Raw genomic sequence first — 72089 nt, forward strand, 5'->3', positions numbered from 1 at the left:
AACCCACCACAATTTCACGCAGACCCCACAAGAACACAACTAGATGGGGTCCGATATGCCACGGCGTACGTGGGGCTGCAGAGACCCAACGTTGAGAGAAAGTCCCCAGCCTCTCAGAATTCCCCTACCTGCTCCAGGAGGCGGAGGGGTGCAGGCTCGTTACTCAAGGGCAATGCTGTCTTAAAATGTCGCTGCCCCTGGCACAGCAGCGACAACCAGGGGTCCGTGCGGGGGGCCGGGGGCCGCCGGGCGGCCATTGTTGCCGCTGGCTCCGGGCTCAGACGCGCACCAGGCCCGAAAGCTGGGCCCGGCCCGAGACGCCCCGGAGGTATCGTCCCGCGGCCGAGGAGCGGGCCTCAGGACGGAGAAAACACAAAACCCTTCGTGGTCCGACCGTGAGAACGCCAGGCCCGACGCTCGAGGACTCACCTCCGGCCCCGGGTCTCCCATTGCTCCGACGGCCTAACTGACAGCACCAGCGCCGTCCCCGCCGCCACCGCCGCCACCACTTCTCCTCCCGCCCGTCGGTGATTATAGATGCACCAAAGACTTAGGCAAACCTAGGTGCAAAACCGCTTCAAAATGAAGAGCTGCTTTTACAGTCTCGGTATCGCCCGAGCCTCCGCTGACTCCTGGTCTCCATTCCGCGCGCAGCTCAGCATGCTGGGAATTGTAGTTCCGGTCGTCATGGAGACCGCCCCAGCACAGGTGGAGAGGAAGCCCACGCTGAGCTATGGCGCATGCGTCCCTCCTGGCCTCTGCAGAGCTAAAATACAGCGGTTGACCTCTCTCTCTTTTTTACACCCAGATATCGGTCTATAGAGCAATGATGTTAAAATATTTTGTGGTTTGCTCCGATATTGTTTTACCAAAATTATGGTCCACCTTTTTCTATTCAATATTAATATGCAAATGGTAAACAGATCAAATTTATGAAAACAAATTTCGAGAACATTCTTTTAAAGCTTTTTTTTAAGCCCTATCAGCCAAACACCACCTACTGTTGGCAAATGTGTCCTAGAAAAGTCCTAGAAAATCACTTTTGTCGTTCTGACCCTGACTTACCGGGTCACACAGGGAACTTCGAGGCATCTCACCATACAAAGGAAAAAAACAAGTTATTGTGAGTATTTTTTTTCTCTGAGACAGTATGGCTCTGTGGGTCACCTGGGTAGCATGCAGTGGCGTCATCATAGCTCACTGCAACCTCAAGCTCCTGGGCTCAAGTGAGCCTCCCAAGTACCCGATGCCCAGCTAATTTTTTAACACATTAACTGCCACACTGGAAAAAATAATTTTTTTTTTCCTTGGGACCACAGTGTTTTATTACAGAAATAGAATAAGAACTTCAAAACAAAACAATCTTTTCTAATTTAATGTAAAATTTGTTTTTTATTGTTTTCTTATATGAGTTATATCCAACTCACACAATGCTATATCAGTATTTACACTACACACTGTGGATGCACACATGGGTACTTAAGGGAAGAGTCATATCTTGAAGTGCTTGCATTGCTACTAATGATTTAATAAGCTTAAAGCCAGTATTCAATTGTTTAAGTAGGTTAGGAATTGAATTAAGAAAATGATTGCAGATGATGGGCAAAAGGGAACAGAGACAGGAAGAGAAGTGGATCAGAGAAACCCAAAATCTGATGCAAAATGCACTGCCTCAAAGCCTGGCCCCTTTAAGATGAGGAAGCTATCTTGCTGGAACTTCACCCCTCCCCCAGCACCACTTCACTGCCAGGTCACTGAGCAGGCAAGGCTGGCCCTGGCGGGGCTTCCCTCTCAGGGACAGTGAGTGCTGTTGGGGAGTTAGGGAAGGCAGAACATTTAAACCTCATTAAAGAGAGACAGGGTCTCTCAGGACTAGATGAAGAGAAAAATTTCTCCTTTCTTCTGTCACCTCAGTATGGTCAGAAGTGTCAGTCAGTCTGAGCAGAGGGCTTCTTGAGTGCCACCGTGTGATTTGTGTTTGAAGCCTAATTGGGGTCTGCTTTGTCATCCTGCTCCTGGACTGTATTCCCTGTTCCATGCTGTGTTTGTGTTAAGATCATAAATAACTTAGAACAATAATAGTAAAAGGTAAATCAGTCTAATTAACACAATTTGTTAAAGAAATAGTTTGGTTAGAATATTTAAGCCCAGCAAAAACCATGACATAAGGGTTAGCATTCCCTCATTAGATTGATGATTAGTACCAGGGGTCCTCAAACTGTGGCCCGCGGGCCACATGAGGTGGTGTGATTGTATTTGTTCCCATTTTGTTTTTTTACTTCAAAATAAGATATGTGCAGTGTGCATAGGAATTTGTTCATAGTTTGTTTTTTTTTAAACTAGTCCGGCCCTCCAACGGTCTGAGGGACAGTGAATTGGCCCCCTGTTTAAAAAGTTTGAGGACGCCTGAAAACAATGGTATATGCAATAAAAATGGAGCTAGCCTGGAGCAAGGAGCTGTCCACCGGTCTTCACTTTTGCAGGTGGACAGACTCCCAACCCAGCTGCTCTTCAGAAAATTTTCTCTTCCTGTCTTGACTTTTCATTTTTCTCTCATCCTCTCATCTCTGCCAGCCACTGGGAGGAAACTCATAGCATAGTTTGGGGCTGGTCCCCAAAAGCACACTATATAAGCTATATGGGACTCACAGCATACTTATTTAATGTGTTTCTGGGAAGTGAATCTTTTATCATTCCACAGGTATTTAGTTGTGTCCAGAGTGGACCTTGGATGGTCCTGGATAATGATCTCTGGATCATACCCCCTAAGTATGTGCAACAATGTCAGGTCACTGCATACTGTTTCATCAATTTTCCATACAGCTAACATGCAAACATTCAGCAAAATGCACAATGGAAGTTATGGTTATCATAGAATATAGTCCAGCACCTTGGCTTACTTAAGCCCATGGCTGGAGCTGGGTGGTGGGATTGGGGGAACCTACCTATTCGTGGTGAAAACAATGAGCAGAGATTTCATAGCTTCTCAAGGCCCCAGCTTCAAAACTAACATGAGTTAAATACAAGTCTCGTGGCAGTTAATGTGTTAAGGAAGAGTAGAAATAGGTGAAATTTAAGTGAGGCAATGTTTTGGTAGATTCAAAGTTGATTAGGGCTATGTGTAAAGAAATCATCATCACATTTGGACTGCATAATTGACCCAGGATCTTGAAAACTTGAAAACTAGACAGTTATACAGATATGGGAACCTCGTGGTCAGAAACCTCTTCCTTGAGTGTTTAACTATCTGTGCATTAGGGTTGAAATGTGAAGCTGAGTCTCTATTTCAACGTTGTTGCTTCTCCAGCCAAAAGAGGATTATTTCATTCTTACATTTTCTTTCTTTCTTTTTTTTTTTTTTAAAGAAAAAACAACCTCACATTTTATTTCATGGAATACAGTCATTTGTTAAGTTGAAGGCATGGTGGATAAGAGCTTCTCTGATACAGACTTAACAAAAGACTCCACCCCATTTCCGTGTAATAAACACTTAAGCACTAAGTCCATCATGTCTTACAGAAGACACCACATTCATCAGAGCTGAAGGTGCTAGGATTACAGTTGTGAGCCATCTCATCCGGCCTTAACACTGGCAACTTTAAAATTTCTGCAGAAAAGGCCTATCACCTCTATCATCCACAGCTACTAGGCTCCCATTAATAGATGAGCATCATCCGGGATAGGGCTAGGTGAAGAGTGGGATAAAAATTAGGCTCGCAGCCTCTTTGCTGGCATTGCTTGAGGCATAGTTGGTCATGTCCAGGAAGAAGGCGCAGCCGGCAGGGTTCAGCTGGAAGTCGAGCAGCCTCTGGAACTCGGAGATGAGCACGTCCTTGTCGGTGGTGCCCAGGCAGCTGAACTTCTGCATCAGCTCTGGGTCCAGGTCCACGTCCATGCCCTCCATGGCGGGGGCCGCACGCCCGTTTCCCCGCCTCCTCACAACCGAGCCGCCGCCGCGCCGCCGGCCCGGGGACCGGGACGGGGCCCGCTGCTGGCCGGCGCCGCGACCCCGCTCCTTTGAGGTAGGCCCCGGGCCTCTCACCGCCTCACAGGGGTAAACTCACTCAGCCACTCGCTCACTCTCGCGCTCCGCCCCAGGGCCGCTGCCGCCCCATTCTTACATTTTCAAACAAAGTTTCTGATTGTGATTTTAGAGAAGGAATTTTCTCAGTGAGATAGCACCTTTCATACATAATACTTGTATTTAATCTATAGTTTGCATTTCATTTTGACAATGGTCTAAATAAAACCCTTAATGGTATTTTTTCCTCCGGAGTAAGATCTATCCAGTCCACTATCACGTAATGCATTTTATTTTCATAACAGTTTGTTCTTTTTTAATCTGGAACAGTCTTTCAGGCTTTCCTCGTCTTTCGTGACACTGACATTAGTGAAGAATGTAGACGAATTTTTAGTCTGGTTTTTTCTTTTTTTGAGACAGAGTCTCACTATCTTATCCTTGGTGGAGTGCTGTGGCATCACAGCTCACAGCAACCTCAAACTCTTGGGCTTAAGCGATTCTCCTGCCTCATCCCCCAACGTAGGCACCCGCCGCAACACCCAGTTATTTTTTTGTGGCAGTTGTCATTGTTGTTTAGCTGGCTCAGGCGGGTCCGAACCTGCCAGCCTGGGTGTATGTGGCCGGCGCTATATCCCCTGAGCTATGAGCAATGCCTAGGTGAGTTATTTTACAGACTGTTCCTCAGTTTGAGATTGTCAGCATTTTCTAATAATGACATTCAGGTTATACTTTTCTGGCCAGCAGACTTCTTAAGTGATTTTGTGTTGCTTTGGAGGGAATCACATCTGCAGACATGTGATCTTCATCTGTGCCTTATTGATGATAAGGGACTTACCTAGTCAAGGTATTTTTGTTATTCTTCCACTTTTTCCACTACATAGTTACTATTCTTCCCCTTGCAATTTATAAGCAATCTGTAGGGTAATACTTTGAGACCATGTGAATATCCTCTGCTCTTGAAATTTACACTGTAAGATTTGGTATTTTCTGATTATTTTTCCTAGAACAGATCTTTACTGTGAAAGTTGCGAAATGATTTTTTGACTCTACCACTCTTCCAACACTTTCAGTTGGCGTTCTACCATAGTCAATTAGTATAATGAAATCTTCCTTTCTGGCTTACTTGTGGATTTATCTATTCATTATCATTATGGGTTTCTATTTAATTTAATGGATTATAATCCATTGCCGTCCTCATTTTTTTGCTACTATTATTTTTTAGTTAAGAGTCAGGGTCTCGCTGTGTCACTCAGGATGGAATGCAGGGGCACAATCATAACTAACTGTAACCTTGAACACTTGGACAAAAGTGATCCTCTCACCTCAGCCTCCCAAGTAGCTGGGACCTGCCACGACACCTGGCTAATTTTTTAAAAATTATTTTTGTCCTAGGGGTAGCATCTCACTATGTTGCCTAGGCTGGTCTTGTTAGAGCAGTACAGAGACAGCTCAAGTTAGTCACTGAAATAATTGACAAGAACAAGAGCAAGTAAAATGTTAGCAAGAAAGGAAGTGTTTATCTTAATAACCTGGATAGCAGGCTGGGCCTCGTCCTTAAGACTGCAGGCATCATGGAAAGCACATTGCTGGATTTTATACACAACTTTTTTTTTTTGTTTTTTTTGTTTGTAAAGATCAGTTGCTTAGAAGTTTCCTAGGGTCTTGACCAACTCTGTTCCCGTAACATATTTTTATAACAACTTGTCCCTTTCTGTCCATGTCAGAAAATCCCTGAGACATTTGTCACTCCCCCCCCAAATAAGAAGCTCCCCAAAACAACCCACCTGAAAGGTCTCAGCCCTATTCTCATAATGATTGAGGCTAAGCCAGTCTGAAATAGTCTAATTGCAGCCACCATCCACCTTCTTGTGTCTAACTAAACTACCTAACATTTTCAAACTTCTGACCTCAAGCATTCTTCCTGCCTCAGCCTCCCAAAGTGCTGGGACTACAGACATGAGGTACTCCACTCAGTCCTAAATAATGTTCAGTTTGACCCAGATTTGCAATCTAGCCAGTTGGAATCCCTTTTGCTGACTCATGTGACCATAATTTTTTGAGCAGTTTCTTACTCTCTCGTATAATAAAATTTCCCAAACACATTTTGTTGGTCATTCAGTTTTAGTGCCAAATGGTGTTTAGAATCCAAGATCCATGTGTTAGTGTGCTCACTGTCACTGAGCTGTTACATAGCCATTAATTGAATCTGACTCCGGCCCCTTTCTTTTCTGGGACATTTACAAAGGATGCTGGATTTTTTTCTAGCTTATATCAAGAGGTTTCCTGCCACACAATCTTGTTTACACAATTTAAAATGTCACATTTGGGCTGGGCATGGTGGCTCATACCTATAATTCCACTGCTTTGAATGGCCGAGGCAGGTGGATCACCTGAGCTCATGAGTTCAAGACTAGCCTGAGCAAAAGTGCACCCCACCTCTACTAAAAATAGAAAAAACTAGCCTGGTGTTGTGACAGGTGCCTGTAGTCCCAGCTTAAGGCCAGGAGGTTGAGGTTGCTGTGAGCTGTGAAACCACAGCACTCTACCCAGGGTGACAGCTTGAGATTCTGTCGCAAAAAAAAAAAAAAGAAAGAAAATAAAAAGAAAAAATAAATAAAAATAGAAAAATTAGCCATGTGTGGTGGCAGACGTCTGCAATCGCAGCTACTCAAGAGGCTAAGGCCAAAGGAGTTTGCTTTAGCCCAGAGGTTTGAGGTTGTGTTAGCTAGACTAAGCTTAGAGCACTCAAGCTTGGGCAACAGAGTAAGACTGTCTATAATGCGTGCATACATAATACAATTTCACAATTGGATTAATTTATAAAGAAGATACATACATGGGGGAGATACTTGGATCCACTCCTAATTATAAAAATTATTACTAGATGATCTTTCACATGTCCATTGGATTCTCCTTACATTTGCTTTTTTGTTTAGTTTTTTTTTTTTTTTTTGAGACAGAGTCTCACTTTGTCACCCTCAGTGAAATTCTGTTTCTGTGGCATCGTAGTTCACAGCAAACTCAAACTCTTGGGCTCAAGTGATTCTCTTGCCTCAGCCTCCCAAGCAGCTGTGACTATAGGAGCCCACCACAACACCAGGCTATTTTTCGACACAGGGTCTTGCTCTGGCTCAGGCTGATCTCAGACCTGTGAGCTCAGGCAATCTACCCACTTCAACTTCCCAGAGTGCTAGGATTATAGGCATGAGCCACTGCACCTGGCTCTCCTTACTATGATTATAAGAACAAATCAGTTTCTAGTCTATCTTGGCTGTGAAGATTTGAGATACAGATTTAAAAAGAGTTAGCCTAGGCCAGGTGTGGTGGCTCATGCTTGTAATCCTAGCACTCTGGGAGGCCAAGGCCTGGATCACCTGAGCTCAGATGTTTGAGACCAGCCTAAGTAAGAGCGAGACCCTATCTATACTAAAAATAGAAAAATTAAGCATTTGTCATGGTGAGCACATATAGTCCTAGCTACTCTGGAGGCTGAGACAAGAGGATTGCTTGAGCCCAAGAATTTGAGGCTGCTGTAAGCCATGACATCCCTCAACCCAGGATGACAGAGTGACACTCTGTCTTAAAAAAAAAAAAGCTAGCAGAGGTTAGTTCGTGAGGTTTAAATAAAGAACTATCTCCATAATAGAAAAGTGCAAGGTGAAGCATGCAGCAAGTTATAACTGCATGCAGCAAGTTATCCAGACCTAGCTGGATTTAAAGAGGTGGCTATATTACACAAAAGATTTAAACTGTAGGTGAAACAGCCTTGTACACAGGTGAAGATGCCATCTAGGGGCTCAGCGCCTGTAGTACAGAGGTTACTGGGGGTTGAAACCTGGCCTGGGCCTACAAAGCAACAATGACAACTGTAAGAAAAAATAGCCAGGTGTTGTGGTGGGCACCTGTAGTCTCAGCTACTTGGAAGGCTGAGGCAAGAGAATTGCTTAAGCCCAGGAGTTTGAGGTTGCTGTGAGCTGTAACGCCATGGCATTCTACTGAGGGCGACATAGTGAGACTCTGTCTCAAAAACAAAAAAAAAAAAAGAAAAAAAAATGCCATCTAGGACATTCATAGCTAGACAGAAGTCAAAGCCTGGCTGGCTTCAAAGCATCAAAGGACAGGCTGACTCTCTTGTTAAGGGTTAATACTACTGGTGACATGAGTTGAAGCCAGTGCTCATTGACCATTCCAGGTAAGGCTCCAGGCACAGGTAAAATGAAAATAATTGTTAAGTCTGGTTTTGGAATGTTGCCAAATATGGTCAAAACCAGGAGAGCCTTCTAGTCCCCTTTCTCAGACCTGTATAAAAAAATTAAAAAACCCAAAAGACCAAAGGAATCATTTTGGAAAAACATTCAGTCCTACTGAAAAGACTATCAATATCAGGGATATATATGACCTGAGTCATCCTAGGTTGACATATCCCAACAAAACAGCTGGCTTCTTATCCAGTGACTTATCAAATGAAAGAAAACCCCAAAATCGTAGATATTATAGAAAGACCCTTAGGAGGAAAAAGAAATAGAAAATGAAAATAAGAAGGAATCTTGGGTGAAACTGATTTTCTATAGATATTTCAAAAAGCAGGACAATAGTAATTTAAATTTCCAGAGAGACATAGTTATCTTAGTCACCTGGGGCTACTATAACAAAATGCCATAGATAATTTTCAGATTAATATGAGGCTACAAATGATTAGGTCACAATGTTTGCATTTGTTAGGTAGAATACCATCGATGAGATGGCTTCTAAACAACAGAAACTTGTCTTTTTTCCAGTTCTGGAGGCTGAGATGTCCAGATGAAGGTGCCAGCAGATTCAAGGTCCATTGAGGGCCTGCTTCCTGTTTCACAGACAGTTGGCTTTTTGCTGTGTCCTTAGATGGCAGAAGGGATGGGGGATCTCTCTGGGGCCTCTTTTCTGAGGACACTAATTCTATTCTGCTCTCATGACCTAATTACCTCCCAGAGATTGTATGTCCAAATACCCTCAAATTAAGGGATGAGGTTTCAACACATGAATCTGTGGTGGGTGGCGGGACACAAACATTTAGTGTGTAACAATACAGCATGCACAAATAAGCCTATAATTTGATGAAGAAAGAATAATCTGAGCACAAGAAATAACTTTGAGAAATTAGAATTTTGAGGGTTCAAATTAAAAATTTAATGGATCCTGCTCGGGAGGCTGAGGCAAGAGAATCACGGAAGCCCAAGAGTTAGAGGTTGCTGTGAGCGGTGTGACGCCACGGCACTCTACCCGAGGGCGGTACAGTGAGACTCTGTCTCTACAAAAAAAAAAAAAAATTTAACGGATCATTTTGGAGATATATAACAAAGAAAATCTTCCAGAAAATAGAAAAAAGAAGTAAGGATATTAAAAATTGTAAGGAGGGTGGATCTGGTGGCTGTCAGCACCCAAAGTGCTGGGTGTAATCCATGCACTTTGGGAGACTGAGGCGGGAGGATTCCTTGAAGCCATGAGTTCGAGCCCAGCCTGAGCAACACGGCAAGACCCTGTCTTTACTAAACATAGAAAAATTAGCCAGCTGTGGTGGCATGTGCCTGTAGTCCTAGCTGCTAGGAGTGAGGCAGGAGGATCACTTGCAGTGAGCTATGATGATGCCACTGCACTGTAGTCTGGGCAACAGAACAAGACCCTGTCTTAAAAAACAACAACAAACAAACAAAATTGTAAGGAGATTTAAGTGATCAATATACAATAATTAAATCCACAAATTAATTAGAGTACTGGAAATACATCTGTTTCCCCGAAAATAAGACAGTGTCTTATTTTAAGGTGTGCTCCCAAAGACGCGCTAGGTCTTATTTTCAGGGGACACCTTATCTTTCCTGTAAGTAGGTCTTATTTTTGGAGGATGTCTTATTTTCGGGGAAACAGGGTATATCTATCCCCCAAATTAAAGGCTATAAGGATCTAGTTTGAAAGGTCCTATCATGTGTCCAGCATCATGAATAAGAAAGAAGATATACCACAGGCACATGTTCATCAAATTCTATCAAGGAAACAAAAATTAATGAGCCTCTGGGAGAATGGATAAACACAGTCTGAATAACAGAATGATAATTAGAATGACATTAGGCTTCGTGGTAGCATAGGGCTTTCACATTTAGCAAATAAAAATGAATATTTAGTTAAATTTGAATTTCATATGTATGAGTAATCATTTAATGTAAATAAATTCCAAAATATTACATTGGATATACTTAAACTAAAAACATTCATATTTCAACGGACTCACATTTAACTGGACATCCATATTTTATCTAGCAACATTGGAAATATCTCTTATATATGAATATGTGAGCAGACTGACCTATCTTTTTCTTCCTCTAAGAAATAAAAAAACCAACAAGGAGAAATAAAAACAGAATGTCAAAAATAACAACAATAAAATACCTTGACCTACTCCTTTTAACAAAGTAAATGAGAGAAAATCTGCAGAATCCATAGAATTTTTTTTTTTTTTTTGAGTCTCACCCTGTTGCCCCGGGTAGACTGTGGTGGTGTCAGCCTAGCTCACAGCAACCTCTAGCTCCTGGGCTCAAGCGATCCTCTTGCTTCAGCAGCCCCAGTAGCTGGGAACAGAGGCCTCTGCCACAATGCCTGGCTAATGTTTTTGTTTTTAGTAGAGATGGAGTTTCTTTCTTGGTCAGCCTGGTTTTGAACTGCTTAGTTTGAGCAATCTGCCCACCTTGGCCTCCTGGAGTACTAGGATTGCAGGCATGAACCTCTGCACTACGCAAAATCTACAGTTTTGTTTTATTTTTTAAATTGCTAAAAGAAGTTAAATGGACAGAAAATACAAAGGGAATGTCAAGGTGCATCGTGAGTGGTAGATCTCAGACAGCATCAGCAAAGTATACTTCCCAAAAAGGAAGAACTCACCTGCAAATGCAAAATTATTAATCCACAAATCTAACTGAGTAAGCACAGGCTTGTGGGAATCTGAGCTTTAACAGAAGCTACAAGATTGGATAGGGAGAGAAAAGATGGTTATGTAGAAGGCTCTTAACAGAGCATCTCAGAAAGGTCCATCAAAAAACCCCATACTCTCTGAAGGTAAAAGGGCTTCCCTGGAAGTGCAGGGGTCCTGTCCTTTGTTTGCAGATGCTAAAGGATCTGGGGAATGCAGAGTTGGTGACAGAAACCCTTCCAGATTCAGCTTGCATCAGAGAACCAGAGGTGTAAGGCTACATACAAAAAGATTTCCCAGAAAAGTCATGCCCACCAGAATCGGTGGTCTCTGCGACAGCAAGGAGAGGCCTTTGGAGGGTCTGAAGCCTAGATGGAAATCCCGGGGCCTTCTACCACCCATGAATGAACCTGCAAATTGCTGGTCCAAAAAAATCCAAGTCATTAAGAAATAGATGTTTAAGACAGGCTATGACATAGCATGAATACAAGATTTTATAAGAAAAAAATGTGAGAAAGAGCTGCAAAACTGACAAATCCATGAAAAACATTCACAAGAAAAATTATGTCATAGAACTGACGAAAATGCCGACCACACATTCACCACAGAGTAAAATTTTTAATGAAATGATTACTTCCATGTAAGAAAACCAAAGAATACACAGACAGGAATTCATTATTTTTAGCACTTTTGCTATACTACCTTCAGATGGAGAATGTCCTTTCTATTCCAAGAATATAAAAATGTTAATGTATTTAAATTTTTTATTTGAGTATTTTTTTGGTTTTTGTTAGTTTGAAATTCTTTATGTAATATGGTTTGAAGTAGAAATGTAACATTTTTTCCAGTTACTAGTTGTCTCAGCTTCATTAATTGAATAAACCTTCCCTGCCGTACCTATTAAAGGATTCTATTTTAATCATATTCTAAAGTCTTATATGTGAATACATAACATATGGACATATGATGTGAATTGCTTTATGGGCAGTCTCTCTGGTTTTATTAGTTTTCTTATTTTCTAACTCATTCAGACCAATATACAAAAATGAATAAAAAATGTTTGTTATATTACCTATAAAGTTATCAATATATTTCAAAATATGTTAGAGAAAAACCATACAAATTCCAGTTGAATAATACTGTTATGTTTGCAAAGGCTATTTACCTCTATATACACAAAAAAAGGTAGACAGAAACTACAGTATCTGATAGGGTTTTTTTAAAAAACCAAATAGCCTACATCTTAGTAAGACTATCATTCATCAATAAAAATATTAAATTTATTTACCTTTCAAAACATCGTCTGTATTTCCTTTCATAGAAAAATAAACTAGAGGGCAGCGCCTGTGGCTCAAGGAGTAGGGCGCCGGTCCCATATGCCGGAGGTGGTGGATTCAAACCCAGCCCTGGCCAAAAAAAAAAAAAAAAAAAAAAAGAAAAATAAACTAGAGCCAGATAGTCAAATTACAATGATAATATTCCAATATGTGCGTGAAGAAGCTATCATCCTAAAAAAAAGTTTTCCCTGAATTTTATATATTAATAAAGAAACAAGAAAACACATTTTATCTTTTCAGTGGGATTTATTTATGTTTAAGTAAAAGTAGCAAATGTTACATAAGTTATTTCTTTAAGAACATTTAATTTATACCACTACATTGTTATCAAGCAACATTTATGGAATGTGCCCTGGATCTGGGATATTGAACTTTGTAACTATTGTAGCATTCTCTTTTCCAAGTTTAAACATGACCTTGTGCAGTGAAGAAGCATGGCTTCTCATTGTAGAGTTATCATGTATGACAACCTGACCTGCAGGAAGGCTTTGGGTGTTTAATCTTCTATTGATTTACAAAATGATTTGTGTGTGTGATTATTCAACCCATATGATTGTTTCAACTCATTTTTCTTCTGCTGTGATTAAAATAAATCAGCTAAAACTAAGCAGTTTAGCAACATAGTCAACCAAATAGATATGATGTTATATCTTCTATAGAATGTCTTAGGCGATACTGATGTTTTATATTACACATATGTAGTTAATATACTTTGGGCAATAAAAAGTTAAAACATGTCTGGTAAACAAGCAAAAAGAAAATTCTGAAAATCAATGCATTGGTTTAACAATCCCCCAAACCTGGATTTGTATGTGTGTGTGTATGTTAGAGTAGTATCATATTAAAATAAAAAAATCTTGACACCTGCAAGATTTTTTCATATTCCTATTTTATACATTTTTAAACAATGGAATAATTCTATAATTTTATTGCTAAAATCTTATTACTTGTTAGTCATGATTATCATATTTTCATGATTATCTGAATTTGCTGCTCTCATGTTTGTGAACATTGATTATTTCACTGTTTACTTTTCCAAACATGTACTTATGCTAAGATTCAAAAACTCTAAGGAGGAGTCATTGGTAATAATAAATGTATAATGATCAGTTGGGACAATGACTAATCTTAAAGGTCGAAATTTTTGTTGCTATGATAAGAATTGTGACTATCCAGTTAAGTTAGCTGTACAGAGTAGTATGGGGGAATCAGGAAATGCATATTTCCAAAACATGATATTGCATGCTTATTTGATTGGGAGAAATTCTCTGGTCTGATGCATCACTGGTATTTAGGAGGGATTCTACATGCAGCTTCTTCAGCGAGCTTGTTGGTCCCTCGGGGAGCCCAGTGATAATACGATGTCTTACAGCTTGTCACTGCAGATGTATGTCTCTGCTCACTGCCAGGAAGGTTGCAGATTCTCCACAAAATCCAATGCTAGATTTAGAACGGAAGGAGCTTTGTTACAGATACCTATAATACCTATAAAAAACAAATTTCAAAAAATAGGGAAATTTTATGTTAAAGGTTTTATAACATTGTTTAACAGTTGGGTGGTTTATTTTTGTATTTACCTCAAATTTGTACTAAAAATACAAATTGTTCAACATCTTCTGATTCCGAAATGGTGGCACAAAAGCAAGCTGGCTGCACTCCCTCCCACAGAAAGCCAAAACCAAGTATATAGCACCAAGATCATCACCAGCAAGATCTCAGAACTCAAATGTGAGACTGAGACAGTTCCTGTGGCCATACAGAAGGGACCAGACTCTGAGCAGATGTAAGAGACTCAGACTTCCATGTCCGTGATTCCGCTTCTCTGAGTCTCCCCAGCACCATGCAGGAAAGTAGTTTCTCTACAACTCACAGTTTCCACAATGTAAAAAGCAAGTTCAAGGGGGGCAACCAGCTTCCCCAAGGATCTTAGGTTCCCTGAAGAGACCTGTTCCTGCCTCAACCCATGGAAAGCATCAGTGCCTATAGGAAAACAATATCCCTGAGGACAGCCAAAGACAAAGAAGGGGCCGACAAACCCGGCCCTGAAAACTCAGTCAAAGGAGGCGCCAAATCAGAATGGCCGTTCAGCAGCACTGTGTGTAGGAGGTTTGTTCCACAGGTCGCCTGGGTAGGTTCCCACATTACCAGGATATTGCTTTTGAGACCTCCCCCACTTGGATGGGGTTGCACTCTTTATTGTTTCCTAGAATTGAGGCAAATCTTAGATTAAGATTCTATCCAATGCCACAAGAAGGCAACAACTTAGCAGAGGGGGATGAAAGAAAATCAAGTGGTACATTACAAAGAATTTCTAATGAAACATATCCAATAAAAACCAAAACAAGCCAGACCAAGAAGACTGGAATAAATGACTTGTTCAACGCAAAGGCATAGATAGACATCCACAAGGAGCAACAACAATCAGGGAACCATAACTTCCTCAAATGAACAAAGCAAGGAGTTCAATACCAGCCTGGGCAGCATAGTGAGAGCTTGTCTCCACAAAAAAAAAAAAAAAAAAAAAAAATTAGCTAGCATGTAGCCAGGTGTTATGGTGGGCGCCTGTAGTCCCAGCTACTTGGGAGGCTGAGGCAAGAGAATTGCTTAAGCCCGAGAGTTTGAGGTTGCTGTGAGCTGTGATGCTACAGCACTCTACAGAGGACAACACAGTGAGACTATGTAAAAGAAAAAAAATGAGCTAGCATGGCAGTTCATGCTTGTAGTTCCAGCTACTCAGGAGGCTAAGGTGGGATGATCCATTCGGCTAAGGAGTTGGAGGTTATGTGAACCATGATTGTGTCACTGTGCCTAGTAAAAGAGCAGGACCCTGTCTCAGAACAACAACAATAAAGATAAACAAAATTAATAAACATTTAGCTAGAGTAAGAAAGAAGAGAGAGATGACTCAAATAAATAAAATCAGAAACAAAAACAGAGACAACAGAAATGCAAAGAATCATTAGAGACTATTAGGAATAACTTCAGAAGAAAAAAAGAAATGAATAAATTCATGCAAGTATACAACCTACTAAGATTGATCAATGACTAAAAGAAAACCTTAACAAGCCAATAATGAGTAACAAGATCAAAGTTATGACAAAACATTTCCCATCAAGACAAGCAGGAACTGATGGCTTCACTGCTGAATTCTACCAAACAGAGGAGAACTAATGCCAATCCTAGTCAAACACTTCAAAAAAATTGATGAGGATGGAGTACTTCCAAACTCATTCAATAAGGCCAGTATTATCCTGGTACCAAAATGAGGTAGAGGAACAGTGGAACAAAAAGAAAATTACAGGCCAATATCACCAATGAACATAGATGAAACTATCCTCAACAAAATGCTAGCAACAATGTATTAAAAAATCATTCATCATTACCATTTGTCATTTTTTTTTGAGACAGAGTCTGTCTATGTCCCCCTTGATAGAGTGCTATAGCATCACAGCTCACAGCAACCTCAAACTCTTGGGCTTAAGCAATTCTCTTGCCTCAGCCTCCCAAGTATCTGGGACTTACTGGCGCCCACCACAACACTCGGCCATTTCTTTTTGTTGCAGTTGTCATTGTTGTTTAGCTGGCCCGGACTGGGTTTGAACCTGCCAGCCTGGGTGAATGTGGCTGGTGCCCTACTCACTGAGTACAGGCACCTCATTCACCATTATCAAGTAAGATTCATTCCAGGAATGCAAGGTTGGGTCAACATGCAGATGTAACTTGATATACCACACAAACAGAACCAAGAACAAAAAACCATTTAATCTTTTAAATACATGCTGAAAAAGCAATTCGATAAAATTTAACATCCTTTTGGTAAAAATCTCTTTAAAAAACTGGGTACAGAAAGAATACACCTCAAAATAATAAAGACCATATATGAGAAACCTGCAGCTACCATCATACTGAATTGGAAAAAAATCAAGTCTTTCCTCTAAGATCTGGAGCAAGGATAACCACATTCCGCACTTTTATTCAACATAAATAATCTTAGCACTCTGGGAGGCCTAGGTGGGTGGATTGCTTGAGCTCTGGAGTTCAAGACAAGCCTGAGAAAGAGTGAGACACTGTTTCTACTAAAACTAGAAAAACAAGCCCCAGTGTTGTGGTGGACACCTGTAGTCCCAGCTACTCAGGAGGCTGTGGCAAGAGGATCACTCAAGCCCAAGAATTTGAGGTTGTTGTGAGCTATGAAGCCATGATGTTCTACTGAGGGCAAGAAAGCAAGACTCTGTCTCAAAAAAAAAAAAAAAAAAAAAAGACTACAACCAAAAGATGGTTGAATTAATAAAAGAATTCAGTAAAGTTGCAGGATACAAAATCAATATAGCATGTCTATATACCAATAATGAACAATCTCAAAAAGAAATCAGGAAAGCAACCCTATTGGTTTTTGTTGCAGTTTGACTGGGGCCAGGTTTGAACTCGCCACCCTTAGGTATATGGGGCTGGCACCCTACTCACTGAGCCACACAGGCACTGCCTAAAAGCAATCCTATTTGTAATAGCTAAAAAGAAATCAGTTCAACCAAAGAAGTGAAAGCTCTACAAACAACTAAAAATACCTCCAGACATTTCCAAATATCCCCTGATGGGAGGAAGGAGGAAAAATCATCACCCCACCTTTACAGCACCACTGTTTTAGATCACCTTTATGTTATAACATATGTTTATGTAATATTACGTACGCTGAGGCAGCTTTGATATTCCAGAAGGCTGTTTGATCACTTAGCGAGATGTTATAGAGATGATAGCCTAATGCTCTGTAATTCTTAATAAATTCTTCTGTAGTTCCCATAAGAGAGAGAAATAAATAAATGGAGAAGTCTTAGCATGTGAGAGCTACAGGCAACTGGAAGGCAACTAGAAGAATTGAGTGAGAATACATGAAAAAAGTGGAAGAAAGGAATTTAGGAGTTACCCTCTCAGAAGTGAGCCTTAGCTGGGAAATAGGTGCCCTTTTGAATCTAGGCCACCAGTGACAACCTGAGCTCACTACTGGGTAGAGAGCACAGTCACTACAGAGACCAAGGGGAGAGGCTGCTAGGCTTCTTAGATGCACGGGAATTTCTAGACATCTACGTGATTTTGCATCACATATTATCTTGTTAATTGTAATGGTAAGAAAGCTACTTTCCAAAGAATACTTTTGGTTGTGAGGTAGGGCAGGAGGGTGGTTTGCCTGAATTACTAGGAGTCACCTTCAGGCGCCAGTGATTTGAATGACCCCAAAGAGGAAAAAACATAGCATCCTGCCACTAGGTGGTGCTATATCTGCCTAACATCAAGGTTGTCCAAATTAGGTTTTTTATGTAACCCCGTCTTTCCCAGAATATTTTTCTTGCTCTTTTTGAAATAATTTGAATTTATCTATACTTCTGACATAATTTGAATATATCTATACAATTTAAAAAATTTCATTCTAGTGTTAATCTCCATTCCTGATTCAAGATATATGCATTTCTAGTCTAAGTGATTGACACCACAAAGCAAAGCTCAGGCCCCACTTGTACCAAGCTCATTGCAAAAGGTCTGTCTCTTGTTCTTATTTTAATTAATGCATTAGCCAGGTGATTTTAATAACACTAGTACTGTCAAGAACAAGCAAAATTGGCTGGGCACAGTGGCTCACACCTGTAATCTTAGCCCTTGGGGAGACCGAGGCAGGTGCATTGCTTGAGCTTATAAGTTCAAGACCAGCCTCAGCAAGAGTGTGATTCCCCCCCCATCTCTACTAAAAATGGAAAAACTGAGGCAAGAGGCAAAAGGATCGCTTGAGCCCAAGAGTTGGAGGTTGCTGTGAGCTATGATGATGTCATGGCACTCTATCCAGGGTGACAGCTTGAGACGTGGTCTCAAATAAAAAGAAAAAAAAGCAAAACTTACATAAAATCTTTTAACTTTCATTTCTTCAACACCTTGTGGGATTATATAGTTACAAATGAGTTTTGTGTCTACCCTTGACAATCTGAGACATTAAAAAGGCAGAGGGTAGGATATTAAAATGCTTTTTGGAGTTTTGAAATATAATCATGTGCTCCAAAAGGTAGCTGTAGGACTTGGAGGTCTGGTAATATAATATTAGAAAGAGAAATCTGTCATAACACAACAGGCTACCTAGGTAATCTCATGTCAAAATGAGCAGTTCTAGCAGGAGTGTTCAACCTTTTTCCTTTTCTGCCAGACATTGTAAGAGTTAAGAGTTGTCTTGGGCCACACATTAAATACACAGACGCTAATGAAAATTGATGAGCAAAAAAAAAAAAGAAGAAGAAAGAAAGAAAGAAAGAAAAGGTCAGCACATATGTTTCGCAATATCTGACATCATAAGCAAAATAGTCCTCAAATAATCTGCGTGTGGCCTGTGGGCTGCCAGTTGGACACCTGTGTAAGGGCACATTTAAACAATTATCTTATATTGAGAATCACAATCAACTGAAATTTATAATCACTTGGGGGAGAAAAAGGATACAAATACCTTTATCATCTATTGTTCTTTACATCATTAACCAATATGTGTGAGCCAAGGGAAAGAATTTCACCACAATTGTTAGAAGTATTTTCTTAGAAAGAGAGATATTGCTGACGGTCATCAGAGCTGACCTTAGTTGTCCAGCAAGAGAGCTAAGGAACCCCTGGGGAGGACTGGGGGTGGTGGTGGTCAGCGATGGGTGGAGGGAAGATTACATCCCATTTAAAACATGGTCAGGAGGCGGCGCCTGTGGCTCAGTGAGCAGGGCACGGGCCCCATATACCGAGGGTGGCAGGTTCAAACCCAGCCCCGGCCAAAATGCAACAACAAAAAATAAATAAATAAAACATGGTCAGAAGAAATAAAGACAAGGAAGATGGTCTCAAAGGTGGCTAGAATTAAGTAGAGAATATGCAAAGTAGAAATAAAAGATAGAAATAAAGAAAATGGAAAGAAAAAAGCTATCTCTGTAGTGATATCTTTTACCCTCATTTCCCATATACCTCTAATAATCAGCAGTAATATTAATAACATAATTATATACATTTTCCATCAAGATAATGGAGAGAGAGAAAGGGTGAGCAGAGGTGAACTGGCCAGGACAGTGGGCAACTAAGGCAGATACAAAATTCTACTTTACACTTTTACCTGAGGCAAGGCCTGACCATAAAGAGTATTTCCCTCTGACCTCTGACTAAAAACAAATTATTCTCTTTCTCAGTATAATACAAGCCTCTTGGTAAAAACCCTTATTAAACGAATTTATAGCCCAATTATAACCTAAGAATATGGGGAAAGGGGAAAGGGAGGGGAGGGCAGGGGAGAGAATGGGCGGAGGGAGGGTAATTGGTGGGACCACATCTACGGTGCATCTTACAAGGGTACATGTGAAACTTAGTAAATGTAGAATATAAATGGCTTAACACAATAACTAAGAAAATGCCAGGAAGGCTATGTTAACCAGTTTGATGAAAATATTTCAAATTGTATATAAAACCAGTGCATGGTGCCCCATGATTGCATTAATGTGCACAGCTATGATTTAATAAACAACTAAAATAAACAAAAAACAAACAAACAAAATTATAACAACTGAGGTGAAGGTTCAAAGATGACAAGAAGCAACCTAGAGGATGCGGCCCCTCAATACTTCTAGCCAGCAGTGACATGCCTTTGATTGATTACAGTGGTGACATGCCTCAGAGATTTCCCGAGGGACTGAACCTCCTCCATTCAGAGTCACACTTCCCAAATAGTCATGAATTCCATCTTTGGCTCCTTTCTATCCCCACCCTCAAGGTAACACGAGATCTTTGAAGAAAATTTTCTCAGTAAAACACATATGGAAAACACTACATGCTTAATTCCCTTCTTAGGGATTTCTGGTACACATGGGCAGGATAAAAGGATGTCAAAATATCTGAGATGTTCTGGGGAAGGAAAACCTATGCAACTTAACCCAGCATTTCCCAAATTTAAATCCCCTTCCCATCCCCACCATTACCTTCAGGAATACCCATTAGCATTTTGCTCATTATTAATATTCTATAGGAGAGTAGCTGGAAAATGCTATTCCACAGATAAAAGTATCACTTTTTTTTTTTAACCACATTGGAAGGATCGTGAAGATTTAAAAGACTTACCAAAAGAATCTACTTAATATCCTGAGAGTTAAGATTTTTGCTTAAATTTGGCTTCTTGGTACAGTTGTTTAGCTTTTGCCCTATCATTCTCCTAATTGAAACATCATCTGTATTGGTAAATAATTGTTTTGTTACTCCTGTAAAAAACAATAAGAACACACAAGAACACTTTATGAGGCCCTTGCAGTATAAGGTATGAACTATGGTGAAAGATTCTACACTATAATTTTTTTCCATTTTACAAAGGTATCCTCTACACCCATGAGATATTTAGACAGACAAATATATAGGCAGGTTTATAAAAGTAAATCAAGAAATATCAGAAGGTCAGATATAAACTGAAATGATACAGAATTGTTTCAATGGTATCACTCAACTTTAATTTTACCCATTTGCTTTGAGCTGTCTTGTGCTCTAAAATGTAAATTTTTTTTTTTTTTTTTTTTATGGAGATAGCGTCTTGTTCTGTCACCCTAGTTAGAGTGCTGTGGCATCACAGCAACCTCAAACTTTTGGACTCAACTGATCCTCTTGCCTCACGCTGCCGAATAGCTGGGACTACAGGCACCTGCCGCAATGCCTAGCTACATGGTCTTGCTCTTTTTCAGGCTGGTCTTGAACTCCTGAGCTCAAGCAGTTTACTGGCATTGGCCTCCCAGAGTGCTAGAATTACAGGTGCGAGCCACTAAATTCATTTAGTGAATTCATTTTTATCCATTCCCAACATCGGTCAAAACAACTACATTATTACTGGTCCTTTTCCAACTAAGAAATGACTTTATTTATAGAGCTTGGATTCACAGCATCCTAAATTTGTTGGATGTTTGCAAAAAAAATTAACTGGGGGCGGTGCCTGTGGCTCAAAGGAGTAGGGCGCGGGCCCCATATGCTGGAGGTGGCAGGTTCAAACCCAGCCCCGGCCAAAAACTGCAAAAAAAAAAAAAAAAAAAAAAATTAACTAGATAGTCCAGGTGATTATATTTAAGGGTATTTATTAATATTTTTAGCCATAAATAAGATAGTTAAATTAACCTCTATCTTTCTAAAGCAAAAGAAGAAAAATTTAACCAAGATAAGAAAGATAAGAATGAGAAAACAAGATGTGAACTGTTAATTAAAAGATTTTGAAAATTTACTGTTTCTGTTTTGTTTTGTTTTTTGTTTGTTTGTTTTGAGATACAGTCTCTCTCTGGCTCCCCCTGGTGAAGCGCAGTGGTGTCATACAGCTCACAGCAACCTCAAACTCCTAGGTTCAAGTGATTCTCCTTGCCTCAGCCTCTTGAGTAGCTAGGACTAGAGGTACACCCCATAATACCCAGATTTCTATTTTTGGTTGAGATGGAGTCTCTTGCTCAGGTTGGTCTCCAACTTCTGAACTCAAGCAATTCTCCCACCTTGGGCTCCCAGAGTGCTAGGATTACAGACGTGAGCCATGAAGCTTAACCTGAAAATGTACTTTTCTAAAGCAATGAATTTTATGAATTCAAACTTTCAAATGGTGTAAAGTTTAGTTTTATTTGAAAAATCACTTTAACGTAAAGTTTTTCTGTAAAAGTTCCCATATTTAATGAGAGCTTTAGAACTATCCCTACATTTTTCCTTAATAGAAAAATACATTTTTTTAAAAAGGATCATCAAAGAATGACTTGCCCTGGAGTGGTAGCTTAATTTTAAATTCATATGACGATATAATGCAATCATACTATCACCTATGATTTCTTGAACTTCATTCTGATTCATAGCTGGTTTTACGGCTTTGTCCCTTGAAGTAGAGGATTTTGCTCCCGTCAGGCTGTGTGTGGCCATATATTCATTTGTGTATAGCACTTGCATTAAGTCATTAATAAACTTCTGAGGCTTGCTCTTATTACAACGGGCAATCTGCCATTTCTCAATCTTGAACTAAAAAACAAAACAATCATTGAAATTGGAAAAAGAAAATGATACCTGGGAAAATGTATTACTACTTGAGTTAAGACATACCAGAAAACAATATCAACATTCGTTAAGGTGACCTATTATATTTTTAATATATATTTTACATCTCAGGGGTTAGAGTCAAATGTTATCTTTGAGATGATTCTCAATACTTATAAGGTATTTCTTCCAGGGTACATTGCAAATTCTTGTCCTATAAACTGGATTTGGTGCTTTAGAATTAGTCCCATATTCAACCCTTCCTTGTAAGTGTGGTATATTCAGAATAATGGCCCTACGAAGAAGTCTACCTCCGAATCCCCAGAACATGTAATATTGACCTCGCAGGGCAAAAACAATTTTGTAGATGTGATTGTAGTTAAGTAGCTTGAGACAGAAGATTATCCCGGCGGCCAAATCTAATCAAATGCATCCTTAAAAGCAGAAGGAGAGAAAGGAATGTGCTTCAGGAGAAGGAGCAGAGGAAGGAAGAAAGATTCAAAGAGTGAGAGGGACTCGCCCTGCCATCGCTGGCTCTGAAGATGGTAGAAGTGGACGTAGAAGTGGGAATGACCTGCAGTTTACGGCCAGCAAGAAACTGGAGGAGTCAGTTCTACAATGACAAGAAACTGAACTCTACAACGGCCTGAAGGAGCAGGAAACAGACTTTCCCTTGGAACCTCTGGAAAGGAACACTCTGCTAAAAACTTAGGTTTAGTCCAGTGAGACCTGACAGGATCTTGGACTTACAGAAGTCTGAGATACAAAATTTGTGTTATTTGAAATAAGTAAATTTGTCAGTTATAGAGTAATAGGGAACTGACACACTGAGATTTAAATATTCTGAATGTTAGATTGTTAGTTAATATTTAATTCTCACTTCTGATGACGTATTTTCAGAGGCTGATAACCGATTCTAACAAAACACTTATCTTTTTAGCTTCTGTTTCTCGATGAAGAGAAACTGAGAAAACAGAAAAAGAATTGTGTCTAGCCAGCATGCTGAGGCTGAAATTTACCTCTCAGTAATATGAAATTTTATAGCCCTTAAAGCACAGGGATTCTTGTCTCTGGTTTAGGAATTATATAATTTAATAACTTCATCTTTGTCCAAAACTTGCCATTAAACTGGTATTTTTTCCAAATATTAATTTTTATTGGAGAAAGAAAATAGTTTTGTGCAATAGGAATATTATGGTTGTACCTAAACTTACCTACAGTTATCTGAAAAAAAAAATGTTTTTTCTATTCTTAATTTGCTTTTTGCATTTAACTGTATTCCAAAGAACAATAAGGCAGATATTCCAGCTGACCTGCTTCTTATCAGTCTGATGCTCTTCCTCAGCCTTCAAGGAAACTGGTGAACTGGAATTAGAATTAGAGTTACTGCATGTTGAAGTAAATGAATCTGGGGAGGAGTTGTTTGTTGCTCTCCACAGGGTGGACGCAGACGTAGACATGGTTCCTCCACCTTTAAGCAGGGCTTCTGCCATACCAACCAGCTCTTCAAACTGGGTGACTGCCTGTGGTAACACTAAAATAGCAAGAAAAAGTAACACATCATAAATACCATGAATAACAGGTGCATATATACATAATTTTTGTTGAGTGCATGTGCATAGAAATATGTGGAACAAATTGTTAACATTTGCCACCTTTGGAAAATAAACATGGCAGGAAGGGTGTCTGGAACATAATTACTTTTCATTATTCAATAATTTAATGATTGCTGAATTATAATAACAAGTCAGTTTTAAAACAGGTTATTGTATTTAAGTGTATATGCATTACTTTGTTAATGTTAAAATGTTTAAAATATTTTTAAATGGTTGATTCTTTTTTTCTAAATGTTAGGGATATTACTCGAAGGTGTTGAATTTCTTATTGGAGATATTACTGATTCTATTATCAATCACCTTCTAGAAGCTCACATTAGGCCTGTTTAAATATCAAGATAAAACTAGCCATTTCTCACTGATTAAATTTTCTATGACCTTTCTGTATGGCTTATGAGGGAGCCAAATTTCCTCAAATTAATAAAAATGCACTGCCACAGTTCACACCTATATTGTCACATATTAAAGATGAATTTCGGGAATCAATGGAATATTCTCTTTTTTCCTTTTTTTTTTTTAGTGGAAACTTACACATTCAAAGGTTTCATGCTTCCATGTAAAATGGTCTTCTTTGTTGTTATATCTAGTTTGTTTCCTAAGGACAAATAACATGTTGTTGGAGTTGGAAGAGACCTTGAACCCTAATTCAATTCCTCATTCTATGGTTGAGGGCACTGCCTGCTGAAGAGGTGAGAAAACTCTGAAGATTTCTTTTAATACTTTTCTTAAGCACATTATTAAGCTATATCTTTAGAATAATTCATGACATGTCCAAATTAACACATCTGGGTACAATCTTAATATGAAAACTTACTCAAGAAGAAAATCTTACTTTCTGTTCTTTCAAAAAATATTTACTAAGTACTTCTCATATGCCAGACACTCGTTCCATCAGTAATTATTTATTGAGCATTTAATAATATTAAATATTTATCTAGCGTTCCCTCTGGTCCACATGCTGTTCTCAGAGCTTAACTGAAGTTCTTTCATTCAGTACTCATTGCAACTCACAATAAGATGAGCATTATTTTTACCTCCAATTTACAGATGAAGTCAACTAGGCAAGAAGAGTTTAAGGAACTTGTCCAGAGTCACTTAGTGAAAAGAAGAGCCAAGTTCAAATTCAGACTGTCCGGCCCCCAAGTCCATGTTTTGCAGACACTCAACATTTGCCAACCACCATGCTAGGTGCTAGGATAAAACCAAGAGCAAAACCAAGTGGGGTCTGTGTCCTTCTGGAGCTTAGAGTCTGAGAGCTGAAGAAGAGACATTATTCATATAACCAAGCTGTGTAGGAAGAATTTTTTTTTCCTCAAAGAGAGCTCTGGCTTTGGTCCCATTTCCTGGGAGGTAACCTCGAAATCCTTAGAATTTCCTGAATAATAGGAAAGTCTTTATCACTTGTGGTTGAGTCCCTGGGATCACACCTCATAGTTTATGCTAGAAAGGTGACTCAGGTTGGAGCTGGTCACACTACCAACCGTATGATTTAGCGACTAAGTTAAACCTCATGGGCAGGCAATCAACCAATCATGCCTACATAATAAAGCTCCAATAGAAACTTCAGATGCCAGAGCTGTAACAAGCTTTGCAGACAGAGGAAAATTCTTGCATACTGTTATATATAGATGCTAAGCACATAACATATCCCGAGAACAACAGAAGCTTCATACATTTTGAAATCTCCCAGACGCTGTCCTCTTTCTTTGGCTGTTTCTAATTTCTGTGCAATAAGCATAATTATGAGTATAACAGCTTTCAGAGGGTTCTGTGAGTTTTTCTAGCAAATTATTGAACATGAATGTGGTTTTGGGAAACACCCAAATTTGCAGTTGGTGTCAGAAGTCTTGGGCAGACTTGGTAGTCTGGAGGACAGCACCCTTAACTTGGCATTTTGGCTGACTTGAGGTGCAACTACAAATGTTATACACACTTGTTGGCATCTCTATTTTATTAACGTATTTCCACTTACGTCGTAGAGTTAATACTGGATACAAAGCATTGTATCATAACTCTTTTTCCCAATTAAAACTGTAAACTGAATATTTTGCCTGTTTCATGAAATCTTCTTGGAAAATATGATCTTTTGAAGTCTAAATTACATACAACCAAAGGCACAAGAACTTACATGAAATCTGAGCAGAAATTAAGTAAGTAAAGAGAATGAGTTTGACAAATGGATGCACTTATTTAACATATGCCTCATTAAGGGCGGCACCAAGTCCCATATGCCGGAGGTGGCAGGTTCAAACCCAGCCCCGGCCAAAAAAAGAAAAAAAAAAACATATGCCTCATCAAGATGTAGAACATTTTCTTTTTTTCTTTTTTTTTTTTTTTGGCCGGGGCTAGGTTTGAACCTGCCACCTCCAGCATATGGAACCGGCACCCTACTCCTTGAGCCACAGGCGCCACCCAAGATGTAGAACATTTTCATCTTCCCAGAAAGTGCCCTCACATCCCTTCTAAGTCAATCCCTGGACTTGCCTCAGAGGCACGTATCATCTAACTTCTTTAGCTGTAGGTTAAGTTTTACTTGTTCTAGAATTCCATTTAAATGGGCCTGAGCAGTATACAGGCAGTCCCTGAGTTACAGACAACCGCTTATGTACGACTTGAGCTTACAAATGGAAGCTATTACAGAAGTCCCTGAGTTACAAAGAACCAACTAAGGCATGACTCACATTTAAGAACAGAGGCTATTACAGGTAATAGGTAAATGTACCTGTTCCAACTTACATACAAATTCACCTTAAGAACAAACCTACAAAACCTATCTTGTTTGTAACCCAGGAACTGCCTGTATTCTTTTTTTTTTTTTGTATTTTTTCTCTCTGCGTAGTATTTTAACATTCATTCATGTTGTCTGTATCATAATCATGCCTTTTTGTTGCTGACTAATATTCCAATGCTCCACAACTGATGTATCCATCCATGAATTATTTTTCATTTGGAAACATGATTTTTTTTTTTTTGAGACTGTCTCACTATGTTGCCCTTGGTAGAGTGCTGTGGTGTCACAGCTCACAGCAACCTCAAACTCTTGGGCTTAAGCGATTCTCTTGCCTCAGCCTCCTAAGTAGCTAGGACTACAGGTGCCTGCCACAGTGCCTGGCTATTTTCTTTTTCTCTCTTTTTTTTTTTTTTTTTTTTTGTAGAGACAGAGTCTCACTTTATGGCCCTCGGTAGAGTGCCGTGGCCCCACACAGCTCACAGCAACCTCCAACTCCTGGGCTTAAGCGATTCTCCTGCCTCAGTCTCCCAAGTAGCTGGGACTACAGGCGCCCGCCACAACGCCAGGCTATTTTTTTTTTTTTTGATTGCAGTTTGGCCGGAGCCGGGTTTGAACCCGCCACCCTCGGTATATGGGGCCAGCGCCTTACCGACTGAGCCACAGACGCTGCCCCTGGCTATTTTCTTTAGAGACAGAGTCTTGTTCTTGCTCAGGCTGGTCTCCAACTGATTAGCTCAAGAGATCCACCCACCTTGGCCTCCCAGAGGTATGATTACAGGCATGAGCTACCATGACAGCATATTTTGTCCATTTTTTAGTCAAAAAAAATTTTTTTAAGACTGAGTCTCAAGCTGTCACCCTCGGTTGAGTGCTGTGGCATCACAGCTCACAGCAACCTCAAACTTTGGTCTTAAGTGATTCTCTTGCCTCAGCCTCCCTACTAGCTGGGACTACAGGAGCTGTTTTTTTTTTTGTTGTTGTTGTTGCAGTTGTCATTGTTGTTTTAGCTGGCCTGGGCCAGTTTTGAACCTGCCAGCCTCGGTGTATGTGGCTGGCGCCCTACCCACTAAGCTATGGGCACTGCCTAGTTAATTCTTTTTTAAGTTAATTGTTAGAGGTCCTTATATATTCTGGATAGTAACTCCTTGTCAGATGCATTGTTTGCAAACATTTTTTCCTATTCTGTAGATTTTCTCTTCAGTTTGTTGATTATTATTACCTTTGCTATGCAGCTTTCTCATCTGACATAATCCTATTTGTCTGTTTTTGCTTTTGTTGTCTGTACTTTTGAAGTCTTATTCAAAAAATCCTTGCCCAGACCAATGCATGAAACATTTCCCCTATGTTTTCCTCCAGTAGTTTTAGAGTTGCAAGTCTTAGAACTTAAGTCTTTTATCCATTGTTATTTGATTTTGTTTATGGTGAGGAATTAAAGTCTAAAAACTTACTGATTTTTGACTCTTTGCTGAAATCTTATTAGTCACAAGAGTCAAGTTTTTGGCTGATGCTTTATTTTCCTAACTGTACATTCATTTTCTATAAATAATGACATCTTAATGCCCTTCTAAACACTAGATAATTTCCTATTTCCTTTCACATCTTATTGTGCTGGTCAGGTATATTCCTAAAGATTTGTTTCAAATACTTTACACACGTGCACACAGCACACACATGTCTGCAGTTCTGAATGTCTAGAATGGTGTATAAATTCTGCTATTTTTCTTAGTGGGCTTTACAAAGAAAACAGCCACGATTCTTTTTTTTTGAGACAGAGCCTCAAGCTGTCCCCCTGGGTAGAGTGCTGTGGCATTACAGCGCACAGCAAGCTCCAACTCCTGGGCTCAAGCGATTCTCCTGCCTCCACCTCCCAAGTAGCTGGGACTACAGGCGCGCACCACAACGCCTGGCTGTTTTTTGGTTGCAGCTGTCATTGTTTGGCAGGCCCAGGCTGGATTCGAACCCGCCAGCTCAGGTGTATGTGGCTGGCGCCTTAGCCGCTTGAGCCACAGGCACCAAGCCAACAGCGCTTTGAACTCTTCTTAGTTCAAAGAGTTATTAGGCACGTTATTACAAACAGGCTTTTTTCTTATTAAGATTATGTGTGAAATTTCAATTTTCCAGTATCTTCCTAATTCCTAACTGTAGTTTTACAAGGAGGCCTCCTAGGACCATGATATTTGAAATTGTAAACCAACCCCTTCTCTCAAATTCTGATCCTTTGTAGCACCAAAGCATGTATCACCATCTAACATATTATATAATTTCATATTTTTTGAAACATGTTTAACCATCTTCCTCCCGTACACTAGAATATAAGCTTTATAGAACATCTTTGTCTGTTTTTTTCCATTGATTTTCCTATGTACTTAAAACAGTGCTGTCCTATTGTAGGGATGATATAAATATTTACTGAATGAATAAATGCATGCGTGAACACTACAGTGCTGGTAAGAGGTGCCTGACTTTTCCTATTGTCTGAAGTCTAATCGATAGCCATCTTTTCTACTTGGTTTTTTGGACTATATTCTAGTTTGTGATGACTAGAGTTATGCTGCCTTATCCAGCCATCAGGTAGGAGAGGCCTGAACCAATGCTTCCCTAGAAATATTATAGGGAGCATGGTGATGCTGACACCTTGATTTTGGAATTTCAGCCCCCAAAAGAGTGAGATAACAAATTTCTGTTGTTTAAGCCACCCAGCCTGCAGGACTTTGTCAGTACAGCCCTAGCAAGCTAATACATGGAGATTTTCGACTGGTGATCATGAAAAGAGAGATTATGATGGAATGAAAAGGACCTGAATAGAGTGGTATCTAGAGAGAATAATGGGGTAGAAATCAAAGAGAGTGTGCATAACCCAGTCTTTTAAGGTGTTTTTCTATAAAAGGAGAGAAACAGGGCAGAAGATGGAGAAGCAAATGGCCTAAGGAGGTGGGTTTTTTTTTGTTGTTGTTGTTTGTTTGTTTTAGTGAGAGAAATAACAGTATGTCTCAGACTGAAAGGAATGATTCATTAGAAAAGGAAAACTTGGCTGGGCATAGTGGCTCATGCCTGTAATTCTAGCACTCCAGAAGGCCAAGGCCAGTGGATTGCTTGGGCTCAGGAGTTTGAGACCAGCCAGAGGAAGAGTGAGACCCTGTCTCTACTAAAAATAGAAAAATTAGCTAGGAGTTGTGGTGGGTGCCTGTACTTGGGAGGTTGAGGCAAGAAGATCTCTTGAACCCAAGAGTTTGAGGTTGCTGTGAGCTATGAGGTTATGGCACTTTACCTAGGGCAGCAGAGTAAGAGCTGGTCTCAAAAAAGAAAGAAAGAGAGAAAGAAAGAAAGGAAGGAAGGAAGGAAAGAAAGAAAGAAAGGAAAGAAGATGGGCGGCGCCTGTGGCTCAACGGGTAGGGCGCCGGTCCCATATGCCGGAGGTGGCGGGTTCAAGCCCAGCCCCGGCCAAAAATAAAAAAAAAAAAAAAAAAAAGAAAGGAAAGAAAAGGAAAGGAAAACAAAGGAAAGGAAGGAAAAGAAAAGAAAAAAAACTTGATCTTGCAGGAGAGAGGGGCAGAATCCCTGGAACAATGTCCTTAATTAGGTAAAGGGAGTTGGGATCTGACACAGCAGCAAAGAGACTGTTTTTGGCTCTCCAGAAGGTTGAGTCATTCACAAATAACTGGAGAGAAAGTGGAGCATACAAGCACAGGTGTAGGAAGAAGCAGTGTCTTCATATCCTCCAATTTCTCAATGAAGTAGGAAGCAAAGTCATCAACTGAGAGTGAAGACAAGGGAGGAGGTGGTAGAAGTTGGCAGAGAAGGAAGAAAGTGAAATGGCAATCTGGGAGAGTGGGAGAGAGAAAAAACTGGTCATAGTAAGGGATTCTTCTCCTAGGCTACTGAATAAGATTTGGTACTTTTTATTTAGCATTTTCTCACCTATATTTATCATAAAAATTGCTCTACAATTTTTTTGGGGGGGTGACGGAGTTATATGTTAGGTTCTGGTGTTAATAAAAACAGACATGATAACAGAGGAGGGGGGCAGCATCCCTGGAGCCATGTCCTTGATTAGATAAAAGGAAATGGGATCTGACGCACCAGTGAAGAGACTGTCTTTGGCTCTCCACTAGGTTGAGTCATTCGTGAATAAATGGAGAGAAAGTTATATAATAACAATAAGAACTATTACCAACCAATAACAATAATAACTATTACCGAGTCTCCCTCTTATGCCGGGCACTGGAAAACATTCTTCTAATTATCTGATTTAATCCTGGTAGCAACAAGGAAACGACATATTGCCCCACTTTTTGGATGAGGAAATTTTAGCCAGGGTGAGGACACAAAGAAACAACATGGCTAAAGGAGCAAACCTAGGAAGCAGAGTTGGGATGCAAACAAAGGTTTTCAGCTCCAAGGTCAAGGCCTTTAACTAGCAATTTCTCTAAATTCTGGAACAGATGATATACAAACAGGAAGTATTTATTCTTTGGAAATTACAAAGAATACCAGGAGAAAACATCAGTTTTAATATGTAATATTTTAAAGTGCAATATGCAATATTTTAAAGTGAAGAAATAGGTAATAATAATGGAATAAATATCTTTCCATATACATGGGGCAATTTCTAGTTAAAACTGTGAAAACGTTAATAAATACTCCTAGGAAATCAAGTGATCCATCATTAGTCTGTCAATCTCTTTTTTTTTCTTTTTGCTGGGGCTGGGTTTGAACCCGCCACCTCCAGCATATGGGACCGGCGCCCTACTCCTTGAGCCACAGGTGCCGCCCTAGTCTGTCAGTCTCACTCATCACCACCTTCTGTCTCCAAAAATGTTATGAAACTGTCCTCTTTATCTTCACGTCCATCATTCTAGTGCAGGGTGCTGCCGTGTTAGTCTGGACGACTACGGCATCTCTCTGCTGGCTTTTCTTCCCTGTCTTTCTTGTATCACTTCTGCCCCTTCTCTACACAGCAGTCAGAGGGATCTATTTCCAGAATGCTCTGAGTGGTTATTATTTTACAACAGAGTGCTGCCCCACATGGGGCATAACTGTCCAATATTCAGCTGTATAAAATAACGCATGGTGCTTAACCACACATGGAAAGCATGTTTTTTAGAATACTGAACACAGGATAGGATTCTACAGAAAGCCCCTGAGCCAAGTGTTTTTGAATTTGTGTATGATGATCTTTCTTCTTTATATGTTTCCCATGCAATTGTTTTCCCAAATCACTCCCTCAACACAAAAGCTAAAATGTATAATGGAATCATTAATTCCAGTGGTTTTATAATGGATCAGAACAAGCTCCATTTTCTAGCGCTTTCCCTAGCAGAGACAAGAGTGAGATTAAGTACATCATGAGAACCTTGACAAATTTTCTCTCTTACTAATCTTTTCTCCCTAGGGCCTAGCACTGTGAGTGGCTTATATTAAATGCTCAATAAATATCTGTTGACCATCATTAAATGAATGTATTTGGTATTTTGTAGGAGAGCCTAAAATCTTTTGATGCTCCAATAGAGTGCTTCTGTTTTTAAATTATACAATCATGTGATTTTTTAAAAATGTAATTTTCAAGCTCTCTTCGGGTACTGATTTTCTGTTTCATTGACAGTTGATTTGCAATGCTTTTCACATACTTTCCCTTTCATCTAAAATGTCGATTTTCTCAAAGTTTACCTTGAAGCATGACCAAAGACTGTCGAAGTCGGCTGTTTTCTTTTCGGGTGTTTGTTACTTTTTCTTTCAGGCTTTTTATTTTGGCGCACAATTCCTCCTTAGACAGTTCTGCTAAGGGCTCTTCATCCTCACTGGAGATCTCACCGGGCAGAAAGGCATTTCCCGAATATGGGTCTCTCTAAAATACAAGGCAGACACCATAAAAAAAGCTTCCTCACATCTTTAATGGTTTATTCCCTGCTCAGTATGTTGAAGAAACTTCATCAAAACTGCAAATTCTTGCTCTCCCTGGTACACCTGGCTACTGAAGTAGCCCCAGCTTTGACCTCCACCATGCCGTGGAACTCAGGATAGAACTCAGGAAGAACAAAGTTTCATGCACATGCACCTTTTGTGAAGCAGAAATCAGGACTCTGACTTTCTACTTAGCTTCCCTGAAAAATACGAAGTGGGAAATTAGTTCAACAGAGTAAAGTTGACAAGACTACCCTTCAAATCTGATACACAGCCTTATCTTCTGTAGAAATTCTTCACTACCTGAACCTTACTTCTTTCATCTGTGAACACATGCAGACAAAATGATTTATTTATGTCATTTTTTTCAAGGTAAGCATGGAACAAAGTTTATTGAAGAAGAAAAAGAAGGGTTTACAAAGACCAAGATACAGGCTCCCAGGACAGGATATGTTCAACACAGATGGTGAACAAGCCTCCATTGCTAGGGCAAATGGGCAAAGAGGCTGACAAACTTATTTTTAAAAACAGGAAAACTGGGGGCGGCACCTGTGGCTCAGTCGGTAGGGCGCCGGCCCCATATGCCGAGGGTGGCGGGTTCAAACCCAGCCCCGGCCGAACTGCAACAAAAAAATGGCCGGGTGTTGTGGTGGGCGCCTATAGTCCCAACTACTCGGGAGGCTGAGGCAGGAGAATCGCTTGGGCCCAGGAGTTGGAGGTTGCTGTGAGCTGTGTGATGCCATGGCACTCTACCGAGGGCCATAACGTGAAACTCTGTCTCTACAAAAACAAACAAACAAACAAAAAAACAGGAAAACTTGTCAAGGTGGAAAGATATAAAAAAGTTATTGCTATTATACACCAGCTACAATTGGTAACATAGTATACAAAAGGATATCATTTATCAAAAGTCAGGACAGTAGTTATCTGCGGGGAGAGCATGACGTAGTTGTAGACGGGGGGCGTGATGGATCTTCTGGGGTGCTGCAATGTTCTATCTTTTTTATGTGGGCATGTTTAGTTTGTGATAATTCATCAACTGGACATTTTGATATATGCACTCTTCTGTATACTTATTACACTTCTTAAAATTAAAAAAACTCCAGAATGCAAATATTTATAGCGTCTCTTGACAGTTTGCAATCGCTAGAGCCTAAATATTCTGTATTTATGTTTAAATCCTGAGAACAGATGCCATTAACACATAACAAATGATGTGCAAGCGATCATGAGAGGGAAATATTGAATGCTAGCTATGTGCCAAGTTCTATGCTAGGCCCGTTACATCTGTGATTTCATTGATTTTTTTTTTTTTTTAAAACTTCATGAGGTAGGTATTATTTCCATTCTCCAGTTGAAGAAACTGGGACACTAGCAGGCTAAGTAATTTTTTAAAAGGCACACAGCAGAGTTCTAGACAAACCCAGGCTAAGACAGTCTGTGCCAACTTCACAGAGCTGTGCCTACTTCATTGTGTTAGGTCAATTTCCTTCCCCCCGTCTTTAAGTATTTTCCAGAATCCTACAAGTTTTAGAAAAAATGAAAGCTAGTTAATCTGAAATGTATTTTGGTTTATGCATATTTTTTACTTCTTTTGGATACCTGTTATATCACTTTTGAGAGGTCTTGTGTGTTTTTAATAGCTTTGCCTAAATGAATGATATTTTTTAAGACAATAAAAATATTTTTGCCAAAAAAAGGATGTGCAAGATCGGTATGAAAAAAGTAAAAAAAACTTTACAGAAAGACACCAAAGGTGATTCTAACTTAATTTGGAGTGACATCATGTTTAGAGATATGAAGTCTTAGTTAAAAAAAATAAGTATCCCCAAATTGAGCCATACCATTAAATACAATTCCATTAAAAATCCAAAAAGATATTTTGGTAACTTAATAAATTGGTTCTAAAATTTATATGGAAGAACAAAGGGCCAAGAATAGCCAAAGCAATCTTGGGAAGTACAAGAAACAGGATCTTTTCTTCACAAATACAAAGGCTTATTAAAAATCAAGAGCAAACTAAAACAGTATGGTGTTGGTACAAGGATAGACAAGAGAGGCCCAAAACAGATGCACACACATGAGCAACTTTGACAAGTGACAGAAAAAGCAAAGCACCTCACTGGGGAAGTAGGGTCTGTTCAACAAATGAAGCTGGAGAAACTAGATAACCATCTGGGAAAAAAATTAAAGAAAATAGATCCCTTCTTGTACACACACACACACAAATTGCTCCAGAGAGAGTAAGAATTTAAACACAGCCAGGTGTGGTGGCTCACGCCTATAATCCTAATACTCTGGGAGACTGAGTTGGGTGAATTGCTTCAGCTCAGGAGTTCAAGACCAGCCTAAACAAGACTGAGACTCTTTCTACTAAAAATAGAAAAACTAGCCAGGCATTGTGGTGGTTGCCTATAGTTTCAGCTACTGGGGAGGCTGAGGCAAGAGAATAACTTGAGCTCCAAGGTTGCTGTAAACGGGCTGATGCCACAGCACTTTACCCAGAGCAACAAAGTGAGACTCTGCTCAAAGCAACAACAATAACAACAAAAAGAATTTAAACATAAACATTAAAAGCAAAACTTCCAAGTTTTAAAAGAAAATATAAGTGTATATATTTTGAACTTGAAGCCAGAGAGAGTTTTAAGAGATAAAATTAGAAAAGATTTAACAAATTCAACTAAACAAGAACTTTTGTTCATGGCTCGGCGCCTGTAGCTCAGTGGCTAGGGTGCCAGCCACATACATTGGAGCTGGCTGGTTCGAACCCAGCCTGAGCCTGCCAAAAAACAATGACAACTACAACCAAAAAAAAAATAGCCGGGTGTTGTGGCGGACACCTGTAGTCCCACCTACTTGGGAGGCTGAGGCAAGAGAATCGCTTAAGCTCAGGTGGAGTCTTCAGATCTTCATACGGCTGGTGCCACCGGACCTGGAACATCCTCCTGCTTCAATCATGGCTTGTGGTCTGGTCGCCAGCAACCTGAATCTCAAACCTGGGGAGTGCCTCAGAGTACGGGGCGAGGTGGCCCCCGACGCCAAGAGCTTTGTGCTGAACCTGGGCAAAGACAGCAACAACCTGTGCCTGCATTTCAACCCCTGCTTTGATGCCCATGGGATGCCAATACTATTGTGTGCAACAGCAAGGATGGTGGGGCTTGGGGAGCTGAGCAGCGGGAGGCTGCCTTTCCCTTCCAGCCTGGAAGTGTCACAGAGGTGTGCATCAGCTTTGACCAGGCAGACCTGACCATCAAGCTGCCATGGTTACACATTCAAGTTCCCTAACCGCCTCAACCTGGAGGCCATCAACTACATGGCAGCTGATGGTGACTTCAAGATCAAGTGTGTGGCCTTTGATTGAAGTCAGCTGGCCCATGACCCCCACTAAAGGCAGCTGCCTCTGCTCTTCCTGAAAAAAAAAAAAAAAAAAAAAGAGAATCGCTTAAGCCCAAGAGTTGGAGGTTGCTGTGAGTTGTGACGCCATTGCACTTTACTGAGGGTGACATAGTAAGACGGTGTCTCAAAAAAAAAACTTTTATTCAGTAAAGAACATTGAAGAAATGAAGAAACACATCACAATGGGTGGAAGATATTTTCAATACTATTAACTGAAAAACAAGGCAAAGGAAACCACCAACTCGATGGAAAAATGGGCAAATGACATGAACAAGCATTTTCCAGAATGGAAACCACATATGGCTAATGAGGATACATAGAGATGTGTAATCTTATTAGAAATAAGTGAAAAGAAACTAAGATCATAATGAGATCACTTTGGACAAAACATTAAGGAGTTTGACAAAACCAGGAATGGAGTGGATGTAGATCAATAGACTATCCTGAGTATTGCTGGTAAAGAAATGAAATATTGATTAAATAGAAATGAAACAATTTTTAAAAACTGAGGAATGTCTACTGAGACCTGAATTCTAATAAGTAGCAATTGGAGAAAGTAGAATTTATTGTCTAGTTCTTGCTAGCAAGTTTTAGCAAGTTACTAAACAATGAAAGGAAATCAGGCAAATGCTAATCTGTTTGTGAGCATCAATGAAAGGAAATAAAGTTAATAGATAAATATTAGATTGGGAGAATATATCTGTAATATCTCGAACTATAAGAGACTAATTTCTATAATAGATAAGGTATTTGTGCAAACGAGTAAGAATAGAGGAGAACACGAAGCCCACCAGAAAAAATGAAAAAAATCCCACAGGACAGGCTCGGTGGCTCACACCTGTAATCCCAGCACTTTGGGAGGTCAAGGTGGAGGATTGCTGGAGGCCAGGTGTTCCAAACCGGCAGAGTGAAACCCTGTCTTTACAAACAATAAAAAAGATGTAGCCAGGCCTGGTGGCACACTCAGGAGGGTCACTTGATTCCAGGAGTCTGAGGCCACAGTGAGCAACGACAACACCACTGCACTCCACCCCTGGTGACAGAGGTGTCTCCAAAACAAACAAAAGCCCAACAGAAAAGACAAGACCCCAATAGAAAAAATGGACAATGGCAGATATAGCCAGCTATCTACAGGTTATCTGTTTCCCCTTTCTACAGCACAGATCATAGCTGTCACTAAAGACTTGATTTCCAGCGTGTCTATGTGACTAAGTCCACACCAATAGGATCTGAGAGGAAGTGCTGTGTACCACTCCTGGTTCATAACCTTAAAGGAACAGGTGCACCTTCCCCTGCCTGGATTCTGCTCTTTTCACTGGCGTGATGGGAGACCCAGAACTAGAGGCAGTGTACTTAGGAAGGTAGATGGACAAGGTTAAGAGGCATCCTCGATGTTTACATTTTTCTAAAATTATGGAGCTCCCATACTAACCATAAACTGCTCTTACTATTATGTAAGAAGAAAATAAACTTCCATCTTGTATAAGCCACTTTATGTTATTTGGGTCTTTGTTACAGCTTTTGCAACATGTATCATAACTAATCCAGAATCTGGCCCCTAGAAGTAGGAATATCTAAAATCTGAAATATATTTGAATTATTTAATTGGTCAGGTGGTAGGCAAAAAGGCAAAGATATAGAAAAGCACATAGGAAAGCCACTGACTCTTGTTAGACTTGGTGACGTATTTGGTAAAACTGTCCCTGAAAGTCAGTTGAAGGCAGGCCGCATGCCTATTAGCTTCTAAACTACTTGTTACTGGAGAAAGAATGTGGGTGTGTATCATCGACTACTCTTCAGCGGTAGCCAGTTTGCAAGCAGACACGGAAAGCTGTCTCTGAACACAGCATGCAATCTAAATTGAGAGTTCAGTGATGCTAAATCTTCAAGGTTTGAAAAGTCCATTACTTCTATATCTAACTAGCCTAGAAGGTAAGACTGTATCCTCCAGGCTTTCTCAAGAGCTTCTTATTCTTTTTTTTTTGGAGACAGAGTCTGGCTATGTTGCCTTCAGTAGAGTGCTGTGGCGTCACAGCTCATAGCAACCTCAAACTCTTGGGTTTAAGCGATTCTCTTGCCTCAGCTTCCTAAGTAGCTGGGACTACAGGCACCCACCACAACGCCCAGCTATTTTTTTTGTTGCAGTTGTCATTGTTGTTTAGCTGGCCTGGGCCGGGTTTGAACCCACCAGGCTCTGTGTATGTGGCTGGTGCTGTAACCACTATGCTACAGGTGCCGAGCCCTCAAGAGCTTCTTATTAAGTGTTCTCTGCCGGACAATGGGATGTAGCCTAGTGGTAAGCTTCAGATTCACCGTTTTAACATTAACCTTTTGGTTTCATGTGACCTTCAGGTAACTGTCATAAATTGGAGAGAACAGAAGCAGAGCACAGATGACATAACAGAAGAGGAGACTTTTCAAGCTCACGATCTATGACCAAATGCCATCTCTGGCTATAGTGATTTGCAATGGAATCAAATAGAAACAATTAGTTTAGAAGCTATCAGCCTTTTCCTAAAGAAGCTAGAATACTGCCCTCAAAAGCATGTGACGATTTTACCCTTCAAACATCCCCTGAGCTCCCCTCAAAACCTGCACCAGAGGATTAAAGCAGTGAGATATCATTTTTACTGATCTGGCAAAAATTAGAAATATAGATATTAATGATAAGTGGTCATAGGGAAGTACAAATATAGAAGCCCCTTATGCTCTGCTTGTGGGCATGAAGACTGATTGAACATTCTGGAAAACATTCTTATAATATCCAGTCAAGTGGACTGGAAGTAAACACATAACTTGTAAGCCATAAATCACTCTCCTATGTATTTATCCCAGAGAAATTCTCTCACCGTTTCTGACAGGGACCCATATGACAATATTTATTTTGTCATTGTGGCAGCAAGATGCTGGAGTCAATCTGATTATTCATCAGTGGAGGAAAAGATAATAAAACATGGCGCTATGCAGTAGCTAGACGCAAAGGATCAGATGTGTATGTAACCATATAGGCAGATGTTACAAGCAGTGCTGATCTTATGAAAACAACCAAGGGGTCTGTCAACGGACAATATGGACAATGGAAACTATGGTGTGTGTGTGTATGTGTGTAACATTATTCAGTCCTAAAAAGAATAAGATTTTCCTATGTGTCACAATGTCGCTAAGACTAGAGGATACTATGTTAAACGAATAGGCCAAACACAGAAGGAAAGATATTACATGTTCTCACTTATATCTGGAATCTAAAAAAAACCCCATCTGAAATAGAAATAAAGAATAAAACACTGGTCAAAGGATAGAAAGTAGCAGAGATATAGAATGAACAAGTCTAGAAATCTAATTCACATGAGGACTATAATTAATACAATTGTACTATATGTGGGATTCATGCTAAAGGAGTACATCTTAGCTTCTCTTATAACAAAAATTTTAAACAGTGACTAATTATGTGAGATGATGGATATGTTAATTTGCTTCACTATAGTAACCATCTTACTCTCTATTTGAATCCTGTAACATCATGTTGTATACCTAAAATATACATAATAAAATGTAACTAAAAAATAATGCTGATTGAAAAAAATCAGAAACAGATGAAGGTCTATATTTTAATACCAATGTACTACTGAATGATGTATAAAGTTGTACAGTATAGTATGGTTTTTAATTTTAAAAAATTAGAGGATGGTGCCTGTGGCTCAGTGGGTAGTGCGCTGGCCCCATATACCAAGGGTGGCAGGTTCAAATCCAGCCCCAGCCAAACTGCAACAAAAAATAGCCGGCGTTAAAAAAAAAAAAAATAGCCGGCGTTGTGGCGGGACCTATAGTCCCAGCTACTCGGGAGACTAAGGCAGGAGAATCGCCTGAGCCTAGGAGTTGGAGGTTGCTGTGAGCTGTGATGCCATGGTGATAAAGTGAGACTGTCTCTAACAAAAAAAAAAAATTTGAAACAACTCAAAACCTTCATAGTGAACCAGTTAAATAAAGGATGGTGCATGCACATGGTGCAATACCATGGAGCTGTAAAAAAGAGAAAGCTCTCAATACAATGGAAAGATCTTGAAAATATATTAAATAAAAAGAGAAAGTTCAAGGCATAATATATAGTAAGTTAATTTTGTGCCAAAAGGGGGATAAGAATGTATATTCATACGTGCTTTATTTGAACACTGGAAGGATAAACAAGAAAGCAATAAATGAGGCTACTGGTAGTGAGGGGTGGGGCAGACACAAAGAGGCTGGGAGACAGGGATGTGTTTTCACTGTTTAAAAAATATTTTAAAGCAAAATAATATGATTGTTCAAATAAATAAGAAGTCATGAACATAAACACTACGTAGACATAAAAAAAGACACAGATATGTGTATTACAAAAATACACAAATAAAGAGTACACGATGAACACATGGACCAGTTGTTCAAAGTAGGGGTGGTGAGGCCAGGCAGGGTGGCTCACGCCTGTAATTCTAGCACTTTGGGAAGCCAAAGCAGATGGATTGCTTGGGCTTAAGAGTTTGAGACCAGCCTGAGAAAGAGCGAGACCATGTCTCTACTAAAAATAGAAAAAAACCAGCTGGGCATTGTGGTGCACACCTATAGTCCCAGCTACTTGGGAGGCTGAGGCAAGAGGATCACCTGAATCCAAGAGTCTGAGTTGTTGTGAGCAATGATTCCATGGCACTCTACCAAGGGCCCCAGAGTGAGACTCTGTCTCCAAAAAGAAAAGAAAAGAAAACGAATAGGTGGTGAATGGGAATGGGAAATTCAGATGAAAAATGAACAAATGAATAAATAGAAATAAGTGAGGGATCTGACCAGACCAGTGATGAGAATGGGCCAGAAAATGGGATCTAGAAAGAAAAACTGTAAGTCTTAAAAAATAAGTATTCTAATCTTTCTAATATTTTTGATGAGGAAAAAATAGTTTCTGACAGTTTGCTGATCTTTAAATTCCAAGAATATCAAGGAAAGTCTGAACAACAGCATATTTGGTCAGACTTATACAGAAGCAGGTAAGTTGTCTGTTGAGTTTGTTATGATCCTAACCTAACTTGTCCAACATTAAAAATAGAACATGAAATTATATTCCTTCACTTGAATAAAGAATTAAAAGGAAGAATGAAATAACAGAGGAAGGGAAAGTACTAATAAATGATGAAATTTATGAATCATGGAATTATGATTAAGATAATGAAACTGAATCAAGGCACCAAAAAAACCAACCTGTCCTTTATCCAGGTCATTATTTGCATTTTCTAAGTCCATTGTCTCTGTCCTTTTCCTCTTTCCTTTTCTAAAAGCTTGAGTATTGGCAATTTCATCTGTTGGAAAGATCTTCTGCATTTTCTCAATTCGTTATCAAAGGTTTTCTGAGATCCTGGGAGGAAGAAATATCCATGTAGATGATGCTATTCTGCATGTGGCCCAAAAGTTAATGTCTTCCCTTAAAAACAAAACAAAGGACAAATAATATATTTACAACTGTATGTTTCACAATGGTACTAGACAGGTAAACTACTTTCACTAAATGCTTCCTATTGTTCTTTCTTCCACTGACCAATTCAGTATACATTTCCACTTGATTCAAAGTCTTCTAATTTCATCATCCTCGTAAGTATGTATATGTTCCATGATGCAATAAGTTTTCAGAAAATTACATAGTCCAAATTTCTTTCATCTTTACAAGTTTCTTTTAGAGGGAACAAAACTGTTTAAAAAATTAAATTGCAGGGGGCAGCACTGTGGCTCAGTGAGTAGGGCACCGGCTCCATATACCGAGGGTGGCCGGTTCAAACCTGGCCCCAGCCAAACTGCAATAAAAAATAGCTGGGTATTGTGGTGGGTGCCAGCTACTCAGGAGGCTGTGGCAGGAGAATCGCCTAAGTCCAAGAGCTGGAGGTTGCTATGAGCTGTGACACCACAGCACTCTACCGAGGGTGACAAAGTGAGAGTCTATCTCTTAAAAAAAAAAAAAAATTGAATTACAGTAATAGTTGGAAAATCTTGTGAATATACAAAAACCACCATGTTGTACACTTTAAATGAATGAATTACATGGTATATGAATTATATTTCAATACTTTTTAAAAAATACAAATGATAGGTTCAAATATTTTCTGAAAATTACCTGCTGATAGGTAATAAAATGAATAACTAAAGGCTTTAAACCTTATGTTTTCATAAGCTCTGTAAATTAAGCCTTTTTCTGCTTAATTTAAAGCAGAAATATACTCATATTTAACCACCATCAGTTGTGACACATCTTTGTAGATTCCACTTCAGGTTATACTAAATTAGTCTTTTCTCAATTTCTTTGAAAATAGTTTTCCCCACAGTTGTTTCACAAAGAGTATTTATAAAGGATAATTTCTCAGTCATGCTAAACTCAGAATTTGTTCCTCAAATAAAAACAACTGAGCAGTAACCTCCATTGACTGATCAAGGAACAAGAAAACCTCAAAGTTACTTGCCTTGTTCTTTAATTGATTATTATGTTGCTATCAATATTCCCAAATCTTTGAGCAACTGTTTTTGCTGAAAGGCTAATAGTCCAAAGTCAATTTATGTTTTCTGAACACAAGCCTTCAACTACTGCAGTCAAGCAGGATTTAATTAACTCCCACTCTGAGTAAATGGCTTTCCTTGCTTGGCTAATAAATGAGTCACAAAGAAACTTGTATTTGCAGGCTCATCTCCATCTTTTATTTTTGTGAATGAATTCTGCTCTGATGAAATACAAGACTCAAGTTTTCTAATTTTTGTGACTTGCTTTCTTGTGAGTTGAGAGCCACCTTATACAGCCTATAGGAATCATCCTGAAGCAGAACTATATGTTATTATTATTTTTTTTGTTATTTTTGTGTGTGTGTGTGTGTGTGTGTGTTTTGTTATTATTGTTTGAGACAGAGTCTCACTCTGGGTAGAGTGCCATTACATCATCACAGCTCACATCAACCTCAAACTCCTGAGCTTAAGAGACCGTCTTGCCTCAGATTCCCAAAATTACAAGTGTTGATAAGAATATGAAGAAATTGGAACCCATAAGCACTGTTTGTGGTAATGTAAAATAAGACCACTGATATAAAACAGTATAGTAGTTCCTCAAAAAATTAAAAATATAATTACCAGATGACCCAGCCATTGCATTCTGGGTGTATATGCAAAAGAATTGAAAGCAGGCTCTCAAAGAAATACTTATATATCCATGTTCATAGCAGCATTAGTCACAATAGCTACAAGGGGGAAGCAACCCAAGTGATTATCAATACATGAAAAAATAAGCAAAATGGGGTATGTACATATCATGTAATATTATTCAGCCTTGTAAGAAAAGAAATTCTGATGCAGGCTACAACATGGATGAACTTCATGACATCATGTTAACTGAAATAAGCAAGCTTCAAAAATACAAAGAAAAATACGATTCCACTTGTTCGAGGTACTTAGAGTAGTCCAATTCACAGAAAGAGAAAGTAGAATGATGATTGCCAGGAGCTGAGGGTCGAGGGGAATGGGAAGTTATTATTATTATTTAGTGAGTATAGAGCTTCAGTTTTGCAAGATAAAAAGTATCCTGGAGCTGGATGGTGATGGTTGCATAACAATTTGAATGTACTTAATACCACTGAACTCCACACTTAAAAATGGCTAAGATGGAAAATTTTATGTTATGTGTATTTTACCACAGCAAAAAATTGAAAAAAAAAATCCAAGTTAGTTTACAAAACAGTTATTACATATATTATCTTTAGGGGTATTAAACTTTTCTTCTGCTGGTATGATTTGGTCAAGGAGCAAATCTTCAAGTTTCTTCACAAACACACAGTTCGCTCAAGACCAACCAGGTGTGGACACATCAGACTTTATTTAAAATGTCTACTTTCATTTTATTTTATTATTTTATTTTTGTAGAGACAGAGTCTCACTTTACCACCCTTGGTAGAGTGCCATGACATCACACGGCTCACAGCAACCTCCAACTCCTGGGCTTAGGTGATTCTCCTGCCTCAGCCTCCAGAGCAGCTGGGACTACAGGCACCCGCCACAACGCCCGGCTATTTTTTTGTTGCAGTTTGGCTGGGGCTGGGTTTGAACCCGCCACCCTCGGTATATGGGGCCGGCGCCCTACTCACTGAGCCACAGGCACCACCCTAAAATGTCTACTTTTCAATAGATTTCAGATTAATATTCTGGTAGAACATTCATAAACAGGAGATTTAATGTTTATGTTACCAGCCAATTAGCAAATTCAGAAGGAATATTATGAATATGGCTAAATATTAAATACTACCAGTTCTTGATAACTAGTAAAAAAATTACCATGTTGTTATCTCCCCCCCCCCTTTATTTATTTTCTCAAAGAGCATTTCATTAACAGTTGCAGGGGTTGGGATAAAATGTCACCCGAGCCATAGTTACACTCAAGATATGTAATCAAGCCAATGACTTTCAATCTTCTTTTGAATGCAGCTCATAGTAAAAAATACATTTGGATCCATAAAACACACAAATATGCAATTGCAAATTTCATGAAACTTGTTTAATCTTACTACATACAATGCATCTCTCACTTTATCCTATCTGCTCTATTTCTTTTTTGAAAGTGGTGGCCAAAGCGCATTAATCTGCTTTTAATTTGTTGTTTTTTCATTTGACTAAGTCCCCGACCTGGCCCTCCATGCCTAAGTTTCTGCCCTGTAGTCCTATATAAGTGAGATACAATCCTCAAAGTTTGAAAGACAATGTCCTAAGCAAGCCAAATCATGAAAAACACAGTATTTAAGAAATACAACATTGAAAGGAGAGCTTTGTAACCAATGAAGTCAATAAAGTTAATAAAATATAAGTTCTCAATGCATTTACGTTTAACTTCAATAAATCATGGCACAACTAATATAGGAATTCAAAAGCCATTCCGAGAAACAAAAATCACCAAACTTAAGGAAACTAAATGAATATCAAAGTATAATTCAGATGTTTCCGCTGTCTTTGTATTTGAATATAAGTTCTCTATCATGAATTAAATTAAAAATCTGAAAGTCAAGTATACCATCACAACAGAACCTAAATGCCCTTCCATAGGTTTGAAAAGTTTTGGATTGCTTTCTATACATATACATTTTGGAATGTATGAGGTCAGACAAGTTTGCAAGCTCATCCTAGAAAAAGTGCTGTATACTCCTTTGCTGAATATCACTATGGTCACTAGAGGTGACCGTGGTGATATTGAGCAATGAGGTATGTAGCCCTTTTTCTAGGACGAGCTTGTGAACTTCATTGTTCAACATCATATAGACATAAATGGTCCCTTGCAGTACGCAGGTCAGAGTATGAACTGACCTCTAAATGAACTGCAAAGTGCAGGGAAAATAGTGCTAACATAATGCTAAGTACTCAGTGGATGGCTTAATGATCTCTGTGAAGTGGGCTACCAGTTTCAGCTTAGCCACTGAACAAGGTGGGGCATGGAGGAGGGAGATGTTCATATTATTTATTTTTAGTTACATACGTAACTAGAGGAAGAGAAGTGAAGATCTGAATGGCTTTACATGACTGGGGACATTCTGAAAATGCCAACACTCCAGCAGTGCTCCACTGAGCAGAACAAACATGTGGATGGCTTTCTCATCAAAGTGACACGACTTCTGGAGGGAAATTACTAGGTTTTACTAATGTCCACTAAGGAGCATTTCCACTCACTCTTTTTACTTTCCTCATTTTCAAGTGATATAAAAAACATTCAATTTCCAAATGGTTCCAGCAATATCATGATTAAAAAGATGCTCAGAAAACTTTGGGATGGTTCAACAGTGCTGCCAACTATGACAGCGTCACTTAGACTGAGTTAGAGAGTCTGCGGGAGGCTAAGAAACATTAAGTGTGTGTGAGGGACTACAGACCTGAATCACTTTAAAATTTCCATGATGGGAAAGGAAAGGAAAACATTGTTATCTGGTCAGAGTTTGCGGATATACTTTTACTCATGCAAATTAAACAAAGAAAACAGTGGAACCATGTGTTGTCATATGTGTGACCATTATCATATGAGGAAAGGAATTTATTTGGCTCCCTGTACTGCTCTATATATGGCATCCTCAGATTTTTCTAAATCCTGTTTCCTTCACTTAATATGCATAAAAATATAGCTAATGTCTACTGAGTATTTAATATAGTCTACTGAGTATTTAATATATAAGGTGCTATTCTATGTATTTAACCTGTGCTAACCTCTGAGATAGATACCAGTATTAGTCAGATGAAAGAACTGAGGTCCCAGTGGACCCTGATAACTGCTCCTGGTTGCTAACCCATCAGCAGGCTAAAGAAGGTCTTGAGCCAGAACTGAGAAATGAATTATCAGTTCCAATAACTAGGCTGTTGCTTTTTTCATTTGACTAAGTCCCCGACCTGGCCCTCCATGCCTAAGTTTCTGCCCTGTAGTCCCATTCCCCCAGGGACTGGGGTCTTGGTTTGCTTATCAAGTGTTTCTTAGTCAGACACCAGTGCTGAAGATCCTTTCCTTGTCCCTCCAGATTCCTTCTCCAGCCTTCTTTATTCCACTAAACCCGGAGGCTGACCTGCTTGGGCTCCCTTGCCCTCTTTTCAGCAGAGTTTAATCAGTGAGTGTCCACACAGAAGATCAGAAGGAAGGAGGGTGGTGAGTCAGGAGAGATTATCCTCCTGGCTTCCCTTCTGTGGTGTCACCTCACATTTCACAGTAGGCCTGTCTAGGTGACTCTCTCCTTTCAGGCTGTGACGACCACGACCTCTCTCTCTCTGGTTGAGGGCTGGTAACATTTCCACTCTGACTGGTCCTGAGGTCCAACACTATCCCTCTGATTCCCCTATACTCAGCCCATACCTTCTCAAACAGTCCTTTGTTTAAAATCTTCTCAAATCATCCTAATTTTAGCAGGCCATCTGTTACCGTGCCAGAACGCTGACTGATATAACATATGAAGATCTTGTACCTCCTGACTGTCTGGGTGTCTATTTATTGCCAGCCAGGAGATTCCTTCTGCTGCCAGGGCTTCCACCTGTTCTCTCCCTATGGATACATGATTCCGACAATGTGCCTTGACCTACACTATTTGTTTACTGGGGTATTACTGCTCTATTGGATAAGGCTGGTATGTCTGATATCCAAGTTCTGGTACAGTCCATCCTACCATGGATCAAGCTTTACTTCCAGTGGTAAAAAAGCTCTAAGAAGAGAGGGAAAATCCCTATCTTTTGCTCTTCTCTTCATGCATAAGCGCTGAGATCTCTACCACTGGATCAATACTCCCAGCATTGCTAGTACCATTGGCTGCACACACTTCAGCTTCATCATCTCTACCAGAGTCTCTCTGTTGCTTCTGACCTGGCAAAAGAATCAAGTGCTAAATGCTTTGTCTCATCTAAAATTAAATAGTGTGACTGGCTTACATCCACCTTAGTGTGTTCACCAAGAAGACTTAAACAGCAGAGAGGCAACAGCACAGAAATCAGAGGCTGGGAACAGTGGAAGACCATCTTTGACTGTTCTTTCACAGTGCCATTTATCCCCATCAATTGTCAGCGAAAAGCCTGCAGCCATGGGCAGAATCATGTGAAAGTGTGCATAAGAAATTATATGACAAACTCAGAGGGACTAGCAAATATTCCTATGGTGCTAGGGCCTCCAAGCATTTTCTTCTCAGCTTTTATTCTGTAACCACCTGTCCCCCCAATAATTACAGGCCCTTCCCCTCCATTTGTCAACACAGATACAAAGTTAAGCCTAACGAAGAGTAAAATCAATTAAAAGTTCTATTTTTGGATAACTATGTAAAATGTCTTCCACTTCACACTGTTTTGATCAATGTAGAATATTCTATTCATCTTGAAAGCAACATAAGATTGTTACACTTTTTGCTTTAAGTAAATGTATTCTAGGACATTGATAACTTCTAGACCGATTTTTTAAAATTCATAGAAGGTCATAATTCTGATCTGATAATTAATGCCTATGCAGAAAAATCATGGGGTGATTCAATTTTCAAATATTAATTTATCTAAGCAATTATAACATGAAAAGACAAGCTAATTTCTGTTTGAAATATCTATTCCCTTATCCCATGTATTACAGAAATAACTGGTGAACATTTACCAATGTCTTCATTACTTTTGTACTTTTATACTCTCAAAATTTTAAGTCTAAACAATTAATGTGTTGAATCACATATTTCAGATAATTTACCTAATAAATTGTAGTAAGTATTTTTTTCCCCTCACTTATTCTAATCATGTCTCTTCTTCTTTTTTTTTTTGACAGAGCCTCAAGCTGTCACCTTGGGTAGAGTGCTGTGACATCACAGCTCACAGCAACCTCCAGCTCCTGGGCTTAAGCAATTCTCTTGCCTCAGCCTCTCAAGTAGCTGGGACTACAGGTGCTCGCCACAATGCCTGGCTATTTTTGGTTGTAGCTGTCACCGTTGTTTGGCAGACCCGGGTTTGATTTGAACCTGCCAGCTCTGGTGTATGTGGCTGGCGCCTTAGCCGCTTGAGCTATAGGTGCAAGCCCAATCATGTCTCTTCTCACTCTAATATTCTTTCATACCACCCTGAAGCAACATTAAAATAAAAAAGAATGGTCAGCTACATTATGAATTTTCATCAAGTTATTTCCCTACCTCCTATATCTAGGTAATTTGAAAAATATGTTCATATATACAGTATTGATGAGCAATAGCATTTTTCTATCACTAGAGTTATGGAGTGGTAAAACTGGAAGGGAATGTAAGAGGCCACCGTCTTTTTGTTACATGTATTGAGTGACTAGGAAACTAGCTGAGGGTGGAGAATGCAAATATGAATATTGACTAGGAAACTAGCTGAGGGTGGAGAATGCAAATATGAATATTGATCAAAGAAGGAAGCCCATGGAGATGGAATGGAACTATTTAAGCTGGCCAAGGCCCAGGATGCTATGCAAGGAAGAATAGATGTGTCCAGTGAGTTCAAACCTAACCTAACCTCGAGGTTCAGGAGTGGAGAGGAATGGAAGACTTGCCAACAATGGCATTTTGTGACAATGTTGTGAGGCCTTGATTCTACGGTAGGGAAGTTGCTCAAGGAGTCATGGGGAGACAAAACCTTGGGCAAATGTATATCATGTACAAAGAAAGAGAAGAACAAATTTGTCCTTCTAGGAAAGGACAGAAAGTTTAATGAAGTACTTTTCTTTTTTTCTAATAGAAGTAAAGGTTTGCTATGTAGGTAGTTGGAGATAGTGTTTCAGTCTAAAATCTCTTCCAGATATATTAGATGGTCACATAAGTGGTTAAAAACATAGGTTTTAGAACCACATTGTCTGGGTCCATAGCCCTAGCTCTAATATTTCCCACCTATGAACATTTTTTGTGCCTCTGCTTCTCTATCTGTGAAATGGGAATAATAATACTACTCTATTATGTTAATATGTTAGGTATATTAGTAGCACGTTACTTTTTAACAGTATTTTTATTATTAATGGAAGAAAATACAAGCAGATTCCCTTCATGTATGCTTAGATCAAACATGTAAGTGTAGAGGGGGTGGTATTTTCAACAGTGGTGAGAGGGGAGGGCTTCAAGAAACATAGCAAATTAGCCTTGATGCCTATGATGCTATATTAGATAAACCCCAATCTTATGTAAAATTATAAAGAAAAAAATTACTATTGCTAGCCCTTTTATGAAGGACAGCCAGGTTATTTCCAAGAGAGGCCTTTTCCCAAATTGGAGCATGCCTGCCCTCTACCCCAAGCTTCTTTAGCTTTCTGGAGGTTGTTCTGGGTCAAATTTACCCAAGTGGCTAGTGATGGAGGCATGGCAATGAAATGGCAGAAGTAAAAAAATATAAATTTTTAATAAAAGGAGTCTTGTTTGGTGGAAGGATTAGGAGAAGTGGTCTAAGTAAATTCCCTTCAGATTAAAGGAGAGGACTATATCCCTTGTGTACCAGAAAACATCCGCTATTTCTGGAGTGTTGGGCTAGTTCTCATTAATCTGGGTATGGAGAGTCAGAAGAGAGGAAGTGCAGCTGCCCAGCAAGCCCCAACTAAGAGGAATTCCTTTGGGGGAAAGGCTGCTGTGGACAGGGAGGCAGTGCAGATGAAAAACATGCAACAGAAATGGTTTTTGCAGTGCTGGAGAATCTTTATGCCACATTCTAGCTGTGTGATCTTGGGGGAGCTCCTTACATCTCTAAGCCCAAGGATTCTTATCTATGAAATAGGGATAAGAGTTAATACCTTACCCATGGTTGCTGTGAGAATTAAGTAAGTGCATGTAAAGCATTTAGCAATGGTCCAGCAGAGAGCAGGTACTAAATAAGTGTTCGCTATTATTACACATAATTAGGTTTCCACACCAAGGTAGTCATTCAGTAATGAGGAAGATCAGAGCATGTCATCCTCTGCCTTTCGGGTGAGGAAAACAAGTGAATAAGGATCATACCAACCAACTCTCAGGTTGCTGCTGGTGTCCCTTAACGCAGGGACTAAGACCAAGACTTAACAGCTCACCAGATGGCAAACCATGAGGGAGTCTGGCACATTCACTATAGCCCTGCAATAGTTTCTCAAAGTGGGTTCCTGTCTCCTTACAAATGGCCACAAAATGAAATCCTGCAAAAAAACAGTGGCCACTGGGCCTGGAGGTGTCTGAGGCACTCTGGAAATGATGTTGATTCAAAGTCTGTTTCTGTGTGGAACGTGAGAATGTTGTATCACCAAAACCCTCACAGCCTAGGGGGTCAGAAGGAAACTTGGAAGAAACAGAACTAGGCAGACTGAGAGATCACCACTGGAGTGAGACAGTCACATAATGAAATAATCAGCTTCAAACTGTTACAAAATATGATTCATGATGATGGGACATTGAGACTTAGCATCCTGGGAATATGGTGGTGGGGAGAGAACAGAGGTCCACGAAGATGACAAGGGTGGTTTCCTAGTCTGGTTTGTGCTGCTATAATAGAATACAACAGACTGAGGAATTTATAATGAACAGGCTTACAGTTCTAGAGGCTGGGAAGTCCAATATCAAGGGGTTGGCATCTGGAGAGGGCCCTCTGGCTGTGTCATTCTATGGTGGAAGATTTGAGAGAGGGGGAGAGAGAGAGAAGAAAGGGGCTAAACTAGCCCCTTTCCACTCCCAAGAGAGCAGCATTAATCCATTCATGAGGGCAGAGCCCTCACGGCCCAATCACCTCTCAAAGGTTCTATCTCCTAATACTGTCACAATGGTAGTCAAATTTTAACAAGAGTTGGGGAGAGGACAAACATTTAAACCACAGCATCCTACACCTGGTGGAAAGCTAGAAATAATGAATAGGTGGAGCTGAGCAGGCGGTATGGATGGGTGGCTTTCTCACTGTGGAGTGCAGAATTACCCTGGAGGGATTGACAGCCCCAGTTACCAGGTCTGCAGACTCCACAGTCGGCTGTTGAATGTTGAAAAGCCTCGTAAACTGTGGCTTGCAGCAAGATTTAGGAGAGTGGTTGCCACACTCACCAGAACATCTAGGAATAATTTCTGGGAGTTTAATACTAACCCCTTTAGTTCCTCCTTTAGGCCTTAAGACTATAATAATCTTTGTAGACTGTGAATCTAAGATTAGACTTTAGGACCAGTGCTGTTGGTTGGAAGGTTTTAGACTTTCCGCTTTCGTCTTTGAAATAAAAACTCTACTATATATTTTTAATTTAGCATGTTTCCTCTTTGTTTTCCTGTTTTACTCTATAAAGTATTTGGGGCTTCAAAGACATTTTAAGATGTACTTTTCTTTCTTCCTAAATTCATGGAATGTCATTACATTGGAATAATTTCAATAACCTGTGGAACTATGTGTTATTAAAACATCTTCTGCTTGTTTATTTATTTAATTATTTTTTGAGACAGAGTCACACTCTATCAACCTGGATAGTGTGCTGTGGCATCATCATACCCCACAGCAACCTCAGTCTCTTGGGGCTGAAGTGAATCTTTTGCCTCAGCCTCCTGAGAAGCTCAGCTTACAGGCTCCTGCCACAATGCCTGGCTAAGTTTTCTATTTTTTTTTTTTAATTTTTTTAATTTTTTTTTAGAGACAGAGTCTCACTCTATGGTCCTCGGTAGAGTGCCATGGCATCACACAGCTCACAGCAACCTCCAACTCCTGGGCTTAAGCGATTCTCTTGCCTCAGCCTCCCAAGTAGCTGGGACTACAGGCGCCCGCCACAACGCCCAGCTATTTTTTTTGGTTGCAGTTCAGCCGGGGCCGGGCTTGAACCCGCCACCCTCGGTATATGGGGCCGCGCCTTATGGACTGAGCCACAGGTGCTGCCCTAAGTTTTCTATTTTTAGTAGAGACGAGGTCACACTCTTGATAGAGCTGGTCTCAAACTCCTGAGGTCCAGTAATCCACGCACCTCAGCCTCCCAGAGTGTTAGGATTACAGGCGTGAGCCATCACGCCCAGCCTGAAACATCTTTTATTAGTTGTCAGTTACTCATCACAATTTTCTGTTCTCCTTGGTACACATGGTACCTGGGCCCTCTTTGTGACATTCTTTCAGGCCATCAGCACTGCTGTACTAGCATACAAAGCTATTAGTACAAAATACTCGATGCAAAAATCCTAAATGACAAAGAATTATTGTTAAGAAGGAGAGGAAATCTAGCTAATCAATATCGCTGTAGTTTTATTGTCAAGACATCTGGGCTGGCATTCTTCCTTCCTTTTGGGATGCCAGGGTCATCTCCGTGCTCTGCTTTCTCTCACTTCCTGCTCTCCGTTCCCACCTCTCTCACCTCTCCCTGCACTCTCTTCCCTCTCTCTAATATAAAATAGACATATATCCTAAAAAAAGATACCAAGACTTTGTTCATCGCATAACATGTGAACTGTCCAACTATAAACCTTGTACCTTACTTTCTTTTTCTTTAGTTGAGAACATTCAAATGCTTATAACTTACATGGCATTGTTCATTGAGGATCCAGAAAGCCATGTCTTCAGCTTTCACACTTGCTTTTTGTAAATTGCCCATTCTTAGAAATAGTGGAAATATTTTACACTATCAGAATAATAATGAACAATACTTCTCAGTGACTTATAACTCTAAGAGCTTTATAATTTGATTTATGAACAGCTCTCAAATTTTCCATTGGCAGTTCATACAACTATGAGTAAATTTTCTGGCCAAATGACTCAGTATTTTGCTGCATGACTAATCCTATATACTCAATGTGGAAACTATATAAATGAATTCTATTTGCTTGCTGACAATAAATGATTACTTTTCAAAAACTATCTGCAAAGCATTATACAGTAGACAAATTCAATTGTATTGATGATTTTATGCTCCCAAAATCAGCAGATTTTTTTTTGAAAAGTCTGTAACGCTAACAAAAAAGAACAATTTTGGGTAGCGCCTGTGGCTCAGTCGGTAAGGCGCCGGCCCCATATACCGAGGGTGGCGGGTTCAAACCTTGGCCTCGGCTGAACTGCAACCAAAAAATACCGGGCGTTGTGGCAGGCGCCTGTCGTCCCAGCTACTCAGGAGGCTGAGGCAACAGAATCGCTTAAGCCCAGGAGTTGGAGGTTGCTGTGAGCTGTGTGATGCCATGTCACTCTACTGAGGACCATAAAGTGAGACTGTCTCTACAAAAAAAAAAAAAAGAACAAATTTTTTTCCACAGTATTATCATGGATTCTTCAGCATGGCAACCCACAGAACAACAGCTCTTAATTAGATGCTAAAATTTCTAAAATGTTAAAAGAACAATTTCCATTTGAAATGTTTTCTCTTATAATGATACTTTTAGGCTATTTTAAAAGTTTTTATTATGGTAAAATAAGTATAAAATTCTTTCCTAGGGAATATTTGCTGGAAAAAATATTTGTTATTACTCCAAATTGCAATTATTTTTCCTTCAAAAACTCAAATATTAAAAAGATAATAATAATGCACCTGTATGATGGCTTGCCTGGTTCTGGTGGCTGGAAATCACCTCCAAGGTTATATCAGATGAGGTAGCTTCTTCCAAATGATATAGATTCCTTGCCTTTTAACATAAGCACATATATAACACTTTACCTAGAAACAAGTAGGCTACCAGTTCAAAATTAGTATGATTTATTTCTAGTAATTTACTTATAGAGCCATTCTTACCTGAATTTTAGTTTTCAAGGGGGTAATAGTTCATCGTAACGTCCTGTGTAACTACCAGTTGGGTAATTTACTCACTTGCATGTAAGCTGGTAATGAACACAGACAATGTATGCTACATTCCAAGACGTTCCTTATCTTTCCTTAACAATTGCTGCTCAAGGGCGGTGCCTGTGGCTCAAGGAGTAGGGTGCCGGTCCCATATGCCAGAGGTGGCGGGTTCAAACCCAGCCCCGGGCCAATAAAAAACAAACAAACAAACAATTGCTGCTCAAGTCTGAGTGTTAGCAGCTAAGGTTGGTGGGGAGGAGAACCAAGGGCAGAGAGCTAGCATAACTAATCAGGCTCAATTCTAACTCTGCAGAGATAAAAGCAGCCTGAGAGCAGAAAGAACCAATGCTGGTGGGTGGGAAGAGGAAGGTATGTTAAAACAACTTGCTAAATCACAAATCCACACCATGCTTTCTTTCTGTCTTCAATTCTTCCTCTCCTACCACTAGTTCCATCCCCCAAGTTCCCTAGAAATGTGTTCAAGGCCAGGCATGGTGGTGCACACCCGTAATCCTAGCACTCTGGGAGGCCAAGGCAGGTGGATTGCTTGAACTCAGGAGTTGGAGACCTGCCTGAGCAAGAGTGAGACACCATCTCTACCAAAAAATAGAAAAGTAGCTAGCTAGTTGTGGTGGTGCAGGCCTGTAGTCCCAGCTATATGGGAGGCTGAGGCAAGCAGATTGCTTGAGCCCAGGAGTTTGAGGTTGCTGTCAACTATGATTCCAGAGTGAGTCACTGTCTAAAAGAAAAAAAAGTAGTTCAAATACCCCTATAGGGCCAAAAGGATCATCATTGGCCTTTACTCAATCTTTGATTTTCTACTCATCCCCTTTAGAGTTAAATTTCTTCACAGATTGTAGACAGCAGCCCTCTCCCTCTCATCTCTCATTCCCTCTTCAGCTTATTAAAGTCTGGCTTTAGCCTCTCCTGCCATGATGAATCAGCCTTCTGGAAGGTTTCCAGGGTCTCCTAGTCATCAGTCCTCAGTGCTTACCCTCCTTGTCCTCCCGATTGTGCATGTGTTCTATTAAGCCACTAAACTGGAATATTCCCCACTTGGTTTCTATCTTCCTGTCCGCCTTTTGCCATCCTCCAGTCCAGAAATGGAAGCTGTCTCCTAAGTTTACAGCTTCTCGTCCTTGTTCATTTCCTCCATTTTCCACAACTCCAAAATCTGTTTCTGGTTCTGACCTCTCCACCCACAATTGCATGGATAGGCTTGCTGGATATCTTCACACTACTATTCCTTCACCCTAGCTTAAAACTTGAGGCTATCTTCAATTTCTCCCTTTTACACAATTGGTTGCTATACAACTTAGGGTGAAATTTTTTCTTCTTTCCTGACGTTTTTTCTTGATCCATACATGAGGAACTGTCTCACAAATTCCCACCTCTGGGAAAGCACTACTGAAAATGTGTCTGCCATTTTATTAAAGCTTCTTACTCACTCTTTGGTGGGTGGGAAGACTTAGTGATGAGGGAAATCAGGGAAGATCTGGCAGCCCAGTGATGGGCAGGGCTGACGTATAAAAGCCCCCTCTCGTACATGGTTTGTCCCTTACTCACTCACGCTGTTTGCCTCATGGATCATAAAGTGTTAGGCTCTTTTTAGCCTCTGTTGTCTTACGTAGGAATCTGTACAGGTCAGGTTCCTTCCTGCCCTAGTGTTGGGGGAGCCTATCATTCTTTCTTTGTGACTAGGTCGGCATGATGAATTAGGGGAAAAGAAATAAGATACCCTACTTCGGCTTTTAGTCTAAGCCAGGGTCTTCGATCTGAGTTTACCCTGAATAAAGTTAATATAGTATTTTTATCTCCTTTTGGTCCCTCTCATCTATTTCCAATTTGGTTGAGAAGTTAAAGGGAAGAAGGGTATAATGGATCACTCTGTATATGTATACTTGATATCAAACTCTCCTTGCTATCTCTCCCAACTCCTCTTGTCTTTTCTTGGGTGACAATGCTAACTCACTGTCATAAAAAAGTCAACAAATTACATTACACATACTTTTCTATTATGCTTTTCCATTTTTTGGTATGAAAATTTTTAGTCATGATCTTCCTCCTCCATCTCTAACCCTCAAACTTTAACTCTTTTTGTGATTTTCCCACACCAATTATTCTTTTTTTAAATGAAAACCTCGTAGAAAGAAACAATATAAATTCTACTAAATTAACTTCCAAAATGGACTGCTTGGCTAATTTAATATTTATTGAATTCCACAATGCATTAGGTACTACATGAACACACAAAAAGAAGCAGTTAATAATATGCCATTATTTGGAAAAGGAAATGATAAATTAGCAGCAAACAAATCAAAAAATAACAAAGGAACCACATGCTAAATTCTTTCAAGGATTTGGTTGGCTTACTATTACTATCTTTAAGATAACTGATGCAAAGAACAGAAATGAATGCATCTAAAAAAGAAATACCTATAATGCTATTGCGTGGCATTCGTCTGCCAAGAGAGATAAATGATGTTCTTGTGTGCACTTGAAACTTATAAATGGCTACAGGGAGACTCAGGATGGCAACAACTGTGCTAAAGTAACAGCTCAGAAAACCTTAAATGCTACTTAGTTGCTTTTTGCTATTAAAAACAAAGCGTCTGGGGCAGTTTGGTTACAATGCTGTGTCTGTAGTCTTTGACTTTCTGTTCTAGGATATGTAGGCCATTTCAGCTCATTTACAAATTTTAATCAATGAGAAGCGTAAAGCAAAAGATGACCTTCCTAGATTCTATTAGTGATTTCCACCCAATGTCTGCAAAAGGTAAATTCAGTTTAGTTGTTTTAAGTTACTCCATTGTTGAGTCAATGCGGTAGCAAATTTGCCCTTTCCTGATGTGCTACACATTGCAGGCTTTCAGGATTCTCTTCAGTAACCTCTGCATAATGGCCGGGAATATGGTTTCTCACTGCAGTGGGCTGCGGTAGCAGAAACCTTTAGCCATGTGCATATGATGCAGTCCCACTCTCTGAGTGCCAGGGACCTAGGAAGCCTATCTGGCAGGTAGTGCAGCCTACACACTGACACTCAAGATTCCCACCTTACACACAGTCGGCAAGCAAAGTCCTTTCCATCTTCACCCCAAACAACTGAATCAATGAATGAGATGCAACATGTCAACAATTTGAATGTTTATTTTGTTTTAGGAAACCAGCTGCAATTAAGAAAACATACCCATTGTTTTCCACGATCATGAAATCCGGGATTAAGAAACTGCCTTCAGCAATGGCTTTTTAGGTTTCTTTTAACACTTACACATGGTAATATGTATGTTACCAGCCTTAAGAAAATCAACAGTTAAACTTTTATGCAGAGCTGTATAGCTATTCTTTTTTATAATTAGAAAACAACACTGAGGTTGATCTCCCTACAAGCAAATACAATGTAAGTATTCTTACCATTTCTTTACTGCTTTTCAAAATTATACAAATTATTTTTATGGCACAATTTCCTCAGTGTCTTAAATTTTCCAAAACAGGAGTCCAACCTAGTGGTTATTAGAAACTCCACAAATGAGGTAATGTGTTACTTTGTCACTATAATCTCAATTCCCGCACGTGAGTAAATGAAACAATAACAAACACAAAAACAAGCCAGCCCCTAACACGGGAAAGCCAGCACTGCCTTGGGGGCAGCAGACCGCGGTAAAAGCTCCCGCGCCCAGGCCGCACGATGCCACAGATAGACTGCGGCGGCCTCCGGGCCAGGTGGCTGTGGTCCGCAGCTAGGCACACTGCGGCGCTAGCGCCCTACCTTCTGCGCTGGCACTGCACCAGTGTTAACCCCCTTGGCCACAGACTACAATATGCTTTTGCTGGTTATGAAGAGATGTGGGGAGAGGGCAAAGGGGAGACAGGAAGTGTGGGCGCGAGTGTGAAAGTTCACTATTGCCTCATACTCCCTAAAACATTTCTCCCCCAAATATTTACTAGCCACCCCCCAACTTCCTTCACCTGTCAGGTCTCTATATCTGAAATCTCCTCCCCTTCAAATGCACAATGTGAGTCATGGATATCAGAGGATCTCAAGTGCCCATTTCTCGGCGACGAAATGGCATCAAGTTTGGGGATGGAACAGTTCACGTCGGCACCACGGAGCACTCTACCCTGGAGCGCTCCTGCTTAGAGGGGTTTGGAGAGGTGTGGGCCTCCCGTTCCTGGAGGATCCCAATTCCCAGGGAAGGCCCTTCCCGGTGTTCGCGCTGCAGCGTGCGAGGAACCCCCCACAAGCAATAGCTCACCGGGCTGCATCCTCCAAAGCCCCAGCCTCGGGGCGGGGTGCAGGGAGGTGGGACGTAGGGGGAGCACCGCCAGGAGGCTCCCGCCAGCGCCTCGCCGTTCCCCCGGCTCCGTGGCGCCCCCTGACGCCGGGCTCCCCAGCAGTTCGGTCTAGGAAGGCTGGACAGGCGGAAGCCCCAGGTGTCCAGGAAGCGAAGAGGTGCCTGGCCAGTGCACCTGAGGACAGTGCAGACAGGCCGGCGGCCCCGCGGGAGGGCGCTGGGCGCTCAGGCCCGAGCGCAGCCCGCGGCCGCCGCCGCAGCCGCCGCAGCCATGTCCGCGCGCCCGCGCCGCAGCCTCCCGGCCGTGATGTCATCCGCCGAGCCCCCGCCGCGGCGCCCCATTCCCGCCCCCCGCGGGCAGCCGCGTCCCCGCCCCGACCCACGTGCGCCCAGCTGTGGGGATGCTGAGGCTGGCGGCGGCCACAAGACGATGCGCCGGGCTCTGGCGGCCGCGCTCGCGGCGCCGCTCCTCCCCGCTCGCCGCGTCCCCGGCGGGGCTGCGCCCGGGGGCTGCGCACGGACGGGGGCGGGGGTGCCTGGGGAGGAGAGGGGAGGCTCCCCGCCGCCTGGTCGCTGCCTCGTCGCTGTCTGCTGAGTCATGGCAAGCGCTCCCCGCAGCCCCGGCTCAGTAGCGTAGCGCGGCCGGCACGGGGTGCGCAGCCATTGGGCCGGACGCGGGGCCGCGAGCGCCGGGCATGACGCGCTGAGCCGCGCTCGCCGGTGCCCGCCCGTGCCCGCCGCCCCGGCTGCGCCCCGCGCGGTGCCGGTGCCGCCGCCCTCCAGCCCCGCCGCCCAGTCGCCCCCGCCGCACCCGCACCATGATCGCCGCGGCTTTCCTCGTCTTGCTGAGACCCTACAGCATCCAATGCGCCCTCTTCCTCTTGTTGCTTCTTCTGGGCACTATCGCCACCATCGTCTTCTTCTGCTGCTGGCACCGCAAGCTCCAGAAAGGGAGGCATCCGATGAAATCGGTCTTTTCGGGTCGTTCTAGAAGCCGAGGTAAGACGCGGCGCGACGGGTTTCCTCCGGCTGCGGGGAGAGGGTGAGCCGATTTGGAGAGCGAAGCGCAGCCTTCTCCCGTCCCCATCACTGCCCACCCCCCATGCTGGGGACCTTTATTTATTTTATGCCCCTCGCCCTTTTTGCCCTCACCCCGCCCTGCAGTCTCCCAGGTTTGGGTACTTGCGGTGAAACCGAGGGCAGGGAGCGGAGACACGAGTGTTAGTAGTGTTAGTTCGCCCAAGCCGTCAGGGCGATTCGGGGCTGGTCCGGCGCTGCGGCAGCCTCGCCGTCACCCTTAGGGGCTAGAAAGTAAGGCGTGGAGAGTTCGGGGCTCTCCAACTCCCCCAGAACTTTCCCCGAAACTTCTGGGAAGAAGTCACCTAGAGACCGAAGGCCCTGCACGCCCACACCTCCCCCGGGGATGTTCCCACCCAATCCAGGCGTCTGACTGCGCCTTTCCGACCCTTGTCTCCTAGGTAAGTCCTCAGTAATTCGGTGGATGAAGAACAAAGAGTTAAAAAAGTCTTCTTTTTCTCTTTTCTCTCCAGATGCTGTTGTGAGATCTCACCACTTTCGTTCTGAGGTAATTTATTTAGCGCGCACGCTCAAGGTCAGAAGAAGTTCTCTTTCCTGAGTTCCAATATTAATCATATGCGTGTTAGAATCCAGTAGGACATGGAAAGGCGAGCGTGCTGTCCCCAAGCCGAAAGGGACATGCTTCTTTTTAAACGATTCCATCTTGGTGCCTAGCGCATGTTTTAGTGAATTAAAATTTAGTGCAGTGGAGCGGCAGTGCAAGAGGGGCAGCCCCTCAAAGCGCTGCAGACCTTAGAAACACAGCCACGGGGCGGGTCTCGGCTTAGTTCACAGTCTGTAATTTGCCGGTGGAAGCTTTTTCTGGTTGCTGTCAACTGACGGTGGTTGGATGAAGGACCAGGCTAGGGCAGAACACTTGGCTCCGTGCGCATTTCATTTTAGGTTTTCAAGTTTACGTTCCTGTTCTCTCCTAAAGCTCTCCATGTTTTATTGGGGACGATCTGATGGTTTTTGCTGGCGATGGTGTTGTAAACGCTTATGCTCAGTGTCCACTCCTGAAATGTGGACGGCTCTCTGGAGCCAGTGACCCAGTCACTGTGCCCAGGTGAAACAGCTGAAAGATCAGCTCCACTGAGGACTGGAGGTAACTAAAGACTCAAGCTGTCCCTGACCCACCGTTTCTTTAGGCGGTTTCAGGCCAACTCCCACTTAGCATACTTAGTGTTAAGATTATTTTTCCTCTTTTTGGAGAAAGTTGTGCACAGCTGGGCTTGGAGGTTGCTGCGTGATACTGTTTACTCATCTTAGCAAAGGCTTCAGAGTTTCACACCCTGAATTTTACCTGAAGTTATTTCACCCTAGATGTTTTATTGGGTTCTAGTTAAAAGCTATAACTTCATAACTATCATAACATTACAGTGTTACTCAGTGAGTAATTGTCCAGCACATAGCACCTGAGGGTGAAAACTCTGTGCTCAATTTGGGATTCTTGAAGAATGAGTAACTAGTTGGATAATCAGAGGCTCTGTTCCTGGCTTTACCTCAAATATCTGTGTGGTGCTGGAAAACTCCCTTAACTTCTGGGCACCTCAGTTTTCCCATCTGTGAAATGGGGCCACTAGTACTTCACAGGATTAATGGGAGAGAGGGGGATTACAAGAAATTATGTAAGAAAAAAACAAAAAACAAAAAACACTTAGCTCATAGTAGGTATTGAGTATTTAGTAGCTGTCATTTTATTTTGTAAAATTGAATTTTGAAATGTGTAAAAAATAAAAGAGATGTTTGTAAATTTTCAAGTCTTTATTAAATTGATTATTCAAGTTTATGAAAGCAACATAAACCATATCGATTATGAAGCAATAGTCTTTTTTTTTTTTTTTTTGAGACAGAGTCTCACTCTGTCACCCTGGGTAGAGTGTGGTGGAGTGATAGCTCAGAGTAATTTCAAACTCCTGGGTTCAAGCGATCCTCTTGCCTCAGCCTTCTGAGTAGCTGGGACTACAGGTGCCCATCACAATGGCTGACTAATTTTTCCATTTTTAGCAGAGATGGGGGTCTCACTTTTGCTCAGACTAGCCTCAAACTCCTGAGCTCAGGCTATCCACACCTATGCTTCCAGAGTGCTAGGATTACAGGCATGAGCTACTGCCCAGATGAAGCAACAGTTTTTGAATATGTGACTAATTCAATAGAATAACCCATTTAGATATGATGCAAAGTAAATAATGGTCATCATGCAAACATCAAAGTCTAGGGTTTTGATTTTAAAGAGTTCCACACACATAAAAGATCAATAGAACCAGAATAATAACCCTATTATTACTCTAGCTGTCAGGCATTTCAGCTAAAGCACAAACAGGACTATGTCTTGCTTAGTTATCTCTCAGTTGAATGTGTGTCCTGAACTTTCATTTGGTAGGAGGCCCGGGGGCAGTTGTTTAATGCCCTAACTCATTCATGAGATTTCTGGTACTATTTGACCACTTTGAGTGCATTTGATATTTTGATATTTGCCTTGGCTACTAGACTGTGAGCTTCTTGAGGGCAGGGACTGTGTCTCTTGTTTAGGGCTGTATACCCACTGCTTGACCTAGTACCTTGTATATAATGGGTTATTAATAAGCATTTACTGAGTGAATGGATGAAAAACATCTCTTGGTGGGTGCTACTTCACATAACTGGTAAATAGAACTCACAGTTGGGCAGAAAAGAAAAATGCATATTCTCAGGATATTGCTTAGAATTCAGCATTTGCTGAATTTCATTGATTTTTTTTTAGGCTGACAAATTGCCCTGGAGTTTTCCACTAAAAATGTACATCGCTAGTTCAAACAAAATGGATTTGATTTTTCTGAGGAAATTAAGCGCAGTATTAGCTTAATTTGTTGATAGGTGACCTATCAACCAGTTCCTTTGATAAACTAATCAAAGAATGTTATAAGTAACAATCCTGAGTCTGTGTTGCAGGAGAATGTCATATTTTATCGCTGCTTTGTTATGTAAATAAAACATTTTCACTTAAGGAATACATAGGGATTTTTTTTCTTTCCCCCTTCTATCAGGATGCAAGATTTTCTTCTTTAGAAATACCTTGAATTTACTTGGACATGAGGGATATTCTTATTGTTTGTTGGAGTAGCTACTGTAAAATAATTATCAAAGAAAGTACTTTGATTTACTGACAAGTCATAATCACATTGAACTAAGACTTTAGCACTTTCTGTCCAGTATCAATGAAGAGATTGTTCACTTTCAGCATTTCTATAGTGGTCTAATGAGGAAATGAGTTTAGGATCTGCTGACTCATTTGGAAAAGCCCTGCAGCAGATGAAGTTCTCTGAGCACTTTGAGGCTTTCCTTGGCGAGAGGGTATTGCTTCTGCCACCCACACACCCAGGAAGGAGTACAATTGGACAGGAAGTTTTAGTGGGTTCCTTCTCAGGTAGTCAGAGAACTACTTCTCCAAGAGGAAAAACCATGGAATCAGAACTCAGTTTGTTTTGGGTAAGTTCTACAGTGGGGAAAATGTCATCTCTCTCATTGGAGGAGCTCCAGCTTTTTTCTGCTCACTAAGTATATAATAAACACGTTCTTTAATTTATTTTCTTTCTCAGAAAACTCGGAATAAATAATAAAGATGATTATAAGATGTTTTGGAAACATAACGACCAACACCCCCTTTTTATTTTCACAAACTTGAAAACTTTACTGGCTTTTTAGTAGTCCTCTAAATTTTAATAATAGCATATGAGAATGTGAAATTATTAATCCATCTAGCAAGGTGTGAACAGTGTAACCCCATTTCTCTGATAGATAAAAAGGCCCAATTACAAATACGTGTTTTGTATATGCATATAAAAAACTTCTACAGTGAGGTTTTTTTGTTCTTAACAGCTAATGAAGAGAAGTGATTGCACATTGATGTAGGATACAGTTTAGAAATCAAGTGTTTATTCTGGTTTCTAGCATTCTGACATCTAAGGAGTGTACTTTTCCTGAGGATTTATGTTTTATGCTGTAACTTTTTTGTTTGTTTTTGAGATGGAGTCTCACTCTGTCATCCTAGGTAGAATGCTGCAGCGTCATAGCTCCCAGCAACCTCAGTCTTTTGGGCTCAAACAATCCTCTTGCCTCAATCTCCCAAATTGCTGGTACTACGGGCACCCACCATGACACCCAGATCACCCAGCTAGTTTTTCTATTTTTAGTAAAAAGGAGGTCTTACTCTTGCTCAGACTGGTCTCAGAACTCTAGAGCTCAGGCAATCCACTCGCCTTGGCCTCCCAAAGTGCTGGGATTACAGGCTTGAGCCTCCGTACTTGGTCATGCTGTAACTTTAAACAGTGATAAACTGTTACCCTAGATCTTTGTGGTAAAAGTCAGGCAGTGACGATCCTGATTTTGAGGAAATTTCAGAAAGTAATATGGCTAATTGAGGTGCCATTAGATTATAGGAAAGAGTCTTGGGAGTACTTCAGTAAGCGAAGACAATTATAATGCCCTTTGAGAATACCCAGAGTGAATAGTGGTAAATGATCCCTATTCATCTGCCTAGTGGAATAAGGGCAGCTTTGTTTGATACAAGGAAGGGAAGAGTGTGTTTTTTATCTATCAGGATTGGAGTAAATATCTTCACTTCCCATTCCAGGCAAAGGATTCAAAAGAATTAAGCAGTTCCCTAAGAGTCACATAGCAAGATAAGGACTGAGTAAGACAAGAATTCCCTGGTCACATTTTGTCTGTCCTTAGAGTTTAACTGTGTCATTTACAACACAGAGAATAATATGCCCATAATTTGCACTGAAAGAGAGAAATTTAGTTGAGTAAGTTTTTAGTGGACATTTCTTATAAAACAGAATAGGTAAATCCCTTAATTTATTTCCAGTGATTATCCAAATTATCCTAGATGAAACCGTGGTCCACCAGGCCCTTTTAGTCTCATCATGTTTCCAGAGTATCCCTGTACCAAACCATGGCAGAATGGTCAGCAAAAGAGCTGCATTTCACAGCTTCTCATTACATTTGTATCTTTAAGAATTACCTAATTTAGGGATTAGGGAAAATGATAGTCTGTTATGAAGCTGTCCTTTATAATTAGGTTATATTTATAAATAAATTCTTTGTTTAGAGATAATGTCTAGAACTAAAGTAATTTATGCTAATTCAGTCCTAAGTTGTTTTACATAAAATGTAGCATTTATTTAGTGCTACACTAAATAACCTAATTATTTTCAAGATGAACACATTTATTTTCTCTTTCTGTACCAGATAGAGACACTAGGTCTGAGATATGGCCACTGCTCTTGATAATTACTTCTAGGTCACTCCCAATATCAGTGCTGAAATTTTATAGTTACTGGTTTCTTCTGTTACCGTAACTGAACTGCTGTGCTGTCTCCAACTACAAACCACAAATGTGATGACAGCATCAAGGGCTGCAGTACACAAGTACACAGCTAACACATATGTAAAAAGGACAAATTCATCCTTCTCACAGAGCCTGTTACACCAGAGTCAACACTATCATATAATTAACCCTTACTTTAGCTACATGGTGACAAAACAGAATTGCTGAAAGAAAAAACAAAAAAAAGGAAAAACCTTCCACCTTTTTTTTCCTACAACCAAGTCAATTAAATGCAATCTAGATTAAAATTGAAACACGAGCTTTTCCAGAGAAGTCTGAATCTTTGTGTAACCTTAAGGTTCAAGAATGGTTCTCTTGGCTCAGGGATGCCCATAGCTCAGTGGTTAGGGTGCTGGCCACACACACCTGGACTGGTGGGTTCGAACCTGGCCAGGGCCTGCTAAAACAACAATAACAACAACAACAAAAATAGCAGAGCGTTGTGGCCGGTGCCTGTAGTCCCAGCTACTTGGGAGGCTGAGGCAAGAGAATTGCTTGAGCCCAAGAGTTTGAGGTTGCTGTGAGCTGTGTTGCTACAGCATTCTACCAAGGGCAATATAGTGAGACTCTGTCTCAAAAAAAAAAAAAAAAAAAAGAATGGCTCTCTTAGAAATCCAGATTGCAAAATAGAATCAGGTTTTAGCTCTGCCATTCAGTAACTCATCTTGGTTAAATCTTTCTTATAGTCTCTGAGATTTATATATATTTTGTGTTCCCACTGGCAACATGAGGATGATCTCTGAAGTTCATTTTAGAAGTAGTAGGAAATTTTTCTATGTACAGAGCATCATTCTGGAAAGGCATCATGTAAAACATGATTCCTGCTTTCTAGGAGTTTAAGGCAGGTAAAGGAAAAAAGATAACTAGCAAAAATACCAAGTACAAAATTATGTGTGGAAAAGAGATGGTGGGGATAGTTCTGGTGAAATGATTGCTTCTGGCTAGGGTGGTGGGAGAAGCCTTCCCAGGGGTGATGACATTTCTGCCGAAGGATGAACGTTGTGTAGTAACTACAGTAGTCCCCTCTTACCCAAGGTTTTGCTTTCCATGATTTTGGTTACCCATGGGCAGCTGTGGTCTGAAATGGAAAGTTCCAGAAATAAACAGTTCGTATGTAAGTTTGAAATTGCATGCCATTCTGAGTAGTGTGATAAAATCTCGAGCTGTCCTACCCCATCCCACTCTGTCCTGACCAGGATCTGAATCAGCCGTTTGTCCAGTGTCTCCCTGTCTGCTCTGTGTACCTGCTCCTTGGTCACTTTCAGTAGCTGCCCAGGTATCAGATTGACTGTTTTGGAATTGCAGTGGCTGTATTCAAGTAACCCTTATTTTACTTAATAATGGTTCCAAAGTGCAAGAGTAGCAGCAACCTGATCCTGGCAATTCAGATGTGCCAAAGAGAAGACTCAAAGTGCTTCCTTTAAGGGAAAAGATGAAAGTTCTCCACTTAATAAGGAAAGAAAAAGTTCATAGGCTGAGATTGCTATGTCTATAGTAAGAATGAGTCTTCTATCCATGAAATTGTGAAGAGGAAAAAGGAAATTCTTGCTGGTTTTGTTGTCACACTTCATGTTGTGTGATAAGTGCTTAGTTAAGATGGAAAAGACATTGCATTTGTGGATGGAAGACATGTACAGAAAACATGTTCTGATTGATAGCAACTTGGCATCAACTTTGAATCTGTTCCACTAGATTCACTTAATCTTAATTAAATTAAATTTTATCATAGGTATGTGTACATAGGAAATAATAGTGTATACAGAATTTGGTGCTGTCTGTGGTTTCACCCATCCACGGGGGTCTTGGAATGGATCACCTATGTATAAGTGGGAACTATGGTGTTTGGGTAGATCGAAAGGGAAGGAGAGTAAACCTCCCAGGCCGGCATAAGGGCATGAGAATTGACAAAGATGTTGGACAGCACATGCCTGTTTTCAGAGCTCAGTATATACCAGTAAGCATGGAGTAAAGAGTTCTTGAGATTGCATAAAGGAATAGAGTTGGAAGTATTAGCAGGCGCTAGCTACAATAAAAGTAATTTTTGTATACCACTTGACAATTGTCAAAAGGCTTTGAAATAACATTATTTTAGTTGAGCATCTTAGGAAGATGCCTGCTATTAGCCCTCTCAAAAGAAGCAAAAAAGTTACCTTCTTATTTCTTTTCCAGCAACTATAATAAAACAGTTTGATCACTCTTCTTCTAGTCTCTGCTGCAGAGGGCCTGGGAAAATGACCAGTGTTAGACCTTTCCAGTCACTCTGAGGCTGAGTTTACCATGTTTTTGAAGTCCAAGGACCAAATGTCATTGGGTTATATTTTGACTGAAGATTCCTATCATCTGTTCAGGGATTTGTGGCTACCTGCTCATGTGTTTAATGTGGTCATTCCAAATTCGAATGTAAAGTATAATAAATTTGCAAGTGATTCATTATATACAAGATCATTTTTATTGGCTATGAAATATATTTAAGATTTTATAAGTATTTGAAATGTGTATAATGACTTTTCAACTTCTTCCTTGAAAATTCCTCTCCCATAATAATTATTCTAAATGTTTGCCACTCTTCAGATCCCTAAGCCTCCTTCCTCATCCTCAGCCAGTGACTTTTGTCTCCTAATTCACGGAGAACATTAATGCATCAAGCATTAATTGCATTAAGCAATAGCTCCTTAAACTTCTTGTCTCTACAAACTGACATCTTAACCTTTCCTCCCAATCCTGTCCTCCACATTGGTATTTAATGCTTGTGCTGTGAATTCCTGTCTTCCTGCCTCTTAGTTGCCCCCTCCTTCTCATTTCTTGTAAGTTGCTCCCTCTCTGCTGTCCCTTTCCCTTGCATGTAGATGTCATCCTGAAAATAATCACAGCACAAAATTTCCCTGTACCACCAGGGAAGAAAAGTTTGCAGAAAAAAGATCCTTTATTTGTTATCCACTGTTCCTCACCTCTTATTTATTCCTTAATGTAATCTGGCTTCTGATGCTACAACTTAAAATTGCTCACGCTTAGCTCCTCAGTGATTTCCAGATTGCTAAATGGAACATTTCAGTCTTTATCTTCATTGTCTTATCTACTATTTGATACCATTGGCCTTTGATTACTTCTTAAATCTATCATCCTGGCGTATGGACAACACTCCCCCTTAATAACTCCCCTCCCCTTTTCCTGGCTCTGTCTGTTTCTGCCCTGGATCTTCTGCCTGTCTTGTGCCTACTTAGAAACAAAAAAAGCTTTATTGTGATGCAATTTACATATCACACAGTTTACCCATATAAAGCATATAATTAAGTCATTGTTAGTATATTCACAAGGTTGTGCATCCATCACTACAATTTATTTTTAGAACATTTTCATCACTGCAAAAAGAAACCCATACCTATTATAATAGCAATTATTCCCCATTCCCTCCCTCCTTCACCTTTCAACTCTAGGCAGCCACTAACCTACTTCTTATCTTAATATATTTGCTGGGCCTCATTTTGCCTGGTTAGATTTTAAAATGTGGAATCTCACTGTGCTTAACAGTTTTAGTTTACCACCCCCATGTTATTGTTACTCAGAAATCTATATCTCAAATTCAGAACTCACTTTTTTTAAATTTTATTTTTTTTGTTGAGAAGGGGTCTTTCCATATTGCCCAGGCTGGTCTCCAACTCCTGGCCTCAAGCAATCCTCCTGCCTCAGCCTCCCAAACCACTAGGATTACAGATGTTAAGTCACTTTTCCAAGCCCCAGGCCTTACTCTTGACCTCTAGATCCAGAGAGTCAACTAATTTTTACTCATTTTCACCTCATAGATGTCCTAGAGGGGTCTCACACTGAACATTTCTAAAACTGTATTCATTCGTCCTTTACCCTATGCCTCCATTTGGAGAATGACACTCCCTTCATATCTAGCCCTCAAACCCCCGGCAGTCACTCAAACTAGAAATATGGAAGATGTAACAGACTGTTCCCTCACCCATGCTGCTCTATTTGTCTTCTCTTTTACTTTTTTTTTTGGTTTTTGGCCAAGGCTGGGTTTGAACCCACCACCTCCGGCACATGGGACCAGCGCCCTACTCCTTGAGCCACAGGCGCCGCCCTTGTGTTCTCTTTTAAATATCTCTAGGCTCTGTCTTTCTTCCTATCCCCATCACAGTTTCCTTGGTTCAAGACCTTTGGCAAGTCTCTGGACAAATCTGTCTGCATCCTCCTCTCCAGTCCATCCACACTAACTTAATAAAGATCATTTCAAAGTACAAATTAATTATTAAAACTTTTATCAATCATGGAGACCTTTCAGATTCAAGTAATAGAAAACACAACTTTAAATAGGTTATTAATAAATAGGGATTTGTTGTCTCTCATAGCAGGAAATCTGGAGATGGCTACAGATTTTGCTTGAGCAGTTCCACGGTGTCCTTGCTGGTATAGTTGGGATAATCTTGGTTTTTCGTTCATGGTTGCAGGATAACTGGCACAGTACCAGGAATTAAATCAAAGGAGAAAAGGAGGGGAAGGGGCAGAGCCAGCCATGGATATTCATCAGAAAATCAGTTATCTTCGTCAGAGGCCTTTCCAGTTAGATTTCCACTTACCTGTTACTGGCTAGAACTGGCACAAGGCCATCTCTCACTTTATAAAGGACTATGGAGCTGAGATCACATAAAGGAATATAGAACCGGAACTATTAGTAGGTGCTAGCTACAATAAAAATAACGTTTGTATATTGCTTGACAGTTGACAAAAGGCACTGACATATTTTCTCTGAACATCTTAGGACAGTGGTTCTCAACCTTCCTAATGCTGCAGCCCTTTAATACAGTTCCTGTGGATCGTGACCCACAGGTTGAGAACCACAGATCTTAGGAAGACACCTGCTATTAGTTTTCACAAGAGAAGCAAAAACATGGGATAGGAGCTTTTATCTTTCATTGCCTCTGTAGTAGAGATAGGCAGAAGAGTTGAATAAGCTGTATTCCTTAACACTGCCCTACTTACAGTCCTTCAATAGCTTCCGGTTTCCTTCAAGGTAACAAAGTTCATCCTTCTTATAGTAACAAAAAGGGATCCTAGTACTCTTGTCCTTGTGATAGGTCCATTGTAGATCTCCACATGGACCGTGACTTTTTAGGATGAATGTTTTTGTCCATGTTATTTCCTTTCTTTTCCCATCCACCCCTTCCTCCCAATCAATAATACTCAAGCACAGAGTATTGGTCTTGCTCTTTCTCCAAAATGCAGGTCATATGTTATCTCCCTCAGGAAACGTCCTTGACTCTCTTTGTAATGACAATTGAGTTTTTTGTTGTTGTGAGGTTCTTAAAGGCATCATATGTTCCCAACTCTTACTCTGGTACCTGGCACATAGTGGAGCTTAGTAAATGATAGATAAATTAATGAATATTTGAAATTTTCTGCAAATCAGTTTAATTCTCAATTCTTATGGATTTTGTAATTTTCCAAATATCCCGTATTTCTCTTAAAAAGAAAGAGGCTAATGCTTTTCATTTTTTATTTTAGACATACAGTTTTGCCTTATTTATGCCTTACCCAGTGTTTACTTTAAGGATACACAGATTTAGACACTTTTAAAAATGAGTTGAGGCTTGGCACCTGTAGCTCAGTGAGAAGGGTGCCAGCCACATACAACGAAGCTGGCAGGTTTGAGCCGGCCCAGATCTGCTAAACAAAAATGACAACTGCAACAACAAAAAAATAGCCGGGTGTTGTGGCAGGCGCCTATAGTCCTAGCTACTTGGGGGGCTGAGACAAGAGAATCGCTTAAGCCCAAGAGTTTGAGGTTGCTGTGAGCTGTGATGGCCACAGCACTCTACCAAGGGCGACATAGTGAGACTCTGTCTCAAAAACAAACAAACAAACAAAATGAGTCAAAAGTATCCCCTAAAATTTTTTTATTGAAGAGATTTTCATATTTTAATCTGAGAGTTTTGAATAGAAGTTTAATATTTAATATTCTTATTTCAATTTGTAATCTAAAAAATCAGTACAAATATATTCTTAATTATCATATAACCAATTTACCTTATAACCAGGATTATCATCCTATTCCAATTCCTAAATTTATGCTTTGTTTACAATCACATTCGTGCCAATTGTATTGCTTTAACTGTCAAGAGTTTGAGAGAAAAGAGGCTAGGCAATTTTTACATGTAATTTATGCCTTCAAGCCAGATGAGGGCCAAATGGTGTGTTTTGGTAATTTGTTAAACTAATTTTGAGAAATGTGGTGGTATATTTGAGTGAATAGCATCAGAAATGGCAAATATCCAGGTAAATATAAAATACCATTGTTTTCTTCTTAATTCTTTAAAATATGTATAATTGTTTAAACACAAATTATAACATTGTCTCTTAGGGTTTATAATGTATATAGATGTTCATCAACTTTAGTGTAAAGAATGGCAAGAGTGTAAATGGACTCCCTATGGGATTGTAAAGTTTCTACATTTTTTTTTTTTTAGAGTCAAACTCTCACTTTATCACCCTTGGTAGAGTGCTGTGGTGTCACAGCTCACAGCAACCTCCAACTCCTGGGCTTAGGTGATTCTCTTGCCTCAGCCTCCTGAGTAGCTGGGACTACAGGTGCCCGCCAGAATGCCTGGCTATTTTTTTGTTGCAGTTTGGCCAGGGCTGGGTTCGAACTCACCACCCTTGGTATATGGGGCTGGTGCCCCACTGAGCCACAGGCGCTGCCCAAAGTTTCTACATTTTATATGAAGTGGAAATCAAGTTAAGTAGAAACAAGGGGGTTAGGGATATGTATTTTAATTCCAAGAACAACCAATAAGAAAGTAATGCAAAGCAAAGGCAAAGCCAAATAAAATTCTAAAACGTATACAAATGATTTGAAAAATGCAGGAAAGAGGGAATACAGAAAAAAAAACTAGAGGACACAGACTGAAAATAAATAATAAAATTTGTAGACATGAATTTACTCATATCAGTAACTACATTAAATATTACTGGGCTAAACACTTCAGTTATGAGACAGAGATTATCCTAATGGGTAAACATCAAGGCCCTGCTATATGCTATTTACAAGAGATGAATTTTAAGTACAAGACACAGAGTGAAAGTGAATGGATGCAAAAATATAAATATTCTAAACAATAAACATAAGAAAATTTAGAGTGGTTACATTAGTATCATTTAAAATAGATCTCA

At 40.4% G+C, this 72089-nt stretch overlaps 2 protein-coding genes and 1 pseudogene across 4 annotated transcripts in view; 1 reads left to right on the forward strand and 2 right to left on the reverse strand.

Moving 5' to 3' along the window:
• The window catches only part of KIAA1586 (KIAA1586 ortholog), an 11570-nt gene extending 10928 nt beyond the window's left edge, over positions 1-642 (reverse strand). Inside the window, 1 exon segment of the mRNA XM_053600943.1 lies at positions 430-642. Coding sequence (XP_053456918.1) covers positions 430-450 — 21 coding nt within the window. The 5' untranslated portion in view covers positions 451-642.
• Positions 643-12521: 11879 nt separating this feature from the next.
• On the reverse strand, positions 12522-58788 carry BEND6 (BEN domain containing 6). 2 transcript variants are annotated; one of them, XM_053603780.1, is made up of 7 exons: positions 58430-58786; positions 41195-41414; positions 32342-32519; positions 23641-23861; positions 22120-22312; positions 20411-20547; positions 12522-13780 (listed from the first exon to the last, which is right to left on the reverse strand). In XM_053603780.1, exons 2-6 carry the CDS (start codon positions 41312-41314, stop codon positions 20420-20422), a joined length of 840 nt encoding a protein of 279 aa, XP_053459755.1. In that variant the 5' UTR covers positions 41315-41414; positions 58430-58786; the 3' UTR covers positions 12522-13780; positions 20411-20419. The 2 variants fall into 2 exon arrangements, with proteins under 2 accessions (XP_053459755.1, XP_053459756.1); XM_053603781.1 differs by having other exon boundaries at positions 12528-13735; positions 58430-58788.
• LOC128594876 (galectin-1-like) lies at positions 35518-35996 on the forward strand (annotated as a pseudogene). The gene has a single exon (XR_008382647.1). The product of XR_008382647.1 is annotated as a galectin-1-like (transcript).
• Positions 58789-72089: the final 13301 nt, after the last annotated feature.

The sequence above is a fragment of the Nycticebus coucang genome, chromosome 9 (assembly GCF_027406575.1).
Source record: "Nycticebus coucang isolate mNycCou1 chromosome 9, mNycCou1.pri, whole genome shotgun sequence".
In the NCBI taxonomy this organism is placed as follows: Eukaryota; Metazoa; Chordata; class Mammalia; order Primates; family Lorisidae; genus Nycticebus; species Nycticebus coucang.

Coding starts and splice junctions, on each gene's coding strand:
- BEND6 (XM_053603780.1), bottom strand. CDS start 41,314: ATGCAGAAGATCTTTCCAACAGATGAAATTGCCAATACTCAAGCTTTT. Junction 22,313..23,640: donor ATCAGACTGATAAGAAGCAG/GTCAGCTGGAAT, acceptor TTTGTTTTTTAG/TTCAAGATTGAGAAATGGCA. Junction 20,548..22,119: donor TGAAGTTCAAGAAATCATAG/GTGATAGTATGA, acceptor TGTTTTTTACAG/GAGTAACAAAACAATTATTT.